At 54.0% G+C, this 69,932-nt stretch overlaps 1 protein-coding gene and 1 non-coding gene across 2 annotated transcripts; both read right to left on the bottom strand.

Annotated features, from left to right (window-relative positions):
* Positions 1-26,602: 26,602 nt before the first annotated feature.
* LOC134154347 (olfactory receptor 14C36-like) lies at positions 26,603-27,538 on the bottom strand. The gene has a single exon (XM_062601097.1). The coding sequence runs from the start codon at positions 27,536-27,538 to the stop codon at positions 26,603-26,605; it is 936 nt and encodes a 311-aa protein (XP_062457081.1).
* Positions 27,539-51,396: 23,858 nt separating this feature from the next.
* On the bottom strand, positions 51,397-51,468 carry TRNAA-UGC (transfer RNA alanine (anticodon UGC)). Its single transcript has one exon. It is a non-coding gene; the product is annotated as a tRNA-Ala (tRNA).
* Between the last annotated feature and the right edge of the window lie 18,464 nt (positions 51,469-69,932).

Below are 69,932 nucleotides of genomic sequence, written 5' to 3'. Positions count from 1 at the left end.
AGCCCCTCAAGGGCTAAGCTGCAGATGCAAGCAGGCTGTAGCCTAGCCCTACTTGCCAGCTCTGTGTTTTCCTTCTGTCCCAGTCCGTGAGATCTTTTCAGTCCATTCTCTTGGCCAGGGCCTTTTCTGCAACCTTTGTTGCAGTGGGTCCCAGACCAGGACCCTCCACTGCTCCTTGAACATACTCCAGAAGTTTGGCACTCTCACAGGAAAGAAATTCCTCCTTACATTCAGGCGGAACTTCCTGTGGTTCAGTTTGTGCCCGTTGTTACTAACTGTACAGGGGAATCACAGAATCACAGAATGGGTAAGGCTGGAAGAGACCTCTGGAGATCATCTAGGCCAACCTCCCTGCTTAAGCAGGGTCACCTAGAACATGTTAGCCAGGGTTGCATCCAGGCATGTTTTGAATCTCTCCAGAGAAGGAGACTCCACAACCTCCCTGGGCAATCTGTTCCAGTGCTCTGTCACTCTCACAGGAAAGAAATTCCTCCTCATATTCAGGCGCAACTTCCTGTGTTTCAGTCCTTGCCCATTGCCTCTTGTCCTGTCACACAGGGCAACTGAAAAGAGTTTGTCCACATCCCCTTGACACCCTCCCTTCAGGTACTTGTGCACATTGATAAGATCCCCCCTCAGTCTTCTCTTCCCCAGGCTAAAGAGGCCCAGCTCTTGCAGCCGTTCCTCAGAGGGCAGAAGCTCCAGTCCTCTGATCATCTCTGTAGCCCTACACTGGACTCTCTCCAGTAGCTCCATGTCTCTCTTGTACTGGGGAGCCCAGAACTAGATGCAGTACTCGAGGCCTCCCCAGGGCTGAGTACAGGGGCAGGATCACCACTTGCTGGCAACATTCTTCCCAATGCACCCAAGGATACCATTGGCCTTCCCGGCAACCAGGCCACATTGCTGGCTCGTGGTCAACTTGTTGTGCACCAGCACTCCCAGGTCCTTCTCTGCAAAGCTGCTTTCCAGTAGGGCAGCCCCCAGCCTGTACTGGTGCATGGAGTTATTTCTCCCTAAGTGCGGGACTCTGCACTTGCCCTTATTAAAGGGCTTATTATGAGCTTTCCCCTTTCTAGGGAAAGGAGAGGCTCTGTGTCTCTATTCCTCCACACTGCAGAGAAAGCCACTGGAATCTCTGGAGAGACTTTGGGGTTAAGCCTACACATGCATGCTTTGTCCTCAGCTCACGAGCAGGCAGCCCAAATGGGCAGACAGAATGCAGAGACCAGGAGGACAGGCTAGTGAAAGGCCTTCCCCTGTGCTTGCCTGCCTTGACTTCCCTGTTAGGAAAGAACTACTCTAACAAGCGATGCTCTTGATTCTTGCCCCTGCCAAAACCCCGGCAGTGTTATTTCTCCTTCTCCTGCATTCCCCTGAAGCTGCTGTTCTGTCCAATTGGGGGGCAGCCGTGAGAAACAGGCAGGTTTGTTTCAGAGTTTCTGAGAGGCAGCTTCTTCTCTGAGCAGTGGAAACGTTTGCTGCCCTTGTGAGCAATGAGATCCTTTGCTTGGCAGCATCTCACATGTGTCTCTCACTTTTGCAGATGCCTGAGATGAGCAATTCAGTCCTCACAGGCACCGAAACAGCTGCTTCCCAGACCCGCTCAGGCTGTGTCATTGTCCTTCCCAAGTGAGTATGTTTGCTTGCTTCTTAGCCTCCAGCTGACCCAGCAAGCAGCTTCTCACTGCGTGTGTGGGAGTGCTGTGCTGCGAGGGTTGGCGAAGGCTGCTCAGGAAGTGATTTGGGACTAACGCCTTCCAACGGCCGGGTCTGCGCTGAGTTACTGCATTTCCTGCAGCAGTCCTCCACAATCTGGCATATTCTGTATATTCTACTTGGGAAAGGGTGGGGTTCCTAACAGCTCTGGCATGCGCCTGTGTGCCCATGGTGAGCATAATTTGCAAAGGAGGGGCTGCAGTGGAAATGTGGTGCCCTTCCATCACAGCGGAGCCTTTTTTACTGTCTCCAGGCTTGAGCTGGAGACTTCCCCCGAGAAGCCGTGTGTGAGAGCTGTGAGGCCGCCTCAAAAAGAGGAGAAGGGAAGACCTGATCTCAAAGCTGAGAAAGGTAATGGAGCAGCTGATTCCTGGCCTGTGAGATCCAACGAAGTATCGCAGGCTCTGTTTCCCTCGTGTGAAGTTAGGGCCCCAAAGAGTCTCTCGTAGGTCACCAGCACATCCCTGCGAGCCCCACTGTTCCTGGTGTGGACAGGGTAGAGCAGTAGAAAAGTACTCCCACAGGAAAGGGTGTTTTAGGCTAGAAATGAAGAGCTGGACAGGAGCCAGAGTGAGGGAGGGCCTCAGAGTGCCTTGGAAACATGGCTTCAAAGGAATCCCCTTGAGGCTTCACAGGTCTATCACTGACTGGAGCGGTGCTGCACATCACTGCTATACAGATGGCCACCCCGGCGGTGTTCTGAAGGGTTTTCTTGTCTGCTGCTTACAGGGGATGTTCCTACCCTGCGCCTCCTCGTCCGAGAGAGGCAGCCTCCAGCCAGACTAGCGGCTCCTAGTGTGGAGGAAGGCACGGGGGAGCAAGGCAAGGGGAAGGAGCGTCATAGCAGGTGAGATGCTTGGAGCTGTTTGTGAGGGTGAGCCTGTAGCCTTGTTGGTCTTGGAGATGCATGTTTCCCTTGGACATCATGGCCCTAGTGACTCTGAATGCCTTTCATCCCATACTGCAACAACTAGTAATCTCTGGCTGGATGGACAGCACAGAGCAAGTGGTTGGGAGAGCCTCCTGTTGGCTTCCTGTTTCTGCTGACACTGCTTCCCGGATGGAGACCCTTGGGAAAGTCAAATCCTGCTTCCCAGACATGGGGGCCTTTCCACAATTCCCCATAGCCGAAAGTAAGCAGGATTGTTTCTACCTGCCGACAGCAGGGCTTGGAGTCTAAGGACATGTTGTGAGGCTGAGGAGAGGTCTGCATGCTCTTGTGAAGCCTTTGCAAGAGGGAGGTGTTTGTCTGCCCTTTGGGCCACAACGTGGGCTGTTTCCAGAGGCCAGGGAGTATGCAGTGAGAGGGGACTCAACAGAGAGGAGCTCTTTCTTGGCCTGGAAAGGATGCTGCCTTGCAAGCAGAAGGGCAGCCCCCCTCTTCCTGCCACCAAGGCCAAGGAGCAGGGGCTGTTCTCACAGTGCCAGATTCACGTAGTGACCTTGAAGCCCTTTCCTTCACATGAAACCTCCTCCTGCAGCTGGCACAAGCCGAGCGTGACTACACCTGCTGTCAGGCACCTCTCTGTGTGCCCAGAGCATCCTGAATGCCTGATCAGAGTTGTGGGCTCTGAGATAAGGGGACTGTGTGTGTGTGCAGAGTCTGGGAGAGGCAGGAGGTCTCCAGCGAGAGTGAGAGAGAGCCTCTGCCCCTACTGCCATCAAAGCCTTTCCCAAGCATGTCCCTGTGGCAGGCGAGTTGCAATATGCAGCGTAGCTGCAGAGGTAGCAGTGCTTGACTCCCTCGATGCCTTTCTCCTGCTTTGAGCCTGGGTGCCCAACTAGAATCCATTTTCCATCCTGAAAACAGAGTGTTTGGGAGCAGTGGCTAAAGGAATTGGGAGGAGCGGGGGCAACGGTGTGTCTTGGAGCCTGTCACTGTTGCTGTGCCTGCTGTTCTCCTTGCTGCATGGAGAGAAAGCCTTGGTGTGGGCAGCCTGAGCTTTGCTAGCTTTCCTTCAGGCATGTTGTGCAGCCTTGCATGACTTGGCAGGGCATGATCTCCACCTCCGATGAGGGCAGTGAGTGGAACCCATGTCCTTTGGCTGCCGAAGGAGGTGCCCATCTTGCGAGCGCGGGATGGAGGCCCAACTCCCCCTGTGCTCATGCCACCTCCCCGCGGTGTCTGTTTGCAGTGTGCTTCAGCCTGAGGAAGTCAGATGGCCAGCTGCACGTGCTTTGAGTGCAGGCCCTCAGAGGGCAGGGAAGGTAGGTGCTGCTGCTTGGGGCCCTTCTTGTGGCAGCCGGAATTGTGGGAAAGCATCGTCCCCTGGGCAGTGGCTGTACCAGAGCCCTTCCCCTGCGCTCCTTTGAGCTCTGAGTGACCTAGTCCAGGGCTTGCTTTCCAAGATGCCAGCTGTGCTCTGCTTTTGCAGCACATCTGTTTCTGCTGCCTTCTCTGTGGACACAGCAGAAGATGCCTGCATGGGGCCCTGTTTCTGGTGGGAAGTTAACTGCTGGGCCTGTGTGGGGTGGAAGCTGGAGAGCTTCTGTTCATGCTCATGTCGATGATGGGGCAGCAGGAAAAAAAGGGTTCTTCAGTCTTGTTCAGATTCATTTCAGGTCTGAATGGGGCGGAGGGGAAGACTTGCAGCAGACAGGGGTCAGCGGAGAGTGTGAGGATTACCCTGCCCTTTACGGGCGGATGTAGCTGCCCCTAGTGTACCTGTGGTGCTCTCTCTCTCCTTAGCTGGACAACACTGCCCATTTCCTAGATTGGAGGGGAATGCTTTTTTTGCCTGTGCTTCCCTCCATTGACTTCCCCGTTAGGAAAGACCTGCTCTCCTAACTCAGGTTCTTCATTCTCGACCTTGCCGAAAGCCCGGCAGTGTGATTTGTCCTTCTCCTGCATTCCCCTGCAGGTGCTATTCTGTCCAATTGGGGGGCAGCCATGAGAAACAGGCAGGTTTTTTTCAGAGTTTCTGAGAGGCAGCTTCTTCTCTGAGCAGTGGAAACGTTTGCTGCCCTTGTGAGCAACGAGATCTTTTGCTTGGCAGCATCTCACATGAGTCTCTCACCTTTGCAGGTGCCAGATATAAGCAATTCAGCCCTCACAGCCATCAGAAAGGTTGCTGCTCAGGCCCTTGCTGGGCCTGGCGTTGTCCTTCCCAAGTGAGTATGTTTGCTTGCTTCTTAGCCTCCAGCTGACCCAGCAAGCAGCTTCTCACTGCGTGTGTGGGAGTGCTGTGCTGCGAGGGTTGGCGAAGGCTGCTCAGGAAGTGATTTGGGACTAACGCCTTCCAACAGCCGGGTCTGCACTGAGTTACTGCATTTCCTACAGCAGTCCTCCACAATCTGGCATATTCTGTATATTCTACTTGGGAAAGGGTGGGGTTCCTAACAGCTCTGGCATGCGCCTGTGTGCCTATGGTGAGCATAATTTGCAAAGGAGGGGCTGCAGTGGAAATGTGGTGCCCTTCCATCACAGCAGAGCCCTTTTTTTCTGTCTCCAGGCTTGAGCTGGAGACTTCCCCTGAGAAGCCGTGTGTGAGAGCTCCAAGGCCACCTCAGAAAGGGAAAGAGGGAAGACCTGATCTCAAAGCTGAGAAAGGTAATGGAGCAGCTGATTCCTGGCCTGTGAGATCCAACGAAGTATCGCAGGCTCTGTTTCCCTCGTGTGAAGTTAGGGCCCCAAAGAGTCTCTCTTAGGTCACCAGCACATCCCTGCGAGCCCTACTGTTCCTGGTGTGGACAGGGTAGAGCAGTAGAAAAGCACTCCCACAGGAAAGGGTGTTTTAGGCTAGAAATGAAGAGCTGGACAGGAGCCAGAGTGAGGGAGGGCCTCAGAGTGCCTTGGAAACATGGCTTCAAAGGAATCCCCTTGAGGCTTCACAGGTCTATCACTGACTGGAGCGGTGCTGCACATCACTGCTATACAGATGGCCACCCCGGCGGTGTTCTGAAGGGTTTTCTTGTCTGCTGCTTACAGGGGATGTTCCTACCCTGCGTCTCCTCGTCCGAGAGAGGCAGCCTCCAGCCAGACTAGCGGCTCCTAGTGTGGAGGAAGGCACGGGGGAGCAAGGCAAGGGGAAGGAGCCTCATGGCAGGTGAGATGCTTGGAGCTGTGTGTGAGGGTGAGCCTGTAGCCTTGTTGGTCTTGGAGATGCATGTTTCCCTTGGACATCATGGCCCTAGTGACTCTGAATGCCTTTCATCCCATACTGCAACGACTAGTAATCTCTGGCTGGATGGACAGCACAGAGCAAGTGGTTGGGAGAGCCTCCTGTGGGCTTCCTGTTTCTGCTGACACTGCTTCCCAGGTGGAGACCCTTGGGAAAGTCAAATCCTGCTTCCCAGACACGGGGGCCTTTCCACAATTCCCCATAGCCGAAAGTAAGCAGGATTGTTTCTACCTGCCGACAGCAGGGCTAGGAGTCTAAGGACATGTTGTGAGGCTGAGGAGAGGGCTGCATGCTCTTGTGAAGCCTTTGCAAGAGGGAGGTGTTTGTCTGCCCTTTGGGCCACAACGTAGGCTGTTTCCAGAGGCCAGGGAGTATGCAGTGAGAGGGGACTCAACAGAGAGGAGCTCTTTCTTGGCCTGGAAAGGATGCTGCCTTGCAAGCAGAAGGGCAGCCCCCCTCTTCCTGCCACCAAGGCCAAGGAGCAGGGGCTGTTCTCACAGTGCCAGATTCACGTAGTGACCTTGAAGCCCTTTCCTTCACATGAAACCTCCTCCTGCAGCTGGCACAAGCCGAGCGTGACTACACCTGCTGTCAGGCACCTCTCTGTGTGCCCAGAGCATCCTGAATGCCTGATCAGAGTTGTGGGCTCTGAGATAAGGGGACTGTGTGTGTATGTGCAGAGACTGGGAGAGGCAGGAGGTCTCCAGCGAGAGTGAGAGAGAGCCTCTGCCCCTCCTGTCATCAAAGCCTTTCTCAAGCATGTCCCTGGGGCAGGCGAGTTGCAATATGCAGCATAGCTGCAGAGGTAGCAGTGCTTGACTCCCTCGATGCCTTTCTCCTGCTTTGAGCCTGGGTGCCCAACTAGAATCCATTTTCCATCCTGAAAACAGAGTGTTTGGGAGCAGTGGCTAAAGGAATTGGGAGGAGCGGGGGCAACGGTGTGTCTTGGAGCCTGTCACTGTTGCTGTGCCTGCTGTTCTCCTTGCTGCATGGAGAGAAAGCCTTGGTGTGGGCAGCCTGAGCTTTGCTAGCTTTCCTTCAGGCATGTTGTGCAGCCTTGCATGACTTGGCAGGGCATGATCTCCACCTCTGATGAGGGCAGTGAGTGGAACCCATGTCCTTTGGCTGCCGAAGGAGGTGCCCGTCCTGCGGGCGCGGGATGGAGGCTCAACTCCTCATGTGCTCATGCCACCTCCCCGTGGTGTCTGTTTGCAGTGTGCTTCAGCCTGAGGAAGTCAGATGGCCAGCTGCACGTGCTGTGAGTGCAGGCCCTCAAAGGGCAGGGAAGGTAGGTGCTGCTGCTTGGGGCCCTTCTTGTGGCAGCCAGAATTGTGGGAAAGCATCGTCCCCTGGGCAGTGGCTGTACCAGAGCCCTTCCCCTGCGCTCCTTTGAGCTCTGAGTGACCTAGTCCAGGGCTTGCTTTCCAAGATGCCAGCTGTGCTCTGCTTTTGCAGCACATCTGTTGCTGCTGCCTTCTCTGTGGACACAGCACAGGGCATGGGGCCCTGTTTCTGGTGGGAAGTTAACTGCTGGGCCTGTGTGGGGTGGAAGCTGGAGAGCTTCTGTTCATGCTCATGTCGATGACGGGGCAGCAGGAAAAAAAGGGTTCTTCAGTCTTGTTCAGATTCATTTCAGGTCTGAATGGGGCGGAGGGGAAGACTTGCAGCAGACAGGGGTCAGCGGAGAGTGTGAGGAATACCCTGCCCTTTACGGGCGGATGTAGCTGCCCCTAGTGTACCTGTGGTGCTCTCTCTCTCCTTAGCTGGACAACACTGCCCATTTCCTAGATTGGAGGGGAATGCTTTTTTTGCCTGTGCTTCCCTCCATTGACTTCCCCGTTAGGAAAGACCTGCTCTCATAACTCAGATTCTTCATTCTCGACCTTGCCGAAAGCCCGGCAGTGTGATTTGTCCTTCTCCTGCATTCCCCTGCAGATGCTATTCTGTCCAATTGGGGGGCAGCCATGAGAAACAGGCAGGTTTTTTTCAGAGTTTCTGAGAGGCAGCTTCTTCTCTGAGCAGTGGAAACGTTTGCTGCCCTTGTGAGCAACGAGATCTTTTGCTTGGCAGCATCTCACATGAGTCTCTCACCTTTGCAGGTGCCAGATATAAGCAATTCAGCCCTCACAGCCATCAGAAAGGTTGCTGCTCAGGCCGTTGCTGGGCCTGGCGTTGTCCTTCCCAAGTGAGTATGTTTGCTTGCTTCTTAGCCTCCAGCTGACCCAGCAAGCAGCTTCTCACTGCGTGTGTGGGAGTGCTGTGCTGCGAGGGTTGGCGAAGGCTGCTCAGGAAGTGATTTGGGACTAACGCCTTCCAACGGCCGGGTCTGCACTGAGTTACTGCATTTCCTACAGCAGTCCTCCACAATCTGGCATATTCTGTATATTCTACTTGGGAAAGGGTGGGGTTCCTAACAGCTCTGGCATGCGCCTGTGTGCCTATGGTGAGCATAATTTGCAAAGGAGGGGCTGCAGTGGAAATGTGGTGCCCTTCCATCACAGCAGAGCCCTTTTTTTCTGTCTCCAGGCTTGAGCTGGAGACTTCCCCTGAGAAGCCGTGTGTGAGAGCTCCAAGGCCACCTCAGAAAGGGAAAGAGGGAAGACCTGATCTCAAAGCTGAGAAAGGTAATGGAGCAGCTGATTCCTGGCCTGTGAGATCCAACGAAGTATCGCAGGCTCTGTTTCCCTCGTGTGAAGTTAGGGCCCCAAAGAGTCTCTCTTAGGTCACCAGCACATCCCTGCGAGCCCTACTGTTCCTGGTGTGGACAGGGTAGAGCAGTAGAAAAGCACTCCCACAGGAAAGGGTGTTTTAGGCTAGAAATGAAGAGCTGGACAGGAGCCAGAGTGAGGGAGGGCCTCAGAGTGCCTTGGAAACATGGCTTCAAAGGAATCCCCTTGAGGCTTCACAGGTCTATCACTGACTGGAGCGGTGCTGCACATCACTGCTATACAGATGGCCACCCCGGCGGTGTTCTGAAGGGTTTTCTTGTCTGCTGCTTACAGGGGATGTTCCTACCCTGCGCCTCCTCGTCCGAGAGAAGCAGCCTCCAGCCAGACTAGCGGCTCCTAGTGTGGAGGAAGGCACGGGGGAGCAAGGCAAGGGGAAGGAGCCTCATGGCAGGTGAGATGCTTGGAGCTGTGTGTGAGGGTGAGCCTGTAGCCTTGTTGGTCTTGGAGATGCATGTTTCCCTTGGACATCATGGCCCTAGTGACTCTGAATGCCTTTCATCCCATACTGCAACGACTAGTAATCTCTGGCTGGATGGACAGCACAGAGCAAGTGGTTGGGAGAGCCTCCTGTGGGCTTCCTGTTTCTGCTGACACTGCTTCCCAGGTGGAGACCCTTGGGAAAGTCAAATTCTGCTTCCCAGACACGGGGGCCTTTCCACAATTCCCCATAGCCGAAAGTAAGCAGGATTGTTTCTACCTGCCGACAGCAGGGCTTGGAGTCTAAGGATATGTTGTGAGGCTGAGGAGAGGTCTGCATGCTCTTGTGAAGCCTTTGCAAGAGGGAGGTGTTTGCCTGCCCTTTGGGCCACAGCGCGAGCTGTTTCCAGAGGCCAGGGAGTATGCAGTGAGAGGGGACTCAACAGAGAGGAGCTCTTTCTTGGCCTGGAAAGGATGCTGCCTTGCAAGCAGAAGGGCAGCCCCCCTCTTCCTGCCACCAAGGCCAAGGAGCAGGGGCTGTTCTCACAGTAGTGCCCTTGAAGCCCTTTCCTTCACGTGAAACCTCCTTCTGGGGCTGGCACAAGCCGAGCGTGGCTACACCCTGCTGTCAGGCACCTCTCTGTGTGCCCAGAGCATCCTGAATGCCTGATCAGAGTTGTGGGCTCTGAGATAAGGGGACTGTGTGTGTGTGCAGAGTCTGGGAGAGGCAGGAGGTCTCCAGCGAGAGTGAGAGAGAGCCTCTGCCCCTACTGCCATCAAAGCCTTTCTCAAGCATGTCCCTGGGGCAGGCGAGTTGCAATGAGCAGCGTAGCTGCAGAGGTAGCAGTGCTTGACTCCCTCGATGCCTTTCTCCTGCTTTGAGCCTGGGTGCCCAACTAGAATCCATTTTCCATCCTAAAAACAGAGTGTTTGGGAGCAGTGGCTAAAGGAATTGGGAGGAGAGGGGGCAACGGTGTGTCTTGGAGCCTGTCATTGTTGCTGTGCCTGCTGTTCTCCTTGCTGCATGGAGAGAAAGCCTTGGTGTGGGCAGCCTGAGCTTTGCTAGCTTTCCTTCAGGCATGTTGTGCAGCCTTGCATGACTTGGCAGGGCATGATCTCCACCTCCGATGAGGGCAGTGAGTGGAACCCATGTCCTTTGGCTGCCGAAGGAGGTGCCCATGCTGCGGGCGCAGGATGGAGGCCCAACTCCCCCTGTGCTCATGCCACCTCCCTGCGGTGTCTGTTTGCAGTGTGCTTCAGCCTGAGGAAGTCAGATGGCCAGCTGCACGTGCTGTGAGTGCAGGCCCTCAGAGGGCAGGGAAGGTAGGTGCTGCTGCTTGGGGCCCTTCTTGTGGCAGCCGGAATTGTGGGAAAGCATCGTCCCCTGGGCAGTGGCTGTACCAGAGCCCTTCCCCTGCGCTCCTTTGAGCTCTGAGTGACCTAGTCCAGGGCTTGCTTTCCAAGATGCCAGCTGTGCTCTGCTTTTGCAGCACATCTGTTGCTGCTGCCTTCTCTGTGGACACAGCAGAAGATGCCTGCATGGGGCCCTGTTTCTGGTGGGAAGTTAACTGCTGGGCCTGTGTGGGGTGGAAGCTGGAGAGCTTCTGTTCATGCTCATGTCGATGACGGGGCAGCAGGAAAAAAAAGGTTCTTCAGTCTTGTTCAGATTCATTTCAGGTCTGAATGGGGCGGAGGGGAAGACTTGCAGCAGACAGGGGTCAGCGGAGAGTGTGAGGAATACCCTGCCCTTTACGGGCGGATGTAGCTGCCCCTAGTGTACCTGTGGTGCTCTCTCTCTCCTTAGCTGGACAACACTGCCCATTTCCTAGATTGGAGGGGAATGCTTTTTTTTGCCTGTGCTTCCCTCCATTGACTTCCCCGTTAGGAAAGACCTGCTCTCCTAACTCAGGTTCTTCATTCTCGACCTTGCCGAAAGCCCGGCAGTGTGATTCGCCCTTCTCCTGCATTCCCCTGCAGATGCTATTCTGTCCAATTGGGGGGCAGCCGTGAGAAACAGGCAGGTTTGTTTCAGAGTTTCTGAGAGGCAGCTTCTTCTCTGAGCAGTGGAAACGTTTGCTGCCCTTGTGAGCAGCGAGATCCTTTGCTTGGCAGCATCTCACATGAGTCTCTCACCTTTGCAGGTGCCAGATATAAGCAATTCAGCCCTCACAGCCATCAGAAAGGTTGCTGCTCAGGCCCTTGCTGGGCCTGGCGTTGTCCTTCCCAAGTGAGTATGTTTGCTTGCTTCTTAGCCTCCAGCTGACCCAGCAAGCAGCTTCTCACTGCATGTGTGGAAGTGCTGTGCTGCGAGGGTTGGTGAAGGCTGCTCAGGAAGTGATTTGGGAGTAACACTTTCCACTGGCTGGTTCCCAGGGAACTCCAGGTTTGCTCTGGCTTAACCTGAGCTTTGTGTGGCTGTGGGAGGGCGTGGCAGAGGCCGTTTCTGCAGAGCTGTGTCCTGATTCCCTCCTAGCTAAGGGGATGGATCCCTTAAAGGCCTGGCTCATGGAGGCTGTTGTTTGCAGAGGCACTGACATGAGGATTGGAAAGGCTGCAGGGGGTGTGGAGGGCTAGGCTGGAGTTTCAAACAGTGGTGGAAAGGCAGAGGAAAGGAGACTAGTTTCTTCTGCCTGGACGCAAGCGTGGTCAAGAGCTGGGAGACTGCCTCTGGTGGCCTCATGGAGGGTTTGTCTTGGAAAGCTGCCAAAATCTTTCTCATGGGAAAGCCAGGGAAACCCTGGAAGAGTCTGAGAAGGAAGCTCCCGCCCCTCCCAGCACTGGAGGTCTTCACATGGTCACTGCATTTCCTACAACAGTCCTCCAGGATCTGGCATAATCTGCATATTGTACTTAGGGATCGGATGGGCTTCCTAGGAGCTCTGACACGTGTCTGTGTGTCCCTAATGAACATAAGCTGCCAAGGACATGCTGCATGGCAATGTGGTGCCCTTCCTTCAATGTGGAGTCTTTTCCCTATCTCCAGGCTTGAGCTGGTGACTTCCCCCACCAAACCCGCAGTGAGAGCTGTGAAAGAGCCTTGGGAAGAGGAAAAGAGAAGAGACAGTCTCGGTGTTGAGAAAGGTAACAGAGCAGCTGATTGCTGCCAGGGTTTTGCACCTTCTCCTTCTGTCCTCCTTGGCAGGACAGCGGAGCCAAGGCTCCAGTGCAGTGGCTTAGATAGTACGAGGCACTAGATGCAGTTCTGCTCACCCGTGATGGGAAGTCTCCAGTGCCTCCTGCGGGGGTAAGACCCCATGACAGGCCAACAGTCCCAAGTGAAGCTAGTCCCTTTGAGTTAAACTTTCCCAGGGGACTCGTGCCCTAATGTACACTGCCAAGTACTTTCCATGGGAGAAGGAGGAGAAGAAGGGAGTCCAAGCTGAGGAGAATCCTTGTGAATCGTTGCTTCTGTCTGGAGCAGAATGATAATGGAAGGAGTGCCCTAAGTCAGGACCTATCTCATGGAATCCTAGTACTTTCCTCTGATGGGAAAAGCCACCTAGAGGAGATGGACAAAAGTCCGGTGATGTGTGCCAAGACTTCCTCGGATGTCCAAAGCAGGCAGCTTGACCCTTTGCTTGAAAGTTTTTCATTCAAACTGCCAGACCAGTGCTTTTGGGTTGACTGCCTCATCAGAGAAAATGCAGCCCGTGAGATCCAATGAAGGATCGCAGGCTCTGTTTCCCTCGTGTGAAGTTATGGCCCCAAAGAGTCTCTCGTAGGTCACCAGCACATCCCTGTGAGCCCCACTGTTCCTGGTGTGGACAGGGTAGAGCAGTAGAAAAGCACTCCCACAGGGAAGGGTGTTTTAGGCTAGAAATGAAGAGCTGGACAGGAGCCAGAGTGAGGGAGGGCCTCAGAGTGCCTTGGAAACATGGCTTCAAAGGAATCCCCTTGAGGCTTCACAGGTCTGTCACTGACTGGAGCGGTGCTGCACATCACTGCTATACAGATGACCACCTCGATGGTGCTCTGCAGGGTTTTCTTGTCTGCTGCTTACAGGGGATGTTCCTGCCGTGTACATCTCCATTCAAGACAAGCAGCCTGCTAGAATGGAAAAAGACATGGGGAAGAGAGTCAAGCGGAAAGAGCCTCATAGCAGGTGAGATGCTTGGAGCTGTGTGTGAGGGTGAGCCTGTAGCCTTGTTGGTCTTGGAGATGCATGTTTCCCTTGGACATCATGGCCCTAGGGACTCTGAATGCCTTTCATCCCATACTGCAACGACTAGTAATCTCTGGCTGGATGGACAGCACAGAGCAAGTGGTTGGGAGAGCCTCCTGTGGGCTTCCTGTTTCTGCTGACACTGCTTCCCAGGTGGAGACCCTTGGGAAAGTCAAATCCTGCTTCCCAGACATGGGGGCCTTTCCACAATTCCCCATAGCCGAAAGTAAGCAGGATTGTTTCTACCTGCCGACAGCAGGGCTAGGAGTCTAAGGATATGTTGTGAGGCTGAGGAGAGGTCTGCATGCTCTTGTGAAGCCTTTGCAAGAGGGAGGTGTTTGCCTGCCCTTTGGGCCACAACGCGAGCTGTTTCCAGAGGCCAGGGAGTATGCAGTGAGAGGGGACTCAACAGAGAGGAGCTCTTTCTTGGCCTGGAAAGGATGCTGCCTTGCAAGCAGAAGGGCAGCCCCCCTCTTCCTGCCACCAAGGCCAAGGAGCAGGGGCTGTTCTCACAGTGCCAGATTCACGTAGTGACCTTGAAGCCCTTTCCTTCACGTGAAACCTCTTTCTGGGGCTGGCACAAGCCGAGCGTGGCTACACCCTGCTGTCAGGCACCTCTCTGTGTGCCCAGAGCATCCTGAATGCCTGATCAGAGTTGTGGGCTCTGAGATAAGGGGACTGTGTGTGTGTGCAGAGTCTGGGAGAGGCAGGAGGTCTCCAGTGAGAGTGAGAGTGAGCCTCTGCCCCTACTGCCATCAAAGCCTTTCCCAAGCATGTCCCTGGGGCAGGCGAGTTACAATGAGCAGCGTAGCTGCAGAGGTAGCAGTGCTTGACTCCCTCAATGCCTTTGTGCTCCTTTGAGCCTGGGTGCCCAACTAGAATCCATTTTCCATCCTGAAAACAGAGTGTTTGGGAGCACTGAGCAGTGGCTAAAGGAATTGGGAGGAGCGGGGGCAACGGTGTGTCTTGGAGCCTGTCACTGTTGCTGTGCCTGCTGTTCTCCTTGCTGCATGGAGAGAAAGCCTTGATGTGGGCAGCCTGAGCTTTGCTCCAGGCATGTTGTGCAGCCTTACATGACTTGGCAGGGCATGATCTCCACCTCTGATGAGGTCAATTAGTGGAACTCATGTCCTTTGGCTGCAGGAGAACCCATCTTGTGAGCGTGGGGGACAGGCCCAACCGGCACTGTGCTCATGCCACCTCCCCACGGTGTGTTTTTGCAGTGCGTTTCAGGCCGTCCCAGGGTACTCTACGTGGAGGGCAGCACAAGCCAGGAGGAAGGAAGCCGCTGCATCTGGATGGTCAGCAGTACGTCCTGTGAGTGCAGGCCCTCAGAGGCCAGGGGAGGTAGATGCTGTTGCTTGGGGCCCTCGTTGTGGCTGCCTGCATTGTGGAGAAGCATCATCCTATGGGCAGTGGCTGTACAGGTTCTGCAGTCACTGGCTGCTTTAGGGATGCATTGAGAGCAGCAGCTGAGCGGCTTTGGAAGTAGGGCACAAACCGCTGTGGAATTGTCTTGCAGGTTCAGCACAGAACAGAAACTCTGCCAAGCATTCTGGCCAGCTCAATCCTGTCGCAAAGCAGGAAAGCTAGGAAAGACCTTAAGAAGGTCCTGGACATTGTGGAATGGCGAGAGCTAAATGAAAGCATCACTTACCACATCTCAGCAGGAACGACTGTGACTTTGAAAGATTACTTCTCCTGCAAAGAGGAGAATGCAAAAAGGCTGGCCAAGCAGCAGGGAAGAGAAGAGAAAGAGTACGTATGTGGTAGCTTCAGGGAAAGCCTGGGACATCTGAGTGGCAGTGACCCGCCACGGGGTCAGGCTCTCAGTCCCCGAGCCACCGGCTTGCATAGAGCATCCTATGGCTTTTCCTGACATGGGATTGACTTGAGTTCGGCCCTGACACCAAGCACCTCTCTGCAGCCCCAAGCAAATGCCCAGCACTGCTTTGGAGGGGAAGGCCTGTGGCTACCAATGGGAGCAGGCGTGGGAGGCCCTGGGGGAGGAGAGAAGCAGGAGGGCTCTCAGCCCGAGTGAGGGAGAGAAGGTGTCGGTGCTTCTGCAGCCACAGTTCAGCAGCAGACAGCCACCCTGGCCTTGTACCAGACTTCCCTTCCATCCCAGGCATAGCTGTTGGGTGCTCAGAAGGGGATTTATTTCAGTGTGGACATGGGTGACTGGAGAATGGAGAAGTCCAAGGCACAGAGCTGTGTCTGTTATTACTGTTCTGGTTTTATATACTTTGCAAGAAACATCCTCTTTTGTATGACAGCCTGTCTTTGTGGCTGGCACAAAAGAGTGCCCAGAACAGGAATACTGCAGGAGTGCTTTACTCCCTTGATAGCTTCCTCCTTCTTTGACCCAGAGTGCCCAGCTAGAATCCATTTTCCATTCCTAAACACAGAGTGTTTGAGACCAGTGAGCAGTGGCAAATGGCACTGGCAGGAAAGGGGACAACAGTGTGCCTTGGAGCCTGTCCTTGGAGTTGATTCTGCTGCTCTGCTTGCTGCAAGGAAAGAAAGGCTCCGTGTTGCCATCCTGAGCTTTGCTCAGGTGCTCTCTGTCTCATCCATGTGGCCACTGCCAGTCAAAACCACGGGCTTCTCCTGCAGGACTTCCTCCTGCTGCCGAAGCAGGTGCCTGGCTTGGGAGCGCAGAGTGGAGACCTAACTCCCCCTGTGCTCACACCACCTCCCTGCGGCGTCTATTTGCAGTGTGCTTCAGGAGCTCCTGTGGGAATGGGAGGCAGTGGTAGCCGGAAAGGAGCAACCTCCTAAAGCTAGATCGCCACCGAGGTGGGAGGTGAGTGAAGGCCCTCAGAGCGAGGAACTGGTAGGGGCTGCTGCTTGGGGCCCTTCCTGTGGCAGCCAGAATTGTGGGAAAGCATCATCCCCTGGGCAGTGGCTGTACAAGAGCCCTTCCTCTGCGCTCCTCTGAGCCCTGAGTGCCTTTGTCTGGGGCTTGCTTTCCAAGATTCTGGTTGTGCTCTGGTTTTGCAACACATCTGTTGCTACTGCCTTCTCTGTGGACACAGCAGAAGATGCCTGCATGGGGCCCTGTTTCTGGTGGGAAGTTAACTGCTGGGCCTGTGTGGGGTGGAAGCTGGAGAGCTTCTGTTCATGCTCATGTCAATCACGGGGCAGCAGGAAAAAAAGGATCCTTCAGTCTTGTTCAGATTCACTTCAGGTCTGAATGGGGCGGAGGGAAGACTCGCAGCAGACAGGGGTCAGAGGAGAGGGTGAGAAGTAACCTGCACTTTAGGGGCAGACATACCTGGTGTACCTGTGGTGCTCTTTCTCTCCTTAGCTGGACAAGGGGGGAAGACTCGAGGCAGACAGGGGTCAGGGGAGAATGTGAGGAATAACCTGCCCTTCAGGGAAAAAGAGACCCACTGCACACATGCTGCCCTCTCCCTCCCTAGCTGGACAGCGCTGCAGGTTTCTTACTCTGCAAGTGGCAATTCCCTCAGCTCACTTATGCTGCCAGGAGAGATCAGAGCCTGAGGGAGAAGTGCCAGTGGGAAAGACCATGAGCCCTGGTCAAGCTGTGACATAGGCTGGGGCCTGTTGTGGGGCTTCTCACTGTTCTCCAGCTTGGGCTGCAGCGTTGCTACCCTGGGGCAGCAGTTGCCGTTTGGGGTGCCTGAGGGCAGGCGAAACCAAAAGGGGCTGGTGACTGCACAGGTCCTGCAGTCACTGGCTGCTTTAGGGATGCATTGAGAACAGCAGCTGAGTGGCTTTGGAAGTGGGGCACAGACCTGTGTGGAATTGTCTTGCAGGTTGAGCAGAGACCGGAGAGTCAGGAAACCATTGAGGGCAGCTCAAGCCTGTCGCAAAGTAGCAAATCAAGTGCGACTAGTGAGAAGCCACCTGTAGAAATGCCCAGCATTCAGGAAGTTGTCAAGTACGACTTTGGAACGGGGAAGGAAGTCGTCGTGAATGTTTATTACTCCTGCGTAGAGGAGGAGGCAAAAAGGCTGGCTGAGGAACGGGAGGCCACACTAGACATGGTACGTATGTGCCAGCTCCAGGAAAACCTGAGACATCTGAGTGGCAGTGGCCCACCACGGGGTCAGGCTCCCAGTCCCCGAGCCACCAGCTTGCACAGAGCATCTTATGGCTTTTCCTGACATGGGATTGACTTGGGTTCGGCCCTGACACCAAGCACCTCTCTGTAGCCCCAAGCAAATGCCCAGCACTCCTTTGGAGGGGAAGGGCTGTGGCTACCAATGGGAGCAAGCGTGGGAGGCCCTGGGGGAGGAGAGAAGCAGGAGGGCTCTCAGCCCGAGTGAGGGAGAGAAGGTGTCGGTGCTTCTGCAGCCACAGTGCAGCAGCAGACAGCCACCCTGGCCTTGTACCAGCCTTCCCTTCCATCCCAGGCATAGCTGCTGGGTGCTCAGAGGAGGATTGCAGTGCGGGACCTAGAAATCGCACCAGCGTTTGTTTGCAACCTCTCCCTGAATGCTGAAGCCAAGGCACAGGTTCACTCCCAGCCTCTGCCCCCGTGCACCCAGGCTGAGGAGCTGCTTATGCGACCCTGTTTGGACACAGGGGCGGTGAGCATGGACACACCATCAGAAGCCCATCCAAAGATACGTGGCCTGGACAAGCCTGCACTGTGCCTCTGCCTTTCGCCCTGTGCATAACACAGCCTCTTCCTTTCTCACTTCTTAGCCCTGTGAAGAGCAGTATCCAGAGACAGAAGAAGAAGAAGAAGAAGAAGAAGAAGAAGAAGAAGAAGAAGAAGAAGAAGAAGAAGAAGAAGAATCTCTGCCTGTCAGCTGGGCCAGCACATCTCCAAGCTGCTCATCAACAGCTATGGGTGAAGACCAGCCCATTGAAACAAACCCTGAAGAAGGTCTTGCCAGCATGCAGGGTGAAGACAACGCCACGACTCCCAGCCCCCAAAGCAGCCTCCACAGTGAGGCAGAGGAGGAAGAACCTAAAGAATAAATGTGGCATCTCCCAGCACAGTTGAGATCAGCTGCCAATGCTTATTCTCCTGGGGGCTGGGCACTGGTGCCATCACTTGGGGCTGGCGCACGGCTCCTTTCATAGAGTCTTCAGGGCTGGCTGGAAGGATTTGGTGCCCGACATAACAACCTTGAGTGGCTTGGCCATGGATCTGGCCTGTTCTGACCTGGCTGGCTGCTGCTCTCAGCAGCCACAGAGGTGAGGAGCGATGCTGGGTCTGCCTGGCTGGTGGCACTGGGGCCAGCCAGCTCTGAGTGCTGTAAGGCTGTAAGGGTGGGTGAGAAGGGCAGCAGCATGGCCCACTGTGCCTAGGGCCACAGAGGCCAGAGAGGTGCCCCAGCCCTCCTGGGGGCAGAGATGCTTGTCAGCACCTGCTGCCAGGCCCTGCCTGGCCTCACCCCAGGGACCCAGGGGCCCCTAGGTGCTTGCCTCTCCTTGGGGCCTGGTTGGCACAGACAGCCCATTCCCAGGGGCCAGGAGCTTTCCCCCGGGAGCAGCAGCCTCCATGGCGCCTGTGGGAGCAGGGGAGGAGACCCAGCGCTCCTGCCAAATGCAGTGTTGGGCTGTGGGAGCACTGAGACAGAGCCGTGGACCTCTGTGGCTCAGACAGCCTCTGCTGGCAGTGCCTGCCCTGGGCTTGGGCTTAGGCTCTGCCAGCGCAAGGGCTGGAGCTAGCTGCAGCTGCGTTTGCTGGAGAGGAAGCAGCTTTAACTGCTTCTGATTTCTTAGGAGTAGGAAGGGTGAAGCTAGAGCTGCCAGGAGACTAGAGCCCCGCAAGCTGTAAAAATGTAGCCAAGTATTTCCACAGCTGGAGCATGCATGCCCATGAGGGCTGGAAAAGCAGCTGTTCCCCACACTGCTGTCAGGGCAGGAACTCCATTCAGACATGCTGACGAAAGCGTGGATGAGCTCTGGCCCCGGCGGCTGGCTCTAGAGGAGTGCTGTGTGCCTGAGACATGGGTCTCCTGCTTGGCCCAGGTGCCAGGTCCAGCCTCTGAGCAGCCTGCCACTGCCCCTGGGGCAGGACCTGCCCTGCAGGACCTGATGGGCAAGCAGCAGGCACATTGCTGTTGCTTATGCTTGCAAGGTCACTTCTGCCTCACAAGCTGACAGGCTAAAACAGCAGCAACACTGCTTCTGTTTGAGCTGCTGAGGTCACTTGTGCTGCAGTGTCTCCCAGGCCCACAGCACGCACATGACTTTTATGCTGACAGCAAGGTCACGGCTGCCTCAGTACCTGAAGGCCAGTATGAGGCAGTTGTCCCTGGACTTGAGGAGAGCAAACATTGCCTTCTTCAGGGACCTGCTTGGGAGAATCCCATGGGATAGGTCCTAAAAGGAAGAGGGGAAAGTGGAAGAAAGCTGGTTAACATGCAAGGAGCTCCTCCTCCAAGCTCAGGAGTGGTCCACCCCAAGGAGCAAGAAGTCGAGCAAAGCGGGCACAAGACCTGCATGCACGAGCAGGGAGCTCCTGGCAAAACTCCAACATAACAGGGAGTACATAGAAGGTGGAAGCAGGGACAGGTAGCCTGGGAGGAAAACAGTCACAATGTCCCAGGACACACAGACGGGGCCTAGGCCCATCTGGAGTTTAATCGGGTGAGGGATGTCAAAGCCAACAAGAAGGGCTTCTAGAAATACATCTGTGACAAAAGGTTGCTGAATGGGCCAAGGGCCCTGGCAACAGAGGACACAGAAAAGGCAGAGAGCCTGAGTGCTGCCTTTGCCTCAGGTTTTACTCCTCACATCGGCAGTAAAACTTCACTGCTCAGACCAGCCCTCAGCAATCCTAGGCCCTGGAGAACACGGGGAAAGTCTGGAGAAAGGAAGACTTTCCCTTGCTGGAGGAGGATCAGGTTAGCAGTCACTTCAGCACACTGGACATCTACAAGTCCATAGGCCCTGACATGGACATCCATCCAGGAGTGCTGAGGAAGCTGGCCAATGTCATTGCAAGGCCACTCTCAAGCATCTGCAAAAGGGCAAGGTGATCAGGAGAGGTGCCCGAGGGCTGGAAGAAAGCCAGTGTCACTCCAGTCTTCAGAAAGGGCAACAAAGAGGACCCAGGGAGCTACAGGCCAGTCAGCCTCACCTCCATCCCTGGAAAGGTGATGGAGCAGCTCTTCCAGGACACCATTTCCAAGCACATGAAGAGCAAGAAGGTGATATTGACCAGCAGCAGTCAGCATGGATTCACCATGAGGAAATCATGGTTTACCAACCTGATAGCCTCCTATGATGGAATGACTGGCTGGGGAGATGAGGGGAGAGCAGTGGATGTTGTCTCCCTTGACTCCAGCAAGGCTTTTGGCACTGTCTCCCGTAACATTCTCGTAGGCAAGCTGAGGAAGTATGGGCAAGAGGAGTAGGCAGTGAGGTGGACTGAAAACTGGCCCAGTGGCAGAGCTCAGAGGGCAGAGTGCAAAGTCTAGCTGGAAGCCAGCAGCGTCCGCTGGGGTCAGTACAGGGGCCAGTCTTGTTCAGCTTATTCATGACCTGGATGACCCGGATGATGGGTCAGAGCTCACTCTCAGCAAGTGTGCTAATGATACAAGTTTGCTGAGCAGGCTCTGATGCTATTCAGAGGGACCTTGACAGGCTGGAGAAACAGGCAGAGAGGAACCTCACGAAGTTCAATAAAGCAAATGCAGGGTCCTGCACCTAGGGAGGAATAACCCCATGCTCTACTACAGGCTCCACTGGGAAGCAGTGCCGCAGAGAAGGACCTGGCGGACACCAAGCTGACCACGAGCCAGCAAGGTGCCCCTGTGCCAAAGGCGACCAAAGGTATCCTGGGTTGCCTTAGGAAGAGCATTGCCAGCAGGTCGACAGAGGTGATCCTCCCCCCCTGCTCAGCCCTGCTGAGGCCACACCAGCAGTACTGGGTCCAGTTCCACGTTCCCAGGTATGAGAGAGAGATGGAGCTACTGGAGCAAGGCCAGTGAATAGCCACTAACAGGCAAAAATGGAAACACAGGAAGTTCTCTCTGAATCTAAGGGGTAGTCAGAAGACCTGTGGAAGATCTGGCAAGGAGTCAGCGACTGGCAGAGTACATGAAAGCAGGCCCAGCGTGTGAAACCACACACGGAAAAAATTCCCATCAGCCCAGGCAAGCACATGCTGTCTTGTCAACAGCGTCTAGCTGCTTCCTGGGCAGTAGTTTGTCAAGATTAGCACAGCTGAGGTAAGGAAATGGTTCGAGCAGACTGAAGGGGCCCTCAGAACACAAGCACTCCAGTCCCACTCCAGGCATCCAGCCTCTGCCTCCAGCATTCACATTCAATGCACATTGCTTTCATGCCCCTTGACGCCCCAACTCTAATCATGGTGATCTTGCTTCCCTTTAGCCCTTCCCTGCTTGTCACACTGCAATAGCTCGTGTGTCATGAGTATGCCTCAAAGTGCACGAGTGACACTTTCTCCTCTGGTGGCATTCCTGTATTTCACACCTCGTACAACTTCACCTGAAGCCTGCATATGCCAAGTGACAGCTGGGCATAGAAGAAGCTGAGCACAAGAAGGAGGTTTTTGACTCTGCTTGCTCTTGTTCTGGGCACCGGCCTGTTCTGGTTGGGCTGCCTCTGTCAAGGTTTGCTCACTTGAAAAAGATGCAAAGCAAATAGATAAGTGAGAGTGTGTGTGTGTGTGTGTGTGTTTGTGTGTGTGTGGAGGGATGGGGGAGGGGAGAGAGATGCAGGGCAGGAGGTGGGGACTGGAAGGGTGCAGAAAGCAGAGACCTGAAGAAAGGGAGCTATGAACAAAGTTGCACAGGATGCTGCTCTCCTGCTATAGGCAAAGCAGGCAACGGAGAGCGAGAAGACAAAAGACACGTTTCCCTTCCCTTAAAATTTGTCAGGCAATAGTTTGTAATTGATCCATGGTATTAGCCTCTCACGGACATGGACACGCAACTCAAGGTCATGATTTCACTTGGACTTAGACAAGTACAAGGGGAGAGGGCAGCGGGAAGATGCTATGACCTGGCTCTGCAGCACACTGCAGGGCAGGGGTCTCGTGACATGTAAATGACCATGATGACGATCAAGCCCACCTGCCAAAGGTCAGCACTGTGGCTAAGCTCTTTTCCCCCTGTTAGGGTGGTCAGGAGGGGACATTAGCGGGTGGTGTCACAGTCAGCTGAGGGGCATGGAAAACCATGCTGCCACAGCACGTGGCCCTTCCTCTACAGTCCTGCGCCCCTGCTGTCACAGGATGGCTGGTCTGTGCTGAGAGGGATTTCTGGCTGGAAACAAGCCCCGGGGAGGATGACGAGGGTCACAGGGGAGGAGAACTGCTGCTTCCAGGCCTTGCCTGGACCCACAGCAGCTGGCAGACACATCCTGAAGCCGTGAACATGGAGAGAGTTCTAGCCTGGGGGTTGTCACATTGCATTAGGCAGGAGATGCTGACAATATTGGCAGTGCCTGGTGGGGCACAACCGTCCCCTCCATCAGCTGGTGCCAGCAATCTGCTGTCCTTCCTGGAGGGAAGGTCCTCCGAACACAAATCCTCCTTCGGGCCCTCACACATCAGCTCTCCTCTCCTCTTCACCTTCCTTCTGGCGAGGACAGACAAGTCACTCCTTCTCCCATAGCCCAAGACCATTGCAAATTCCTGCCCTGCCCTCCAGCTCGCCTGCAGCCACTCGCACGTTCACTGGCACTGCATCTGAGGACACTCAGGTCTGCCCTGCAGCCATCAGCACAGCTACTCAGCACTGCTGGCCCCACACACAGCCTGCCAGTCTCCCAAGAAAGCCCTCCTCCAGCACCCCTCCAACACCACACAAAGCCAGGCAGGACACACTTTAGTCCCTTGAGCCTCACAAAAGTCCCATTGAGCAGGAGAAAGGCATTTGCAGAGTAAGACCCCATGGAGGTGAGTAATGCACATGGGCAGTAGAAACACAACCCTCATCCCCCTGGAAACTCCTGCTCCTCCTGGGGCTCAAGTTTCAGCCCTGCATCTTCCACGGGGACAGATGGGCAGGGGGCTGGGAGGGTAGGAGCTGCCTTGGGGCAGGGGCTGTCAGCAGGAAGGCTCCTGGTCTCAGGACTAGAGGCAAAATCTGAGTCCTGGCTCTCCCCAGAGCCCCCAGAGTCACCCCTGCCCCGCCCCACTGCTTCAGGGATGTGCTGGTGGCTCCATCCCTGCCACCATCAGCAGCAGTGGTATTATTCCCTCACATCTACACTAGGGATCCAGGCCCCTCCCACAACTGCTTCCCAGCTCCATACATGGGGCCCCAGCACAAGTGCTCCAGTCTGGAGTGGAGCCAAAATATCCCCAGCCCCAGGATGTGCTACTGCCCACAGAGGGCCTGTGCAGGCCCTAGGGCTGGAGGAGCTCCCAGCCCAGCGTGGGGATGTGCTGCCATGGGAGAGGGTGCTGGTGACAGCCTCTGGCTCCCTCCTCTCCTCGAGGCCAAGATCCTGCTGTTTGCAGTGCTGCAGAGCTCTGGCTGTTCCCAGCAGGGAGCCCAACTTTGCCCTGCCCATGCTAGGGGATGGAGGGGGCTCACACAACCCCACTGCTGGGCTGTGGCTTGGCTGCCAGGGCAGAGGAGAGCTGCCCCTCCCGGGACCCAGGGCTGAAACCCTCCTGCGAAGCAGAGCCAGCTCTGGGCAGCACTGGGGCTGCGGGGGTTATCGTCTGCCTCCTCGAGAGAGGCACCAGACTCTGGGCAGACGTGTCTGGCTTTGTCTCCCGGCCTGATGGTGACTGCCGCGGGGGAGAGGTGAGCTGTGCTGGGGCAGCTTGGCAGGGAGAGGAGAGCTGCCAGCAGTGATATGTCCTCATGCTTTCCTGTGACTGGGAAGGCTGAAATCAGTAAATGAGTGGAGGATGGATGCGTAAGTGGCAGGGTGAGGGGGAGGACAAAAGTGAGGAAGGAAAAAGTAGCAATGGGGAAAGTAGGGAATACAAATCACAGCTTAGGAAGGAAAAATTAACACCAGGAAAAAAAGCTGTTCCCAGAAACAGCCCGTTATTCCCTCGCTGGGGCTCATCAAGAGATCAAAGCTTTTTCTGTAAGTGCACAAACCACAGCCCACGAGACCTCAGCAGTCTGCACCATGCTCTCCCTGCAGCAGCACCCAAGCCAGGAAGACAGTGGTTTCTCTCTGGGCTTGCTTCCCCAAGCAGGCTCACAGCACATAGCCACTGTGCCAGCTCCAGCCTCACACCTGCTCCCAGGGATGGGGCTGCAGGGGCTGCTCCTGCTGCCTTTGCAGACACAGGTGCCACAAACAGGTCCTAGAGGTGGCCTTTTCCCCACAGGTGACCAAAACACTCCTGGGCCCCTCTACTCAGGGCCAGGCAGGGGGACAGGGGTCCCCTGTGCACCAGAGTCCCAGTGCTCACAGCTCACAGCACCACTGCAGCCCAGGGCCATCAGCACTTGGGACCTCTCTGTCTCTCTCTAACTCCTATCCACCACACACTACCATTTATGCAAAACAGCACACACCTCTCATTGCAGTTTCTCATTAGTGGTATGGCATCTCACACCATCCCACTGTGCTGCTATTGCATACCTTCATGCATTTCAGAGCCATTAAACCTTCACATTTGGTAAGGTATTGTACTTTTCTACTCACTGAGTGGCTTGCAGCTCCTTCACTGCCCAGCCTGCTGCCCAGGACAGCACCAGAGCCCTGACCCTGTAGTACCTCCGGTAGCTCCTGCTGCCCCAGGCAGAGCGCGGTCTGATCTGAGATGGTGCTCAAACTTGTTTCTTGCACTCATTTTCTCTCTCTGAGCTCTGTCCTGCTTGTCTCCTGGGATGTCCCTGCTCCCCAGAGAGTCTTTCCCCAGGTGAGTGGGTCTGTGCTGACCTGCACAGCAGTTCATGCACCCCTCCCCTCTGCTCCTCACAGGGTCTTGCACTACTGCTACACTGCAGTGCTATCAGATGGTGGGATTACAGCACCGTGGGGTGACCCCTGACTCCTCACTGGCTGTGCTGGTTGGGGTAGGAAGGAGAACCAGACAGACATGGCTCAACACCACCGACACTGCTAGCACGTGTTTGTGCTCATGGATGTGCTGAGAGTGATCCCAGGGTGTTTGCAATGGCAGCAGATGTGTTTTTGTGTGCCCTAGCTCTGGCCTGTGGTGTTACATGAGAGTGCATGGATCACTCTCCAGCCCCCTTTCCCTGGGTGTCCCAGGTACCCACTGCTTCTGCAGGGATTGCAGAGCCCTCCTTTCCTATGCATACCTGGGTATAGGGCTTTATGTGACTCCACCATGAAACATCCCTCACTTTGTGAGGCTCCACTCCCTGCCCACCCCTGAGGCACACACTCTTCCTAGAGATCCCCCGAGCTCTCCTGGTGGCCAGCTTCCTTTCCAGAAGGATGGCATCTGTGAGCTGCCCCAGACAGGCAACACAGAGACCACTCACCATCTCTGCTTGCACTGGTCACCACGAAAGGAGCCCCAAATCCAGCCCTCGGTCCCTGGTGGATCACACTGGGACTCTGAGCTCATCCTGCTGGGCCCATGGAGTTCACAAGCAGGACAGCAGGCCCTTTTGTGCTGCAACCCTTGGGTGTGTTTTTTACTCTCCTTTCTGAAGAAAGGCAAGACTCACGGCACAGCACGGAGGAGAGCCCCTTTTATTACAAAACGTTATTTGGGACCCCAGGTCTGACATAAAGGTGCCCATTGCCTCGTCCTGCCTGTGCTCACAGGAATGCACGGGGAAGCATCACCGTACCACCACCACATTAGGAGAGCTCTTAGGTTGTATATACACACTAGAGCACAGCAGCACAGTGTGGCAATGAAGAGAACAGCTCCGAACAGAGAAAATCCTGCTGTTGTTGGGCAGACGTGTTTCCAGGAAAGCTGCAGCCCCCATGTGACAGCTGCAGGGAGGAAATACTTGCTGTGGTAGAGGGAGAATGGTCCTGCGGAGCATAGGGTCTGTCCCCACAGGCTGCATCCAGACGCTCCTCCACTTCTGCTCTGTGCACTGCAGCCCTGTAGAGGGAAGGGACTGGCCCACTGTGATAGCTGCCTGCCACCCTTGCAGAAGAGGCATGTGAGATCACACTCTGACTGTGGCCAGGGGAGTTGAGCTCTCCTAATGCACATGGGACCCATGCTGTCAACCCATCTGTACTTGCGCAAGCCTGACTCTTCCCCCCGAGCTCCTTTGGTATCACTGCTGAAAGAGACACTGCAGTGGGAAACTCTACTCGTTGCACTGGGGCATCCGAGGGAGCTCAGACTAGTATGCCTTTGAGGTTCCCTCCTCCCTGCTGATGAAGGGGGAAGCCTGGCTTCCTCCTTCAGCACAATTGCTGGGTCAGATTCAAATGAGAGATTCCAGAGGACAAATAGCACTTTTCTTTCTTTCTTTTTTTTTTTTTTTTTTTTTGCAGGAGTGTAAATAATAAAAAAATGAATAACACATTGCTTTGATGCCAAATACGCTGGAAATGGGGAAGAGGTGCACATAGGGCAGTTACTGCTCCCGACATTGTACCCACCTGATCCGCTTCCTCACTGCATCTTGCAGCTCCTTGTTCCTCATGCTGTAGAAGAGCGGGTTTACTGTTGGAGGCACAACAGAGTACAGAACTGCCATCACCAGATCCAGAGATGGGGAGGAGATGGAGGGCGGCTTCAGATGGGCAAACGTAATAGTGCTGACAAAGAGGGAGACCACAGCCAGGTGAGGGAGGCACATGGAAAAGGCTTTGTGTCGGCCCTGCTCAGATGGGATCCTCAGCACAGCAGTGAAGATCTCCACATAGGACAGCACAGTGAAAACAAAACACCCAGAGACTAAACAGGCACTAACCACAATAAGCCTGACTTCCCTGAGGCTGGTGTCTGAGCAGGAGAGCTTGAGGATCTGGGCAATTTCACAGAAGAACTGCTCTAGGATGTTGCCTTGGCAGAGTGGTATTGAAAATGTGTTAGCAGTGTGCAGGACAGCACAGAGAAAACCACTGGCCCAGGCAGCTGCTGCCATTTTGACACAAGCTCTGCTGCCCATGAGGGTCCCATAGTGCAAGGGTCTGCAGATGGCAATATAGCGGTCATAGGCCATGGCAGTGAGAAGAAAATACTCAGCAAAAATGAAAAGGACAAGAAAAAAGAGCTGGGCAGCACATCCTGAGTAGGAAATGGCTCTGGTGTCCCACAGGGAATTGGCCATGGACTTGGGGACAGTGGTGGAGATGGTGCCAAGGTCAAGGATGGAGAGGTTGAGGAGGAAGAAGTACATAGGGGTGTGGAGCCGGTGGTTGCAGGCTATGGTTGTGATGATGAGGCCATTGCCCAGGAAGGCAGCCAGGTAGATGCCCAAGAAGAACGCAAAGTGCAGGAGCTGCAGCTCCCGCGTGTTGGCAAATGCCTGGAGGAGGAACCTGTTGAAGGAGCTGCTGTTGGACATTTGCTCCCCCTAGGCATGGGGGATCGTCCAAAAAGACAAGACATAGACAAGTTAGGACAGAATTCTCTGGGCCAAACTTTCTATTTCTTAGTACTCTGCCCCTCCAAAAACATGTATCACCTGTCCCCACCTTGGTTTGCAGCCCAGCCAGATATCCCACAGTCAAATGGTTAAAGGTCCTAAGGATGGGATGTTCTGAAGAGAGAATTGGCTCATTGCTAGCCCCTCTCCCCTGCTCCTCCCCCCGCCCCAGCACTGCCCAGAGCCCCAGAAGCTGGAGGGGGACTTGATTACCTTTCTCAAATATGCATCTCTATGGCAGGACCTGCAGGGTCAGTGTCTGAATTGCATCTCAAACACTCCTGCCCAGGGAGTCCAAGTGGAAGGACAAGAACAGCATAGACAGGTAGGGAAATACAGGGCAGTATCGTGGCATTTCTTCTGAGGGAGGCAGGAACATGGAGACTCAGGGGAACACTCAGGGTTTTCTTCTCTCCTGGGTGTCCATCAGCCAAGGAAAAACCTCATGCCATGGATCCTACAGGCTTGAGGGCAGAGAGCTGGAAAAGGTTGCCCAGAGGGGTTGTGTTTGTGGAGTCTCCTTTTCTGGAGATACTTAAAACCCGCCTGGATGCAATCCTGTCTAATATGCTGTAGGTGACCCTGCTTGAGCAGGGAGGTTGGACTAGATGATCTCCAGAGGTCCCTTCCCACCTTACCCATTCTGTGATTTGGTGAGCTGATGGGTGAGAAGAGGAGATGTTGAAGTCTGCAGTTTCCTCCCACACTTTGACCATGACTGCTGCCTGGAGCTATCCCTGCAGGGAGGGACGTCTCTCTCCTGTCACTGCTCACAAACCCCATTCCCCTCATGGGGCGCTCAACCTTGCCCTGCAGACACCTCCCAGGGGCAGGCAACTGCCCAGGGGCATCTCAGTGACACAGGGGCTAAGGAGCAGGTGAGATATACCCTGATGAGGCTGGAAAGGTGATGCTCGTTCTGTCTGTAGGCTGTGGGGTGGATGAAGAGATTTGCTGAGTTCCCTCCAGAATTGCAGCTCGCTCACTGTCAAGTTTTGGAGCCTCAGTTGCCTGTCTAAATCTGACAGATCCAGCAACATTTCATCCCACCCACAGACAATACGACTGAAGGCAGAGACTCATGGATGTCCCTTCCCTTTCAAGTATGCCCTGCCTTGACCTTCCTTTTGGAAACCCCCCTCCAGAATGTTCGCAGGGTGAGCTGGAGCTGTGAGCAGCCCTGACCCAGGCAGCATCCCCTCCACAGCAGAATAACCTGTCCTGCAGGGGTGTGATCCTCCCACCCAGAGCTCCTCCCCACAGCACTGTGGGGAGTTCCCTGGGCACGCTGAGTGCTGACCCTCGCAGGTGGCAGAGTCACTGCCCTGGGCGCACTGCACCCTGTCGTGCAGAAACACTGCTCTGAATTACAGCCCTGGGCAGACCTGAGTGCACTCCCTGGCTTCACAGCCCTGCAGCATCCCTGGAAGAAGGAAGCAGGATGCCCTGTCCCTCTGACAGGGTCCCTAGGAATCCCTGCTCTGAGGCACCAGCTGCTCCACACCAGAAAAATGGGGATACCCATTGTGAAAGATCCTATAGGCCATGGAATGTGCTAGCTTCAGAGAAAGCCTCACGGTACCTCACCTGCACTGCCCTGCAGCCACAGACTTACTGTGTTAAGGGCGGCAAAGATTTATCTCCCAGTGAGCTCTCAGCTGTCCTCCCACTCCTGATTGCCTTTAACTTCCTTCTGTCTCACTCATCTTGCTCACCTTGCTTGTCTCCTCTGGGCACCTGGCAAGTGCACACCTGCAGCCCTGCTGCTGTATGCAGAGGAGCTGCTCCTGGGCAGAGTTGCTTCTCAGCAGTGCTGCCACATTGCCATGAGCTCATCCCTCCATCTCAGGAGCCTGGCCCTGCTTGGGAATAGTTGCCCAGCTGAAGGTGTGACTTTATCTGTCCTTCGTACTCCCTCCTCCTGGGAAATGTTCACTGAAGCAGACTGAAACAATCATCTCTAGTCTCTCCCTAGGAGAGACTGAAGAGACACCGATTCCAGCATTGTAATTTGTCACATCAGGGGATGGTTTTCTAAGAGAGGTGGAAATGTCCCACTCTGGAAGACTCTATTCTCAGCTCAGGACACCCCAAGAGGGACAAGAAGGGAGTTTGTTTCCCCATGGCTCAGGTACAGTTCAGATGAATCAATCCAGGCATCATATGCCCTTTAGAAGTCCCTGGTCTGGAATGGGATTCAGATCCCTCCTTTGGACTCCACAAAACACAGGTGGTGGCATTCTCATTGCCCACACTGAACTGTGAACAACACAGATGTCTGCATGCAAGCTCCCTGTCTACACTCTTATTATTATCAATGGAGATGGAGGGTGGGAATCAACTGTTCAGACAAAAGCACCTTGTGAAATATGAAGAGACAGCAGTGATCCAAGATACGTGACAGTGTCTACCTACTCTGAAGGATAAGCTGTGAGCCCCGTGTCCTTCTAGAGCCTGAGGTGAGAGCCAGGTGAGGAATTTTCTTGGCTCCCCGAAATGACACTGGATGCCTACTATGACTAGAGCTCTGCTCTCTAGGAAGCTGAGACTCGTGCACATCTCTACATTGCAGATAGTTAATGTAATTCAGGGCAGACACTTGATTTAGTGACAGAAAATAGATGAGCAGGACCATGTCAGATGCTCGGGGTGTCCAGCACAACCACCGCTCTAGCAGACACAGCATGGGAACTACACCCCTCCAGACTCTGGAGACAAGAGAGAAAGTCTGGAGAAAGGAAGACTTTCCCTTGGTTGAGGAGGATCAGGTTAGAGAACATTTAGGCAAACTTAACATCCACAAATCCATGGGCTCCAATTGGATGCACCCACCAGTACTGAGGGAGCTGGTGGATGTTACTGCTAAGCCACACTCCATCATCCTTGAAATATTATGGAGAACAGAGAGATGCCTGCAGCCTGGAAGAAAGCCACTGACACTCCAGTCTTCAGCCAGGGTGAGAAGGATGACCCAGGAAACTACAGGCCAGTCAGCTTCACCTCCATCCCTGGAAAGCTGATGGAGTAGCTCACCCTGCAGGTCACCTCTAAGCATATGATCATGCTTAGAAGGAAAAGAAGGTGATCAGGAGTAGTCAGCATGGATTCATGGAACTGAGATGTGGTGGGACCACTCATACAGCTAGAGGGCTGTGAGGGCAGGGTCCAAACTCTTCAGGAGAGACTGCTTGAAAGGTAGTTTCAGACAGGATGGAGCTTTTCTTGGTTTTGGCAAACAGCATGAGAAGGGGAAACAACTACAAACTGCAGCTTGTAACGTGCAGATGTGACTTCAGGAAAAGAAATGTCACCTGAAGTGTAGTGCTTTAGTGCAACAGGTCACCCTGAGGGAGTCTGTGACCAGCTACTGGCTTTGTGTTTCAAGGAAAAGCAAGTGAGGGCAGGGAGACATCAGTAAAGGCAGAGAGATCCTGCAGTGGTAGTGAGGTGAGGAAGCAGGTTGGGTGTCTACAGTCTGCAAGGAAAGAGGAGGAGGTATGAGACAGCGTAGGACAGCCTGTGGTGGAAACAACCAAGGGTGAAAGCCGAGGCTGAAAGCTCCCAGCAGAACTGAGGTCTTTGTCCTTTGGCTATGGCTGTTGTCTCTGCCACTAAGGCCTCTGAGAAGAGGTGGTTTCCTTACGGCACTGAGGCCTTGCTGCCTCCTTGTCCCCGGGAAACCCAGGAGGTGCTGTACCATTGTCCTGCTCTCGGTATGGCGCACCCCCACACTCACATTGCCCTAGGAAGAGGCCTGAGCACAGTGCGAGGGAAAGCATCACCCTACCCAGGGCCAGGGTGTCAGTGCCTGGCCATTTTGATTGACAAAACTCACCCAGCTTTGCATGACATTGGGGCCACCTGCACATTTCCCTTGCCTACTTGCAGCTAGTGCCTCCAACTTTTGGGTGTAATCGGCCCCTGGGGAGGCTTTCTGAGTAATGGCCCTCAGTGGGACTCACTAATGCTCCAAGAAACTTTGGCATTTGCTACTGACTTTAACTACTTGAGAGGTTTGTTCAGTCTCCTTTCAGTACCTGAGGCTCTGGATCAGCACCAAATACACTTGACGGGTCATTAAAATACTCAAAGCCCTAGCAACCCTTCTCACTCCCCCTGATTTTCTTCAGTTCTTGGGTGGCTCATGGGAGAGGTCTCAGGAGTGTATTTACAAGAGCAAGCTGTCAATGAAGACCTGAAAAAGAAAGGGCTTCTGCTTTTTAAGCTCTCTTTACTTTTCGGGTTACAGAGAAAGTGATAGCCACACTCTCCAGATCATAGTAACCTGGAGTGTCTCTGCCAGAATGAAGTCTGAGCATGGAGGAAAAGCAGTAGTTTTGACAGGAGACATGTATGGACAACCTTCCTCCTCACTTCCCAAACCCAGACAATCTTATGCCTCTTGGTGGCCTATCAGCTACTCAGGCAGACAGGACCTCGCAACCACTCATCCCAGACAGCAGTCAGGTGCTCCCATCAGCTTCACCTATAGAAGTGACCTCACAACCACTTTCCCATCCATATTCCTGCTCCCGGTCCACCACCTGCAGAGACAGAAGTCACAAAGTCACCTCCAGGTCAGGGCCTCCTCCCATTCAAGGAGCTTCTGAGACACAATCTCATTAAAATGTCACAAAAATATCAGCCTCCTGGTGGCCTACTAGCTCACCAGATACAACTGATTTTGTAATCACCTACCAAGCCAATGGGCCTGCTGCTGCTCTTTCCTCTTCCCTTACGGAAATGACCTCAGCATGTTCTGAATGACCTCACAATCAACACCCTAGCCCTGCGCCTCTTGGTGGCCGATCAGGTCCTCGCACAGAACTGACCACACAAACAGTTACCTGAGGCATGAGCCAAGGGCAGACCTATGGGCTGCTCAGACAGAGGTGACCTTACAATCATCTACCAAGCTCGTGTGGACACTCATGACCCTTCAGCTTCTCACATGGACCAAGTTTCCTTTCTTGCTTATGAGATCACTTCTGTCTCAGCCTCTGATAGGCTAGTAGCAGCATCATGGCTGGGGCATGGGCGTGTGAGGACACTCCTGCCTTAGTAGCTGATAGACCAGCAGCAGGCACATGTCTTGGATGCTGATTATGAGGTTCCTTGTATCTCATCAGGAGTAGTCAGCATAGATTCACCATGGCGAAATCACGCTTAAGCAACCTGACAGCCTTCTGTGATGGAACGACTGGCTGGGTAGATGATAGAAGAGCAGCAGATATTGTCTCCCTTGATTTCAGCAAAGCTTTTGACACTATCTTCTCCCATAACATCCTCACAGGTAAACTTAGGAAGCCTGGGCTAGATGAGTGCACAGCGAGGTGCATTCACAACTGAATGGCAGAGTTCAGAGGGTTGTGATCAGCGGTGCAGAGTCTAGTTGGAGGCCTTCAGCTAGTGGTGTCCCCTCAGGGCTCCGTACTAGGGCCAGTCTTCTTCAGCTTAGTCATCAGTGACCTGGATGAAAGGACAGAGTGCCTCCTCAGCAAGTGTGCTGATGATACCAGACTGGGAGGAGCAGCTGATACACCAATGGGCTGTGCTGCCATTCAGCAGAACTAGACAGGCAGGAGAGTTGGGCAGAAAGGAACCTCATGAAGTTCAGCAGAGGCAAGTGCAGGGTCCTTCACCTAGGCAGGAATAACCCCAGGCAGCAGTACAGACTGAGGCTGACCTGCTGGAACGGAGAAGGACCTGCAGGTCCTGGTGGACAACAAGTTGACTATGAGCCAGTAATGTGCCCTTATGTTCAAGAAGGCCAACAGTATTCTGGGGTGTATTAGGAAGAGTGTTGCCAGCAGGTCCAAGGAGGTAATGCTCCCCTCTACTCAGCCCTGGTGAGGCCGCATCTGGAATACTGCGTCCAGTTCTGGGCTCCTCTGTACAAGGGAGACATGGCACTATTGGAGAGAGTCCAGTGCACGACCACGAAGAGGATTAGAGGACTGGAGGGTCTCTCTTACGAGAGTGCTGCCAAGATCCCACAGCCCATGCCAGAGTGAGAAAAATCCAGGTTCTGCAGGTGGTCTCCCTGTTCGACAGCAAGCAAGAGTCAACGCTACAGCCCACCCTGGCAGAGTGCTCCATGCACATGGGGAAGAGCTCTCTTTCAGGGTGATGCGGCCAGGCCCTTCCTGATATGAGGGCTCACCCCTTCCCAGTGTCAGGCTGGAACGCTGCAGCGGGCAGAAGGACCCTCTTGTACTGGGTGCCCTCAACTTGACCAAGAGCAATTCATGCTCTGCACAGCTGAGTGTTAGAGCGGATACAGGAAGATGAGGTTTCCTGCCAGTTCCTCCCAAACCTCCTCTGCACCCAGACAGCTCAGCATTCTACTGAGTATACCAGGGCTGCTCTGTTTGGTGTCACACTGGGACCCCACAGCATGACCGTGATCAGCCGTTCCCAGTTGAGGAGGGGACACACATGCACCCTCAGCAGGACCTGAGTGTCCAGAATGCCCATGTCCTCTGTGGGACCAGTCCTGTCCTCCCAGTGCTGCTGAGGATGCCCCAGCACCTCCCCCTCATTCCACTGCTGATGTCCTGTGACAATCTGCCCTTCCTGGCTTTGCAGGTGCTGCCCACAAAACCTACCACTGCAGCCAGCGAGACCCCACAGAGGCTCCACACAAAGCAGTGATGTAGATTGCCTTTTGCATAGGAGACAGCAGAGCTGGTGAGGGCTTGGGACAGGGCAGCAGAGTGTGCTGGCAGCTCGGCCCCACTCCTGGCTTGGGAAACGGGACCAAGGCCCTTTTCCTGGTGTATCTGAATGAAGGGCCCTGAAGGGGGGCACAGTGGGTCCCACCACATCGTCTGCCTCATGGGGCTCTGACCTAGGATCTGCACTGACGTCTAGAAGCCTGTGTCAGTGTGTCTGAGGCGCAAAACTCTCTCCACTGCCCACAGCACCTGGACAGCTGGTCTATGCCAGTGCGACAGGATGGGAAGGGACGATACAATGCCTGTTCAAGTTTCCCTGGAAGGATCCAGGATGCACTGCTAGCAGAATCCTGGACAGTCACAGGGAGGTCTTTCAGGAAGGAGCCTTTGAGCTCCCTAGTGAAAATCTGGGCTGGCACTCCTGAAGACCTTGTTAACCAAAAGACAGCACAAGGCAGAAGGTGGCTCAGAATGCAGCAGGTGTGGCTGGATGACTTCTGTTCTGGAGGAAACAGGCTGGGAGCTGAGAAAGCAGCTCCCTTCAGCACAATACCCCCCACCCCAACTTTGCCCCTACCTGTGATTGATCCCCAGGTCTTAGGTGGAGGAAGAGGCCAGGTGGAACCCTAACAGCACTGTGGCATCTTTGGCTTTGGTGCTCAAGCAGCCCCTCCCGCAAATGCTGCTAGGTGCCTGGCACCAGCAGCAGCCCCTGGCAATGCCCACGGGGAAATCACTGCCATGTCGGGAGCAGGCAGGCAGGACATAGGCACATCTCTCTCCACATCCTGAGAGCAGGGAGATGGGCTTACGGGGAGCTGGGCCAGATCTGTTGGCCAGGGGTGATAGTGGCAGTGCTGGGGACAGCTTTCTGCCACCTGCCAGGCTGCTCTTCACCCTGGGAAAGACACTGCTGTCAATGGAAAGCTCCAGGGAAAAAACCTTCCAACTTGGTCTTGAGCCAAGGGAAGAGACAGATGCTATAGCTGAACTCTCAGCAGAGATGAGAGATGCCTCTCCTCTGCCCTCATTTCTCTCCCCTAGAAAAGGGACTGGGGACAGATGGGAGCCTGCTCAGCAGCGCAGCGATGATGCCACTTGCCAGCCCCTCCCCCAGGACGAGGGCTGGCTTCATCCCTCTACCTGCAAATGCCTCCTTTCCTTTTTCAGGCAACAAAGAGGGCCAAGAGGACCACATCAGATACCCGGATAGAGCAGGACATGGTGAATAGTGGCATCGGTGCCCAAGTATCACCTAAGCAGACAGCTGAGGCCACAGACCTCAGCAGGAGGGGCTTTGTTTGGGCTCTGCCACTGGGCACAAGTCCTGGGCTCCTGGGCGAGCTCAATGTCATGTTCAGCTCCTGCACCAGAACAGCTTAATCATAGCAGCCACAGCCTGGGCAGAAGAGAAGATCATCTTGCCCTCTCTCATGGCCCTGCCAAGGAGACCCATCCTTTCCTACATTCTCCATTGCCTCACTCTGAATCCAGCTTTGGACCAGCCTTGGGACAGACATGTGGTGCATTCACCCCTTCCCTGAAGAACAAGCTGCCTTTGCAGCTGAGGCTTCTCTCTTGGGAGAATAACCCTCCCCATAAAGATGCGAACAGGGACCCAAGCTTTTTGCTGCCATCAAATGGGCCTGCAGCCCTAGCTGAGTCTTCTCTTGACAAACCCAGGAATTTAAGTCAGAAACAACTGTTGTAACCCCCAATGTGCCACTGTCTTTAGTTTCAAAAGACAAGTGGTGTTGGATTTTGAGTTTAGGGACCACCAGGAGGACAGAGCACAGCCAGGCGTCATCCCCCGCAGTAGTTCACAGCCATCAACTGGGTCACCAGAGAGGAAAAGAAAATCAAAATTCTGATGGAGAAGAGAGGCAAGATGCAGTGCAAAAGGGCTATAAGGCAAAAGGCTCATAAGGCAATGGGCTCCTAAGTCTGTAATATACTACATGCAGATTTCTAATAGATACAATTTCTGTGTAAATTGTACAGTAGTCTGACAGATTAAACTATGCTGTAAACTTTACTATACCCCCTTACTTTGTATTGCAACATGTATGTAATAACAAAAGCAAAAATAGAAGTGTATAATGTTCTCTAGAGAGAGCTGAGTAGTGTTGCTGGGGAGGTCTCGGGCAGGGAGCTCTGTGTAGACTGGGAACTCACTGAACCCTGCAGGGTCTCTCTTCCAACATCATCTGGGACGAGGGTGGGGAGCAGGTAGCAGGTTCCTATGGCAGGGCCTGGTCCTTGCTGCCCCATACCTGCCTGGCCCCCATGGCCCCCTGAGCCACAGGACGGCACCACGAGGCCTTTGGGGGGATTTGAGGAGACTCCCCAGAGCCAAGTGCGGGTGGTTCTGTGCCCCCAGCAGGCAGGTCGGTCTGTGGCCACTAGGGCCAGCAGTGGACGAGCAGCCGTCCACATGGGGCCGGGTGCCAGGGACTTTCCTTGCACTGCTGTGCCCAGCAGGTGGGCCAGGAGTGGGAACTGGCTGGGCCACAGGGGCCTCCTGTGCCCCCAGCCCTCTGGTCGGGGTCTGTTTCCCTTGGGGTCCTCATCTGCCCCATTCTTAAGCTACATCTCAATATTCCTCTTTGAACGTTAAGAAAATGCTATAACCATCGATTACATGATGTGAATACTCATCAATTTAAACAAATACATGGAAATGTAAATGCTGCAATGGTTATTATTTTCAAAAAACATTTCAACTTTTTTTGGGGGGGAGGAAGAGCTCCTTCTACCTTAGCACCAGGCTTACACTTTCCAGAGGCCACTTCAGGGGGCTCCGATGGTTATACTGCTCTCTCTTCCTTCTGCAGAGATTGGGCTCAGTGCTGCCAGAGAGGGAAGGACTTGGCAGGGGGCAAGGTCTTCCTCGATGGCTCCTCAGGTAATACACCACAACCTCCATCCCTCTGTCCCTCAGCGGCATGTGTGCAGGCAGGGGCAATAGGAAACCACTCCGCCACTGGGATGCTCCATCCCCATGTCCACTGAGGTGATGTGGAGCTGCAGAGAGGCCACAGCATGTGCAGACAGACTGGCTGTGAACCCAAGCTGAGCCCTGGCAGAGCTGGGACACAAATGAGGCCTGAAACCAGCACTGGGCGAGAGAGATGTGCTGGGAGATGAGCAACATGACTGTGCCCGACCGCGCAAAGGCACTCAGTTCTCCACGCACCACAAAATACACACTGGGTGAGCCCGGTCTCCCCTACAGCACCCTCGGTGTGTTTTCTGGGGCCCCCGGAACCCTCCCAATGCCCTCAGGAGAAACCCGGACCCCTACGCCTGTCACCGAAGGATGGAGAGCTCCAGCCCAGCCGCAGGTGGCAGGTGCTAGGCCAGGCTGGTCCGGGTGGGCGAGCACAGACAGCCCCACAGGGGCATGCCATTGGGTGCTCTCCTTGGTGGATTGAGAATTGGCTGAAAGGCAGAGCTCAGAGGGTTGTCATCAGCAGCGTGGAGTCTAGTTGGAGGCCTGAGGCTAGCAGCATCCCCCAGGGCTCAGTACTGGGTCCCATCCTGTTCAATTTTTTCATCAATGACCTGGATGAGGGGACTGAGTGCATCCTCAGCAAGTTTGCTGATGATACCAAGCTGGGAGGAGTGGCTGACACACCTGAGGGCTGTGCTGCCATACAGAGAGACCTGGACAGGCTGGAGAGCTGGGCAGAGAAGAACCTCATGAGGTTCAGCAAGGGCAAGTGCAGAGTCCTGCACCTACAGAAAAATAACCCTAGGCATCAGTACAAGCAGGGGGTTGACCTGCTGGAGAGCAGCTCTGCAGAGAAAGACCTGGGAGTGCTGGTGCACAACAAGTTGACCATGAGCCAGCAATGTGCCCTTGTGGCCAAGAAGGCCAATGGCCTCCAGGGCTGCATTAGGAAGAGTGTTGCCCGCAGGTGGAGGGAGGTGATCCTGCCCCTCTACTCAGCCCTGGGGAGGCCTCATCTCGAGTACTGTGTCCAGTTCTGGGCTCCCCAGGACGAGAGAGACATGGAGCTACTGGAGAGAGTCCAGCGGAGGGCTACAAAGATGATCAGAGGACTGGAGCACCTGCCCTCCGAGGAACGGCTGTGAGAGCTGGGCCTCTTTAGCCTGGAGAGGAGAAGACTGAGGGGGGATCTTATCAATGTGTACAGGTACCTGAAGGGAGGGTGTCAAGGCGACAGGGACAAACTCTTTTCAGTACTCCCATGTGACAGGAAAAAGAGGCAATGGGCAGAAATTGAAGCACAGGAAGTCCCGCCTGAACATGAGGGGGAATGTCTTCACTGTGAGAGTGACAGAGCACTGGAACAGGTTGCCCAGAGGGGTTGTGGAGTCTCCTTCTCTGGAGATCTTCAAGGCCCGCCTGGATGCAACCCTGTCTGACTTGCTCTGGGTGACCCTGCTGAGCAGGCACGTTGGCCTAGATGATCTCCAGAGCTCCCTTCCAACCTTACCCATTCTGTGATTCTCTGCATGTCTCTCACAGCACAGCCCGCCCCTCCCAGGCACTCATTGGCTCTCTGCCTCCCCGCGCTAGCTGATTGGACAGGCAGCACAGAGGGCTGGGGCAGCAGGAGGCGCCGTTGCCAGGCGACGGGGGCGGCGCGGGCGGGGCCGGCGCTTCCCTCCCTGACAGGAACCAGGAGCCTGGCGGCTGGAGCCAGGAAGTTCAGAAAATGATCTCAGGTGAAGAGGGGTTTTGTTACACTTTTCAGGTTTTAAAATTCTTTGTGTTCTTATTGTCCTTCACTTTGTTGTCGTTTTTTTAAATATACTGGTCTTTTGGGGGGGGGGGGAATTTTCTTCCTTTTTAAAGGAAAGTGAAACTGAGGTGGGGTGCAGTCACAGGGTCATGGATGTCAGTGCCAGTGGAGGTGCCTTGTTCCCCTCTGCCTTGCCTCCATCTGCGGCTCCAAGGGTCTCTGATCTTCTGCAGGTCCTCTGGGAGGGCTGCCAGGGCCGGGCAGGTACCTCAGATATACGAGAGCCTCTCCAAGGGCCCCTGGATGCTTGCAGTGAGATGCCTGAGCTCTGCCTGAAAAGGTGAAGAACCATTTTCAACATTTGCCAAACAAGAACACACACTCATCAGCTAAGATGACTGAATGATTTTAATATAAATGTCAGTGTTCCCCATGAGGAACTAATGTAAATTTTCAGGCAGGGTATGAGTCTCAGGAGAAGAATACAGCCGTTGACTCGTGTTACCACTGCTCTGCCTGTTTTGCTGTGGATGTAATCTCACTAATCGCATATTTCCACATATGCTGATGAAAGGGATCATTTCTAAAGGCACCCTAGGAACTGGACATATGCACTTTCCTTTGCTTTCTGGGACTGGAAATGCCCTGAGGACCCTTCCCAGTAAAACTCCTCTGCGATTGCATGAATGGAAAGACCCTGAGCACAGAGCCAGGCTCCGCCTGTCTTGTGAGCTGCACTACTGATGAGCAAGGGGCAGAGCCCATGGCCGGCCCCACACTCCTTCATGCACCTCTACCTCTGAGCAGGACAGAGCCTGGGTCCAGGGTAGCGCTCTGCTCATGGCCCCACCACAGGCTGCTCCCTGTACAGGGTGAAACCCCAAAACTCCCAGCATGGAGCTGCTGTCAGAGCAGCATCCTCAGGCCTCAGTGGCCTCCGTCCTCCCCCGGCCAGCTGCTGGGCCCCAAGTTGGGCTGCTCACCCTGCCCCAGTGCTCCCCGCCCTGCCCTGTCCTTGCTCTGGTGCTGGCTGGCCACTCCGGGCCAGCTCAGCTCCACCAACCTCATGAGGGAGAAGGGGCTTGGGGGAGCCTATCGGTGGGCTGAGGGGAGGCTGGCATCCTGCTGCCTGTCTGGGGCTAGATCCTCGGTGTGGGGAAAGGTGGGGAGGGGCAGAGTTCATTGAGCTGCTGCCTGCAGAGCTGGTCCGTGCAGTGCAAAGAGAGGGGCTGGGAGCCAGAAGCAAAGGAGGCAGGAGGCCAGGCAGGGGCCACAGTGGGTGCTGCTGCAGTGCGACAGCTGTCGAGTTGCCTCCCTTGCGAAAGGTCCCCCTGGGCAGGAACAGGCTGCTCACAGGTTCGCATGCTGCCCTCCAAGCAGGATGGGACATATGAGGAGCGGCTTGGGCTGCCCCATGCTCAGGGCCAGCTGCCTGGGGCTGGCACAGCTTTCCCAGAGGCACCTCCAGCTCATCAGCCTCTGCTCCAGTATGGCTGGTGTGGGGCCAAGAGCCAGTAGAGCAGGACAGAACAAGCGCTGCTGGGAGAGTGTCGGGCGGAGATTCATAGGTCTCTGGCAGAGCCTGGGGCTTTGGAAAACTCCCTGATGCACCCCAAGTGGCTCCGTCTGCCTCTTTCACCCTGCCCTGTGCTCCTCTCCCATCTCTCCAGGACTCTCTTTCTCACAGGGAGAAGAGGGAGGGCCTCCACCAGCTCCGCACTGCCGTTTCCACCCCCATCCTTTGCAGTTGCATGTACCTGGCTCTACCCACTTGCCTTCACCACAGCCATGCTTGCACTGGAAGTCCATTAAAATCCCAGTGCTATGATCCTCAAGCTGCCATCCACCCCAAACCTGGAGCCTGGCTGGCCACAGAGGCATCAGCCATGCAGTGTCCCAGCTATGTAGCCAAGGGCAGGGGTCTCCACCCCAATTGCCCTGCTCCTCCCCTAGCTCCTGGCACTGCTGCTGCTGTGCCCATGCCTATCCCTCCTGCCACCAGACTGCCTTGAGGCCCAAGGCAGCTCCAGCTTCCTGGAGGTCTGTGCTGAAGCCTTGGAGGTTGGACTGGCACCAGCAGGGTGGGTTGGGAGAGGGAAGCTTCCCTCTGGCATGCTGGGGCTGGGGATCACTCTGGAGCTGGGCACATCTTCTCCGCTGGGGCAGGGGAGGAGGGAAAGAGCTATCCCAGGGCAGCTCTGAAAGCCGCTTTCAGACAGGGTTTGTCCCATGGGAGCACACTGAGCTGCTGGGGGCAAGGCACTCACCAGGCCTCAGCAATAGCCTGCTGCCTTCGGCCTCTCCCAAATCTTTGGTGCAAAATGACCAGCACAGGAATATCTGATGCCAAAGCGGTGGTAACCTCAGGAGTCTGACGCAGGCCAGTGAATGGCTCAGGGAAGGACCTGCACCGCAGCAGCAGCAGGTGATGAGGAAACAGCTGTTCTCCTCCTCCTCCACCTCCTGCACACTTCTCCACAGCCCCACACTGCCCCAGCCTCCTCTATACAGTTCCTGCACAGGCCTGGCAGCTCCTGGCAGCAGAGCGGGACTGAGAGCAGCCGCAGTGCCTGGCCACCCCCAGCCTCACCAGGACGTGTGTTCAGAGGCCATGGCTGGGCAGGAGAGAGCAGCCTCAGGGCAAAGAGGGGGTTGACAGCACCTAAAATGCAGAAGGAACTCAGCATGTGTATACACACTAGAGTGTGCACACACCGTGCAAAGTACTCACTTACTCAAAAGTGTGCACATGCACCGTAGTATACACACACCCCACAGTGTGCATACACACACCAAAGTGCACATGCCTAACCAAAGAGATGAGCAATGCAAGCGTACTCCAAGAGCACCCCCTTCACAATGAACTGGACTGTGTGGTGGAAGGACCATGGGAGCAGGCAGAGCTGGTGCTGGGCAGGGAGCTGCCCAGAGCCCCTCAGCCAGGCTCCAGGCCTCCCCCTGCACCACACTGCCAACCAGCACCCGGCCATAGGCAAAGGGCAGCATCCCCCTGCCTGGGGCTGGGCATGGGGCTGGGCTCAGGGATGTTCCCATGCCCACACCACCAGGACAGTGCTGACACTGGAGCCCCCGGCACAACCCCAGGTGGGGGGTTTCTGTGGCACAGCACGCAGCACGTTCGGCTGTTAACAGAAAGGTTGTTGGTTGGAGCCCACCCAGGGATGGTGCCCCCGTGGTGGGGTGCCTGGGGGACTGTGCTGCTCGGCACCCTGGCTTTTGCTCACAGTCCCCAGGAAGGATCCCAGACAAAGCAGTGGGAACCTCAGGGGTCTGACGGAGGCTGGGGAAGGCCCAGGGCCCAGGGAAGGACCTGTGTCCTGAGGCAGGGCTGCTGTGAGCAGGGGGGTCACGGCTGCTGGGCTGGTGCCACTGACCTTCCCCTTCACCCCTGTGTGTGTGTGCAGAGGTAGGTCTTGCTGGGGGTGGGGGGATGGGGAGGCTCACCGGGAGGGAATGGGGAGAGGAATCAGAAGTGTTTAGGATCAGCACCAAGCAGAAGGCACACCCTTTGCTAGGGCTAAAAGAGAGTAAATCAGGGTTTAGTGAATACTATCCATTCTGCCCTCTGTCCTCCGCAAAGAAGAGCAGAAAGGCAATCTTCAGCAGACACAAATGGAACCCAAGAGTGTTCCCAAAGCATCTCATGGCCCCGTCTTCACCAGCCCCTTCATGTGATGCCACCTCCATACACCTCCCTGCTCTTTCATGAGCGGTAAACTCCCTGCACCTCCCCTGCTCGCAGGGAATGCTCTTTTCCACTCCCAGGAACTGACGTGGGAAACCCAGAGGGAAAAGGCAAAATTCCCCTCCCCACTTCTCCAGAGGTCCAGCCCTGGCCAGGTGGCTCTGGGACAGCACATCTGCTGGAGGCTAGCACATGCACGCTCCTGGGAGATGTCCCTCTGGACCAAATGGGATGGGCAGGGGACCAGGAGAGCAGCACGGAGGATGCATGTGTGTCTTGCTGAAGCTGAGCTGAGCTGTGCTGTGCCATGCCCATCCCTGGTAGGAAGGACAGGAGAGGGACCAGCGTGTGCCCGTGCTGGGTGGTCATGTCTGTACCTCTGCTTCCTGAATGGGGAGAAGGGAGGGAGCAGTGCCATGGGGCAGCCAAAGGGGCCAGCTGAGTCCCTGCTGCCGTGACCGTGCAGGGATGTGGGAGCACTTCAGAGCTATGCTTGCTGTGCAGGCGGCTCTGCCAGAGACCCCTGTAGCCGGGACAGTGCTTCATTTGCCCTGAGCACAACGTGGGTGGAGAGGACAGCGCTCACCACCCAGCCTGTGCTTGATCCTTGGCCTGAGTTGTTGGCTGGAGAGAGGCTGAGACTGGAGACGCAGCGGGACGCAGTGGGTGGTAGACGCAGCTGAGCTCCAGCTGGGAGAGCAGGGTTCAGCAGCAGCAAGAGCTGCTGTGGGGCGGCAGGAGCAGGGCTTCTCCCTCTGTGCAGGGACAGGGAGCTGGAGCTGGCTGGGCAGGGCTGGGCAGCCAGATGGGGGAGTAGGCTTGGGTGAGGGAAGTGGGGAGGATGGATGGAGGCATTGGTGCCATGAGCTGGTCGTGAGGGGACAGAAAACGCAAAAGTCAAATCTCTGTGCAATGTTCAGGAAAAGTTTTATTAAGAAATAAATAACCCCCCCCCCCCAAAAAAAAAGGAAATTTGGAGAAGACTAACTGCTTGTCAATGGAAGCAGAAGCCCCCTTCCTGATGGGTCCTTGCCTCTTACAGATGCTTCTGGAAAAAAGCTCTGGAGGAAATGCCAGCCTTTCTCCAGGGGAGTTCTCCCAAAGCACTCTTCTCTCTTCTGTTGCCTGCTTGGGTCTCCAGCCAAGGACTCCAGAAGGGGAAATCTTCACAGGGCTTCAGATGGGAGGAAAGACAAGAACGCCCTCGCCCATTATCTGGAAGTGATATTCCACCTGGAGGGCCACAGAAAAGAAACGGCAAAGAGGACTGCTGGCATCTGTGCTTTCCCAGGGCGCAAAGGGCATTTCTCATCCTCTCTCCTGCCGCTTGGCTTGAGCCTTCCCGGCAGCGCTCTTACGCCCCGAAGCTCATAGGGGCAGGTCTCAAAATCCCAGTTTGGATCTCACCAATGAGCTCAATAATCACAGAACTAAAGGGAAACTGCCCATGCCCTCTCCCTGAAAGGCCCAGCAGGTACCTTCCCACAGGAAAAAGGGCCAAAGAGGGGCTTCTGAGGTGCTTCCTGAGAATGCCGGAGGGACAAATGCCCTCCAGAACTAGCGGGTGACCTGCACCTTTTCAAGCAAGGCCCAGATGTGGTTGGTCACTGGCCAAGTGAACACGCAGGCAGGGATCTCTCCTACCCACTGCCCATAGGACTGCGCTTTTCCACACGTCCCCGTGGCACAAGCAGGACCTCAGGCTGTAGCACGCACCTCTCCTGGCCACCTCTGGATTTTCTTCACCAGTTTCTCCGGTGGGGGCATGGCTTCAGCACTGCCCTTTGTCCTGCCTTGCACCACCTTCCTGGAGCAGCTGCCTGCGATGGCCGGGAGCCCCCTGAAAAGACACCTTGTGGGCAGGTGCTGGGAGCACAGGGGCACTTGGGTCTCTGTCCTGCACTCACTGGCTGGGCACCTGCCTCTGCGGCACAAGGCCCTTCTGCCAGAGAAGGAGATGGGTTCCGCTGACTGTGTTCACACCCACAGGGACAGAGACCACCCCCAGCTGAAATGCCCGGGGCTGCAGGATGTGCCCTCGGGAACGCTCTGCGTGCCCAGACACGGGCTCGCTCTGGATGCAGCCCGGAGAGGAGCAGCCTTCTCTACCAAGACAGGCTCCAAGAGACACCCTTACCCCATCCTGCCAAATGTATTACAAATGGCCTGGTGGTCCCCAGTGCCCTGTGCTTAGGCATGGAGAACAGATTGTTCCTGGAGACGCAGGGTCAAAGAAGGAGAAAGTGGTCAGGGCTGTCAAGGCATTCTCGCCATCGAGGGCTCAGGAGTCCCCGGGGCATGTGATAAAGGACATTCAGAGCTGCTGTGAACCTTGTGTGCAGAGGAAACATCTCCCCCAGACATGCACTAGGCTACAGGCTCACCCTCACCCACTCCTCCATGGCTCTCACCTGCCAGCAGGCGCTTTGTCCTCTGCTTTCTTCCCTTTCCCCTTCTGCTTCGTGGGAGCTGTTATTTTGGCAGGAGGATGCCTCGCTCTGAGGGGGAGGTGCTTGGCGGGAAGATTTCCTGTAAGCAGGAGAGAAGAAAACACTTCAGGACAGCATTGAGGAGGCCTTTGGAATGGGAAGGCTCTTCAGATGTGCTCCAGCCTGTGATAACAGTGTGAGGCCTCAAGATGACTCCTTCTAGGCCTTCTTTCCTGGGTGGTCTTTGGCCCTTCCGCACACTGGCTTCTCTCTGCCTTGTTTTTCCCAACCTACTCTCAGGGGCTTTTCTCATTCAATGACAACTCACTGGTCCCATGAAATAGCTCAGCCTCTCTGTGACCTGCAGCTCCCGGCACAATTTAGGATTCACATTGCACAAGGACAGTGCTAACTTTTGCCTCCCTTCTGCACCAACACCTCCAGCGCAAGAACACTTTGCAGTGCACCCCAGAGCACTGAGTGCCGTGGCAAAGGGGGAAAGTTTATCTGGGAGGCATCAGCTGCAGCTGGGAGTGTTGGGCTGCCGGGAGGTCGTGTTCCCTCAGGAATCACTCCAGATGTCCCGGACTGGGAACGCAGCGTCACCTCCGGTGCCTGATGCTACCTGAGCCATGGCACTGTCGCCTTGCCTCCACTGCCTGGCCAAAGAGGACGGAAGCAGAAGGCACAAACCCCTGCCAGGATCCAGCGTTCCCATTACCTTTCTTGGCCCTGGTGTCCTCTTTTGCCTTCTCCTCTTCCTGCGGGGGCTTTGCAGGTGCCACAGGGGGCTTTCTAGATGGACTGTCAGCATTGTACCTGGAAAGAGGAAAAAGCTGCCAGTCTAAAGGGAGGGCACCACACTTCCTTTGCACCTTGTGTCCATAATGGGGACACAGGGGCATTAGGGAGCTCCCAAGAAGCCCCTCTTTGTCCAAAGCACAATAGGCAGAACATGCCAGATGCTGGAGGAGTGTATCAGCAAGCTGAGAGACATGCTGAAGACCTCCAGCATCTGCAGGGGCAGGAGCTTCCTTCTCTGCCTCTTGCAGAGCTTCCCTAGCCTTCCTGTGAGAAGGGGTGCTTGGCAGCACCAGTTCTAATGCCCCTCTCACCCACCGTATCACCTGCAGGCTCTCCAAATCTCATCTCCGTGCCTCTGCAAAAAGGAACCACCATCTCCCAGACAACTAATGGGACAAAACACTGAGCAGGATGGGAGCCAGCACAAAGCTCTCCACAACCCCACTGCGCACAGGCTTCGCTTTGCCCTAGACAGGCCTCCCCACAGAAGACATTTGACTCAAGACAACATGTTCAGCACACATTTGATTCATGCATGTCTCACAGAAGACAAGAAAACATCCTGAGCCAGTGACCAGCAGGAACCTGCACTTTGATCCACACTGGAAAGTATTCCTCTCCAATGACTTCCTGAGCAGCTTTCACAAGCACTGGCAACACAGGGCTACCAGACGAGTCCCGAGAAGCTGCTGGCTTCGCCAGCCGGGGCTAAGAAGTGAATGTACTCACTCAGGAAAGACAATGACACGACCAGAACGGGTCTGCAAAGCAGCAGTTTCGGAGCCTGAGAGGACTGAATCCCTCATCTCTGGCATCTGCAAAGGGGAGAGACACACGAGAGATGATGCCAAGACAGTTGTCTCAGGGCGCACAAGGGCAGCACACTTTCCCACTGCTCAGAGAAGCAGCTGCCTCTGAAACACGGAATTTCTCTGTGCCTCTCCGCAGCCCCTCAGTTGTGCAGCAGAGCAGCTTACAGGAAATGGAGGAGAAAGGGTGAGAAGACTTCCAGGCTTTTTGCAAGGCTGAGAATCGAGAGATGCAGTCAGGAGACCAGGTCCTGCCTAGTGCAGAGGTCTGGCCTGCAGCCGGCTTGCATCTCTGCCTTAACCCATGAGAGGAGGCTCAGCTCAGCCTCCTTTCACAGCTCAGCCTTCCTGCTGCACCTGAAGGACCACGCTGAAGGACGGGGCTGCACTAGAGACCTGGCCAAGGCCACTGGGCTCCAACGACTCTCTCTGCGACATGCTGCAGCCATCACTAGCAGCGTGCAAATGCTCACATTTGGACAGAAAGATGCCCTTCATGGTGGCGAGACTCCAGGGCCCTGGCAAGAGCTGCTCAACACAACTAGACCAGCACAGCAAGAGCAGCAAGAGGGCTCTGGTCGCACAGGGGCCTTGGTCTGCCTAAGCCTCTGCTTCGTGTCCAGAGAGTGGGGCGAGCAATGATTCCTGCAAAAACAAACCTACTTGGAGACAGAGGTAGAAATGCCAAAGAGCAAGAGGACCAGGGGGATCCAATATTCTGAGCAGCTGCCCCATGGGAGAGATGAAAGACACTCAGGCCCTCCAGCTGCAAAGGGAGAGCACTGAGGTCAGCAGAGGTTTCACGGAGCTGCTTCACATGCCCGCTGGCCCAGGCAAGGGGAGGAGGGATCACTCCCTTGCCCTCACTCCACCCTAGGGCAAAAATGTCCCATGGAGGCATCAGGCCGAGCTCCCAAAGGGACATGCAGAAATAGTGTCACCCAGCATCAGGGGAAAGTGCTGAACTCGCTGCCTTACTGTCCCAGACACAGTCCAGGGAGACATGGGTTCAGATGTGGTCCTGACACAAAGCAGCACTAAACCATGGCTTTCTGTCAGGAGGGAAGTCTCTGTGGAAAAAGCACACAGGACCGGCCCTTTTCTGGGACTTTTCCCTCGTGCACATGAAAATGAGCTCTGGGACTGGATGATTTTTTGGGGCAGAGCCAGCACAGCTATTCCCAGGGCCGTCCTTGTTGCCAAGTCCTCTGGATGCTCAAGACCGGCTGTCCCGGGAGCTGACATTACTCTCAGCTGGGATTCTCCATGCACCTGGATAGGTCACAGCAGGCTGACAGCATTGCATTCACTGGTGCTTTCCAGAGGACGACAGGTAGTGCTGGAGGAATGGGGAACTCACCGCGAGAAGAGCTTCGAGCAGCTGCTCTGTCCCATTGAGCCTCTTCAGAAAGTCCCTGCAAAACCTCATTTTCACAGCTGCTCCTTGAATTACAAGTGTGCCAAGGCCCTTCAGCACAAGGGCCACGTTCTTCCCGCTCTGCAGGCAGCGGGAGAAAAGCCGCATGGTCTCTTCTATGCACGCCTCCACTGTCTTCCGAGGAACAGAGAGGGCCGAGGCTATGTGAGCGTACTTGAGGGGCTCGGAGAGCTTATGACCTGGGAAGCAGCAGAAGGGGAACGCAGTCAGTAGCAGAGAAGCAGCAGCCCCAAGACATCTGGCTTGTTGACAGTTGTGAAAGCAAGTCTGGGAGAGAGGGAGTGTGACTGTAATGTGCATGATGTTGTCCTGGTGCTTTAAAACCCCCTGAAGCTGTTCTCCACAGCTGCTGAAGGAATTCTAGCTTCCTAACAGTCACTGCTGCCCAGCAGTTAGGCACACCCCAAGGATGTCCCCAGGGGAAGCAAGCGGTTCAGCCTCTCCTCTTACCAGGAGCATAGGCCAGGTCATAGGCGAGGCCGGGAAGCTCTGCAATACTCCGCGACAGATGGAACACGGGCCTGCGAACAGTGAGAAGAGCATGCTTCCCACCACCGACTTGTTCGGTTACTACGTCAAATGTGCCAAGGCGAATAACTCGGACTCCCTGCAAACAGGAAGGAAGAGAAGAACGATGAGACTGGCAGCTGGACAGGCCGGGCACTTGTCAGGGCGTGGGGATGGTGCTCGGTGCCCTGCTCCATCCTGCTGTACAAAGGGGACAGACAAAGCGCTGGACAAAGCTTTGGAGAAACCTTGGGGCCCTTCTTTGGAAGACCTTTCCAGATGCTTTCATCCCCCTCCTCTTCACCCTCTCAACTCTGCCAGTCAAAGCAGAGAAGTCATCCCACAGACACACAAGCTCCAGGAGAAGGCTTCCCGGGGCAGGCCCCGCAAGGCACACCCACCTGGTTCAGCATCAGCTGCCGCACAATGTAGTCAGACACCTCTTCCCAGACAGCAAGCTGCTCTGGAAGAGAAGGGAAAGACCCGTCATGCTCTGGGGGCAGCTCTCAGCTGCTCCGTACCTGCCTCAGCCGGAGGATGAGCAGTGCGAGCGTCCTCCAAGAGCACCCCCTCCCCAACAAGGCCCCATTCCCTGCAGGGGCTGAGGTGGGCACTGCCTCCAGGCGATACCCTGCCAGACCTGGGGAGGATCCCTGCTAGACCTGAGGAGGATCTCCGGAAGGCCTTACCCCAGCTGGGGAGTGCTGGCACCCCCTGTCCACGCCGTTTCCCATGGGCAGCGTCCCAGAGCTCCATCCTGATCCTGCGTGCTCTGGGTCACCCCTGCAGTGGCAGGTGATGAGGAAGCAGCTCCTCTCCTCTTCCTCCTCCTCCTGCACACTTCTGTACAACCCCACACTGCCCTGACCTCCGCTCCCTGGCTCCTGCTCAGGCTCGGCAGCTCTTGGCAGCAGAGAGGTGCCGAGAGCAGCCCCAGCGCCTGCGCTAGACCAGCCTCACTGGGACATGTGGGGAGAGGCCGGGTCTGGGTGGGGGAGGGCAACTGTGGCTGTGACACAGGATGTCTCCTGTGACCACAGCCCGTGTCACAGAGAGGCACGGCCCCCATCACCCCCAGGGCCCTGGCCAGGGCTGGCCCTGCAGCAGGATGGGGCTGAACGGGGCACTCAGGGTGTGTGCTTTGGAGTCCTCCTTTGCTTCAAAAGGTTTCCGTCGCAGCCCTGCGCTGTGCCGCAGCAGCACCTGGCACCCAGGAGCACCCACAGCCCTCCCAGCTGTCACTGCCCACAGCCAGGACCACAGCTTGGGTGGTTCCTCCCTGTCCCCTCTGCACCAGGACCTCCTCTAGTACAGTGCCAATCTGCCCCACTTGCTCACCACTCTCTGGGTCCTCCTAAAACATCTATTGATCTTACAAAATGAAAGCCAGGAAGAGAAAGGGCCAGGAGGGGTGGACTGAGATGAGAAGGGGCCGCAAAGACCTGGACCAAACCCTGCTGGTACTGCACTGGCCAGGGACCCAAAGAGGGTCGCAGGCATCTGTGACTGCCCCACTCCATCATTACATCTGCCCTACCAGAACTTATGGTTCTGGCAGGTTGTCCAGAGCCAGACTTAGGGGGTGGGGGGCACTGAGACAATCAGAAAATTGCAGATTCAGAGAAAGTTGGGGGAGACTCCACAATCTCTCTGGGCAGCTTCTTCCAGTGCTCGTTACTCAAAAAAGAAGTTTTCCCTCACACACAGGTGGAACTTCCTGTGTTTCAGCTGGTGCGCACCGCCTCTTGTCCTGCTGCTTGGCACCACTGAAAAGAGTGTGACCCTCATCCTCTTGACACCCTCCCTTCTGGTACTTGTACACGTTGATAAGATCCCCTCTCAATCGTCCCTTCTGCAGGCTGCCACTGCCTTTCTTGGCCACAAGAGCACATTGCTGGCTCATGGTCAACTTAGTGTCCACCACCACTCCCAGGTCCTTCTCCGCAGAGCTGCTCTCCAGCAGCTCAGCCTCCAGCTTGCACTGGTGCATGGGGTTATACCTCCCCACGTGCAGGACCGTGCACTTGCCCTTGTTGAACTTCATGAGGTTCCACTCCCCCCACCTCTCCAGCCTCTCCAGGTCTCTCAAATGGCAGCACAGTCTTCTGATGCATCAGCTGCTCCTCCCAGTTTATTATCGTCGGCACACTTGCTGAGGAGCACTTTGTACCTTCGTCCAGGTCCCTGGCGACTAAGTTGAAGAAGAGTGGCCCCAGTACGGAGCCCTGGAGGGACATCACTGGCCTCCAACTAGACTCTGCACTGCTGATGACAACCCCCTGAGCTCTGCCGTTCAGTCACTTCTCAAGCCACCTCACTGGCCGCTCATCTAGCCCACACTTCTTGCCTATGAGGATGCTATGGGAGACAGTGTTTAAAAGCTTACTGAAGTCAAGGGAGACAACCTCCACTGCTCTCCCGCTCTCTCCCCAGCCACTTGTTCCATCATGGAAGGCTAGGGGTGGATGAACAGTGAGTCCAGAGCTTATGGGTGAGGATGACTAGGCAGGCTAACATGGCAGACACTGCTGTAGGTGTTTACAACAAGCCACCAGCTCAGGAAGAGGAAGTTGATGAGGCTTTTGATGGACGGCAGGAAGCAGCCTCCCAATCAGAGACCCAGGCTCACCCAGGGGACTTCCACCACCCTTATATCTGCTGGGAAGACAACACAGCGAGGCACAAAAGTCCTTGCTGGAGATGCTGGGGACTGAACCCAGGACCTCCTGCATGCAAAGCAGGCGCTCTTCCACTGAGCTACATCCCCTTACACATGGCATATGTCGTTGGGGGCTGATCTTTAGGGTGCCCTCTCCTCCCATGCCATGTCCCTGACAAGCACAGCACCCTTGTGCCCTGCTGCCCTCAGACCCTCCCCAGAAAACTCCATTCAGACCCTCGTGCCAGGCCGCGGGGGAAGCTGGCCTTGCCTCTGCCCTGGGACTGCTCCTGCACAGGACCACCCCACAGAGCGCTGCCCCTGCAGCATCTCTGCAGCTAATTGGGTCAGGAGGAGAGTGTCACTGCAGGCGCTGCTGCCAGGCTCTGGCCCTGCCAGGGGAGGCTCGATGGAGAGGGGCAAGCCCCTTCCCTGAGTCACCTCTGCCAGCGCAGGCAGCACTCCTGTGTGCGTCACCTGTGTCCGCGAGGGCAGCAGCAGGAGGGAGTGGTGTGAGGGAAATGCCCTCCCCAGGGGGATGTGACCACAGCTCCGATTGCCCCCAGGGTGTGGGGTGGAGGGAGCAGGGGAGCAGGCAGAGCTGGTGCTGGGCAGGGAGCTGCCCAGAGCCCCTCAGCCAGGCTCCAGGCCTCCCCCTGCACCACGCTGTCCACCAGCACCCGGCCATGGGCAAAGGGCAGCATCCCCCTGCCTGGGGCTGGGTACGGGGTTGCGCTCAGGGACATTCCCATTCTTGCAGCACCAGGACAGTGCTGACACTGGAGTCCCCAGCACAGCCCCAGGTGGGGGGTTTCTGTGGGCCAACCGGCAGTGCATTTGGCTGTAAACAGAAAGGTTGTTGGTGGAACCCACCCAGGGACAGTGGAACAGGGAACCGAGCCTGGGGTTGCTGATTTGATTCCAAATGGAATTACAGTATAATGGCCTTGCAATACCTCTTGTAATACCTCTGCAGGAAAGCAAAATTGGACCCCCACGGGAACACCGGCGCTCTGTTGGAATGATGCTGTGGAAACCCTCCAAGAGCCAACAAGACTCAAGGACAAGGGAGAGAGGATCTTGGAAAACAGTATTGCAAAGGACAACCGGCTCCAGCCAAATAACCGTGAGGAAACCACAACACTTTGAAGAACGTCAGGAACAGAGAGGACAAAAACAGCAGAATAACCCAGAGGAACTTACAAGTTCATTAGGGCCTATTAACCTAGTAAAGTGCACCCCTCAAAATGAATAATGAGATGGTAATGACATGATAATGATGTTACCACCTTCTTCTCTGCTTCCTATGCTAATTAACACGGATGTTAAAGCACAAGCACAGAGCAAGAATGTGATGTGATAAAACTGTAACCAACAGAAAAATCTGTATAAAGTACTTCCTGAAAAGTGTTTATAGATAAAGAATGAGAAAGGGAAAAGGTGTGCTAGCTTTGTGGATCTACCACCTAGCACCCATCCCTGTGCAGAAATGAACAAGTATTTCGATCCTGCGCGTCTATTGGTTAGTTGCATACTCGGTAAAAGAACCCAATTTGGGACAACAATGATACAGCCCCAAACAAGCCACCATGCCTCTGGGTCAACATGCCCTGTCTGTGCTCCTTTTCCCACGGAACAGTCTGGCTCGCTTCCATCCCCTACCTCCTCAAAATCTGCTGCATTTTCCCATGCAGTAGGTGTGCTCTGACACTTTGTCTCTATGTACGATCTGGTCGACACAGTTTTCAGTTTAAAGCCTGTTTGCATGTGTTCATACATGTCTGTCTGCATGGATACATAGTTATTAGTTACATGGCAGCCTATTCCACCCGGGTCTGTATTCTCTTCCAAACTTCCTTTTCACCAGCACCCGGCAAGCCCAGAGGACAGCACCAGCTATCATTTAGGCTCCACAAGGCCAGGTATGCTGGGAGGCTGCTGGAGACTCCCTGGGAGCTCCATTTACAACAGTCTTACAGATAGTCCAGCACATGCACCAGGTTTTTGGCTTGTGCATTCAGATGAGTGAGGACATATATTATTAAGTTTCATTTCATTTGCCCTTTCCAGGTTCCTTTGCACTTCTGTGCCCTTCAAGCACCCGACTGCTGTGCTTTTCCCAACAAACTGGATACTAGTATCACAAGGACACAACACCTGAATCTCTGAAGAGCTGCTTCTGTAGAACTGAAAACATTTATGGTGGCTGAGTCAAGACACTCACTTGGAGGCAGCCTTCCCCCACCTCCTGCACACACCGACTTAGTAGACAGATGTGTATCTTTGCCTAGAGGAATAAATCTGGTAATTTCAATGGAGTTTTTTATAGCCTGAGCCCCTCAGCTCCATGTGTCAACAGCCCCCAACCTGCCACCATGACAAGAGGAAAAAAAAAAGAAAGAAAGAAGAAAAAGAGCTCCAGTGCTGTGCTTCAGGAGCTGGGCTAGCTTATCACCACACTCATTTCCTCTCCCTGAGCCCTGAATCTTGGTGCTGCACTCCAGAGGCAGACTCTAGCACCTTCACTGCCTTTTGCCATCCTGATCCTGGCACACCAGAAGGAAATGAAGCCCTTGAGGTGGAAGGCTCAGAGAATTGATGTAATTCCATGAATTCTTTGCAGTAATAGGGAACCTAATGTCCTGCATGGAAGACAAAAGTTTCTTTTCCCTTCTTATTCTCCATTTCCTGCATTTTTCCCATAGTGAGACAGCAGAAAATCTTGCTCTTCCAGCAGGGTTCCCTACTTCTACATGCCTGCTTTCTGCACCTTTTCCACACCCTCTGTCTTCCCTGTCTACATCCTCACACACACCCCAGTTCCTCTCCTTTCCTCCAGCAGCATGCTAAGACTGAGAAAGACTAAGTGGGGATGGAAAAAATAAAATAAAATAACAAGATGCAAGCATGAACAGCAGCGGGATGGCAAAGCAGGTGGTATATGAAAATGTTTGCAAACCATGTCAGACACCCAGAACAACTTGTGTCCTTCCAAATCTGCAAAGTGAAAATGATCTACCAAGTGAAGCAATTCTGAACGCTTGTGGAATTTGGTACCTCTGGTTCTGCATGTTGCCAGGGACACCTGGCTGCAAGAAGCACTTGGGAGAGGGCCAAGCCTTGCAAGAGGCAGCCTCGGCTGGAGCTGAACCTTTGCAGAAGCAGGAGAGAGCAAGGCAGGTGTCTTGATGATGCTCTGCTTCTTCTGCTAGCCAGGTTGGCTGGGCAGAGGCTTTGTCGGTGTGGGGCAAGAGATGGGCAGTGGCAGCTGCCTTGGGCACCTCCAGGCATGTGCCTGCAGGCTGCCAGGCCGAGCATGCAGCCAGCCTGCTGGCAGGCAGAAACCTCCTGCTCTTTGCCAGCACTTCCCACCTGCTTCTCAGCAGCTCCAGGAACCAGGCAGAGGTATTCAAGGCCACCGTCATAGCTCAGCTCTGCACCTTTGCCAGGGCATGTGCAGAAGCTCATGAGCCCTATGCATCGGGCAGCCAAGGCAGCCTGTGCCTCTGGTGGGAGCAAGCTGGGGTCCTTGCTGCTGGGGTGGGTGGAAGGGGAAGGAGCTGAAAGCCTGCACAAGAGCCCGAGACTCCAAAGCTGATGGAGAGAGCAGCAGGCCTGCAAGGGAGCTCAGAAAGTGCCTTCCCCAACTCCCTGCCCACCCACAGCACCAGCAGCAAGGGGATCTGTTCTCCACTGCCCCAGGCACCTGCCAAGACGCAGATGCCCCACGACACTGCCCCACTGCCAGGAGGCATCTCTGGAGCAGAACTGAATGCACAGGGCTGTGATGGGGCTGTGGGTTAACACTCTCCTGAGGTCACCTTCCGACCCTCGACTGCCTCTGGGGAGGTGTCCTGAGGGGCTCAAGTGCCCTCCAGCAGAGCACAGCTCTCCCACAGCTGCTTTGCTGCAATACCTGAGAGCCTGGCTCTGGCCATGGTCGTCAGGAGGCTCTGCACATCCTGCTCCTCATGGTGCCCACAGCCAGGCTGGGCTCAGAGTACAGCTGGGGACCTGCCCAGGGAAAGCGGGGCTGTCAGCAGGGGCACCGGGACGCTGGCTGCCTCCTGCCTCCAGCCTGGAGCCCCCACAAGCCCTGCTGCACCCGCGGCGTCTCCTCACAGCTGGGACGGTGCTAAGAAACGGTGATTGCAGCCGGCACCGAGCTGTGGAGCTGCCAGGAGAAGGGGCGCAAGAGCCGGAGGCTGCCGGGGGCTGGAGGCGGCCCAGGCTGGGCTGGGCCTTCCCCAGCCGCTGCTGCCACACAGCCGGGCCGTGGCAGCTCTGGCTGCCCCCGTGCGCACGGCCGCTCGCTCTGCCCAGCCCGCGGCCCTCGGCCCCGGCGCGGCAGCTCCCGGCACTGCGGCTAAAGGCTCCGGGAGGCCCCGGGCCGGGAGACGCTGCCCCGCGGCAGCAGCCGCCTCTCGCCCCCTCCCCGCCCGCAGGGCCCGGGCAGCCCCGCCCCCGCCCCGCCCCTCACCGTCCTCCTCTGGGCCACTGCGCATGCTCCGCCCTGCCCGGCCCCGCCCCTCCCTCTCTGCCACGCCCCTCACCTCCCCTCGAGGCCCCTCCCCTCGGCTCCCCTGCCCGCCCCTCCCCACCCAGCCCCTGCACAGCACACGCGCACTGCCGCCTCCCTCCCGCCCCTCCCTGGTGTCCCGCCCCGGGAGGCCACGTCCAATAGAAGCCAATGGGGGAGCGTGGGGTGGGAGGGGCCTTGGTGTGAGAGGCGTCACTTCCGGGTGTGGGGGCAGGGCTTGTGTGGCAGTGGCTGCTGGTGCTGGTGTGTGGGGAAATGCTGCTGCCCCAGGGCCCTGGGAGAGTCTGCGGGAGGGGAGGGGATGGGAGGGGAGAGAGAGAAACCTCTGCACTGTGCTGGGGGCAGCTGCTGCCTGTGAGCATCCCGGGGACACAGGGGGGGTTTTCAGCGCATGCTGCGGCCTGGCAGGTGCTGAGAAGCCCTGAGGTGTGAGAGCTGCAGCACTAGTGACCCCCCAGGAATCAAGGGAGGAGGGAGAGGAACAGGGCAGCTGCTTCCTGTGCTGCTTCTGTCCCGGGATGTTCTCCCCTGGTGGAAAGCTGAAACGTCCTGGGTGTGGGTGGGGAAGCTGGTGGGGAAAGTAGATAGGCAGGAGCTGCTGCTGTAGAGCACTGGGGCAGTGCAGCAGGTTTTGTGATTAGCGTGTGAAATTTTGATTTATTTTCAGCTTTAGATTACAAACCTTAGCAGTCTGTCCTCTGCAGTAATGAGGAAAGAAGAGGGCTGTGAAAAGAGCAGGGCCTGAGCCCTGAGGTAGGTATATGTAGAGCTCCAGTGCTTTTTTGGTAGCTTCCTCTCTTGTTACAGTTGCTTGGGAGGAAAGTAAAAGGATGGCCACAAACAGGCACTGTCCTTGCTTTTAAAGCCGGAGTAGAAGGTGTGCATTGCTGTGGGAGGCAGAGATACCTAAGAAGAGATACCTTTTTTTCTTGCTTCTGTGTTGCAGCCATTCGTGTTCCCTGGCTGTGGCTGCTTTAGCAAATCCAAGCTATCTCCATTCATTCTTGAATCTGAAGAGAAAATGGCTCTTCCTGTATGGTCAGTCGACTTCTGGCCCCCAGAGTGTTTGATAAGGACAGGACAAGGGTCTCCTGGATGGTGAGTGCTCTCCTGAAACTGGAGAAAGAGGTGTTTCTGTTCAGGAGCAGGTATTACTACTGCAGCCAGGTATTTAAACTGTTGTCATCCCTGAATGTCACCTTGAGAAAGTTGTAGTGTTCTTTCTGTCTGCTGGCAGGCAGATGCTGGCCAGCTGTGACTGAAGAGAGCTAGGCAGAAACATGTGTCTTGTCAAAGGCTGGCCTGGAGGACACACACATGTTCTGCCTGCTTGAGTTTTACTTTTGAAATAGACCCTGCTGAATGAGAATGTATTTTTATAGGCATAGATTTATGTTTACCACCAAGCCCCCAATGATTTCTGTTTGGCTTGAGTAGCCTGTTGACAGCAGATATATGAAAGCTGCAGCTAAGGATCTCAGTTCTGTTGTAGGAAGTTTTTGTGCACCTGACACAAAAGAGAGATGGTCCTGTAGTGATGGTACCAGCAGGGTTTGGGAGCAAAATTGTTGAAGAGAAGTGCTTTTGTTGAAGAAGGTTTGAAGAATCCATACAGTGTTGCCTAGTCTTTTGGCAAGCAAGCAGAAGAAACCTTGGCAACAGCTTTCAGGCTCTGTTCCTGAAGCAGAACTACTTGCAAGCCTCCATCTTTGTATCTGCTGACCAAATGCTTCAGCTGAGCATTGCCTTCCTCACTGCCAGGTGAGAAATGTGCAGCTGAGACTTACTGAAAGACCTGGCTCCTGAGGCCTCCTTTGGCAGGATGTTAAGTGGGTGCCTGTGAGCTGCTTCTCTTTTTCTGGATGTTACAGAAGGTAGAGATTTGAATGTTTCCTCCCGACCTGAGCTGGCTTAGTAATGTTTAGGGTGTTGCTTTCCTTGAGGAAGGAGGCAAGCTTTACATCTAGGCTGGGGTGGTCTGTTGTTAGTAACAGCAGAAACCTTGGGTGCTCGATGGGGCCTCTACTGGGTGGCCTGTGAGAGAGAGGCTGAAGTTGGTGTGGAGGGAGAAGTAGCTGTGTGTGAGCAGTGTGTTGCCTGGGGGAGGTGTGGGGTGTTGCTGACATGCTGCAGTGGTAGCAGTAGCTGCTGCTGGAGAGACCTTCCCGTGTTTGGAGATGATCCATGAGGTGCGTGGAGGGAGGAACTTAGGGACTGGAAATATAACGTTGGAGTGCAGGGCACTGGGTCTCTGAGAGGCTTCCCTGATGCTGCCAAACCCTGTTTTGCCTGTTTTCTCCTCAGCGTGCAAGCATGTATTTCTGACCCTGGCCAGACTTTGGGAAAGAAGTAAAGATCAGGAGTTGCACATTGTTCAGTTAGATGATATGCCTTAGTGTTCTTAGGTGGCATGTGCCTTGGAAACTCTGGTTCCACTGCTGAACCATGATTACTGCAACTGTGTGGACTTTCATCCCTTCTTGTCTCTTTGTGACTGTGTGTGTGTGGCCAGGGGCCTGCGGAGGTGTCGTGGGGGCTAGCCCTAGGCATGATACTGTCTGTGGTGAGTGAGTATGGGAGGACCCGCTATTTCCAGTGCCAGCAGGATGGATCGAAAATCAGTCGAGTGACCTGGACTGCACTGTTTTCTGGTTGTGTGCCTCTCCTCATGAGCAGCAGCAAGAGCATTTCACCTGAAAGTGTTCAAATCCCTTGGTCAGAAGTCTAAATCAGCCAGTGCATTTGTGGTCCGATAGCTTCTGTTGGAAGCTATGGATTAGCACAAGCTCTGTCTGAGAAAAGGGAGGGGAAAGAAAAAAATGGGAGAGAAAAATCCCTTCTGGCTCTTTATTGGCAGAAGTGGCTTTGTCAGGATTTTGTGAAAGGGAGGATGCATGTTAAAGTGCATGAGAGAGGCCTGAGAGTGGTAGTGAAATTTCTAGGTGTAGACTGACTCATGTTGTCATAGTGGTGACCTCTGCAGCGTCTGGCTGTTTGCAGTGCTGGTGGATGATAAATTCCTTGTGTCCCCTTAGGAGCCCTTTACTGCAATCAGTGTAGAGTTTAGAGAAGTCTCTTCGATAATCCCTTTGTAACTGTTTGGTGGGTGTGTGTATTTTGTTGTTGTTGTTTCTTTGATGATGGTGGAGCTTCTTTGTGAAAGTAAGGGTATTTGTAGGAGCTCCTTAGGTGTTAAAAAAAAAAAATCAAAGAAGCCAAGAAGCAGGTAATCCTCTCCCTGCAGCCTAGCCCAAAGTAATAATTTTCTAGTTGCTTAATTTGCTAGTTTGCTGGTTCATTACACCAAATCACAGAATGAATAAGGTTGGAAGGGACCTCTGGAGATTATGTAGTCCAACCTCCCTGCTCCAGCAGGGTCACCTAGAGCATGTTAGCCAGGGTTGCATCCAGGTGGGCTTTGAATCTCTCCAGAGAAGGAGACTGCACAACCTCCCTGGGCAACCTGTGCCAGTGCTCTGTCACTCTCACAGGAAAGAAATTCCTCCTCATATTCAGGTGGAACTTCCTGTGGTTCAGTTTTTACCTGCTGCATGGCACTACTGAGAAGAGTTTGTCCCCGTCCCTTTGACACCCTCCCTTCAGATACTTGTACACATTGATAAGATCCCCCCTCAGTCTTCTCCTCCCCAGGCTAAACAGGCCCAGCTCTTGCAGCCATTCCTCATAAGGCAGATGCTGCAGTCCTGTGATCATCTTTGTAGCCTTCCGCTGGACTCTCTCCAGCAGCTCCTTGTCTCTCTTTTATTGGGAGCCCAGAACTGGATGCAGTACTCAAGATGAGTACGGACACAGAAATAGCTCATTTCTGTCTTTCTCTGCTTCTCTCAGGCATTGCAGACCAGCAGCAAATGTGTGTGACCAGGACAAACCAGGGAAACAAGATAGTGTGGAGATAACCTTGTGCTTATCAGTTCATTTTTAGAGGATGATGATTGAGTATATTCAGTCATAAATGTTTGCACTCTTCCTTGTATGTTGTAGAGTGAAGAAATGCTCTGCTGCCAGTAGTTTTTCCCTAGGGGAAGGGGGAGCATTCTTCAGCAAGCGGCACTTTCCCAGAGGTGGCCTGCTGCTGCTTGTTTTGTTTCTGTGCCGTTCTGAGCACTCTGTACTCTGCTGTTTCAATTCTTTCCCTCTTACCTGTTGGGTTATCCTTCAAAGCCCGCAGTGCACGGGCTCAGTTGACTGACTGTACAAGCCTGCAACACGTGTTTTGTCTTCTCTGACTTTTGTTGTGAGGTACATGTCTTGGACTTTGATCTCTGATGAGGATGACATCCAAACTAGAAACTTACCCCTGGAAGTGAGAAACAGGGATCTCAATCTCGGCTTAATACCAATGTAGGGAGGCTTTGCTGAGCTTTCTTAATGTTCTTAAGGTCAAAACCGCTCAACGTTGGGGCTCTCTGGCTGCTGTTTAACTGTGGAAACAGTAGTAGCTGAGGCCCCAGATTGAAAGTGGCTCTCCCTGAAAAAGGACCTTGTAAACTTGGAAAGAGAGGAGTGTGCTGGCTGGTTGGTTGTGTGCACAAAATATCCTTGTAGCACTGTTATGCAGGCGGAAGGCTTTTTGCATTGTCTGCTAGTCAAACAGCTTGCTAGCACTTGCCTTGCAAAGGGTTAGCACATCAAGGGTTCACCAAAGCCTGCAGAGTCATGCTGCAGCCTGAGGAAAAGGGGATTTCTTTTTGCATTTTGTGAGCCCAGCTGCAAGCAAGAACCAAGAAGGAGATGCTATTGCAGATCGGAGCATTTTATCCCAACAGGCCCATGCGTTGTGTGCCTGCCTTAAGCACACTTGGATGCCCTCTGCCATATTGCAGCTGGTCAAATGCCCACCATGGTGTTCCGCTTGCCTGACTCCAGTGTTGTCGTCTGTTCCCCCTTGTGTTGTCAGCTCAGCTCTCTATAAAACTCACCAGCCTGCAGTTCTTCCAGGCTCGTGTCTTTGGTGCCTTGGTGTGGGGAATGCCTGCTGTGGTTGGCTGAAGCCTCAGTGTTGGGAGGGCTGCAGCATCATGTGGCACAAGAGGCCTTTGCTGTTCCTGTGTTCATTCCTGAGCTGCTTTCTTGTGTTTGCTAGTCCTCGTGTTTTCTGTCCACTTCCTCTCTTTCCCCTGTTACTGCGGAAGGAAGTACAATTGAAAGCAACCATACCCTTCCAGGTTAGGAGAGTGAGGCAAAGAACCAGGCTGCTGTTGCTACCTGAGCAGCAGGCTGAGGAAGCCCATGGTCTTTTGCTCTGAAACACTCTGACAGTTTCCAGCCTTTAACCTGACAGGCTTTTTAGTGGGCCTTGTTTCAGCTGACTGCTGCACCCAGGTTCGTGTGCTCAGTACCCTCCCTTGTAAATCCTTTCTACTATAACTCTTTTTTTTTCCTCGTCAAGCCATGGTGAGAGGGTTCAGTGCTGCACTGGAGGAAGGCAGGCCAGAGGAGATCATGAGCAGTGCTTTGAACCTCACTGCCACCCCTGAGGACGTCCACACGCCAAGGAGCCTTTGCTAATTGAAGGAGGAGGTGACACTTGCTGCAGTGCAGTGGTATTCCCATATGTGTTGTTGCTTTACGTGAGTTTTCTTTTCAAATTCTTTGTTGACTTTTTCACTGCATTAGCAGGAGGGAAGAAGGAACCTAAGTGTAGTGTGTAATTGCAAATTCTCAAACACTTGTTTCTAATTATCTGTCAGATGGGAACATTTGCTGCTTCTCTCCCTTGCTCTCTCTTTTTTTTCCCCCCTCCCTCGGAGCTTTTAGGAACTTCTCTAAGTTCAAACTCCAGACCAGCACATGACATGAAGAGTAATGACATGTGTGAGTAATGGATTTTGCTGTGAGAAATATTAGTGCTAGTTTCATGGCAATGGCTTCTTCCAAAGAGTGTCACAGCCTGAGAGAACTTTTATTTTTCCTGTCTTGTTGTAACTTACAAGTTGATAAGTATGACCATACTGGAAGTATCCTCCAATCAGGGAGGACCCACCTCCTTCCTCAGAACATGTGAAATAACAGTGAGACGTTGGTATATGCACCTTGTGCTGCATTCTCTGCATTGCTGTTTTGTGGATTTCTGGAATGGGCACTGTTTAGGAACAGCTATTTGGGGACTTGGGTTTTCAGTCAGGAACTTATCCGAATGATGGCTGGGGTTGAAAGAGGCAAGAAGATTGCCTGATGCCTTCCATCGCAGAGGCACAAGCCGCTTTTAGTCTGCTCTGATTTGCTCCTCAGTTACGAAGTCGTCTCGTTCCTCCTGTACAAAAGAAGGATGTGTGCTTGGGCAGTGGGGTGAGCCTGCAGGCTAAGAGGGCACTGCTTCGCTTCCCGTGCCTGTCCTTGTGCCTCAGGTTTGGGTTCCTATTGGCCTGTTTTTCCTTGACACCTCATGCCCTCCCAAAGAATCTCCTGGGTCCTGTAGTTTAGTCACCTGTTCCAGGCAAATGTATGCCAGCATTGATTTTATAAATGGACTTAAGTTCCCTTGTGAAATATTTCCTTGACTGAATTCAAGAATTTCCTTTTCAAGGATCTGAGGCCTTCTCAAGTCCAAAGGGCATTTCCTGATGGCAACTTGATGGGTATTTGTCCTTGTGGCAGCCTTGCTTGTGAGGATAACTGGTTCTGTGTCCCTAGAGCGACTTTGATAGTAACAGTCCTGTTTCCTCTGTCTTAGTTTGGCTATGTCCAATTAAATTCCCCTAGTGCCCTTTGGAATGATTGGTACTTCCTTTCTGGAGCATCTTCATAGCCTGCCTTTGTTGCTTTTTGTTGGAATCTCACTTCCCTTTTTTTTAAATAAGACTAGAAAATTACCCACAGAACTTCCTATGGTGCCCCTCAAGTGCCACTAGGAGCCAGTAGGAATCCTTCCATACCTGCTGGGAAAATACTCCTTTCTTCATGGTTTTAATTGTGGCTCATTAATGTGTAATTGGCTGAGGCACTCAGTTGTGTATGCAGATAAGAATTTGCGGCAACTTCCACATTACCCGAACTCGGGTTTAGAGCAGAAATTCTTGTGGTTACTCCTGCATGCCAGAATGATACTGCTGTTCTCCCCTCCTGGGTGCTCCGTGCAGATCCTGCTGCCCTGTTGTTCGAGGCCACATCTGGAGTAGGGTGTGCAGTTGTGGGCTGCCCGGTCCAAGAGAGACAGAGAGCTACTGGAGCAAGTGTAGCCAAAGCCTTCTAAGATGCTGAAGGGTCTGGAGCATGTCTCATGTAGGGTAAGGCTGAGCAGGCTGGCACTCTTCAGCGTGGAGAAGAGGAGGCTGGTGGGGGATCTTCTCAATGTGTGTAAGGATCTGAAGGGAGGTTCTAGAGAGGGTGGGGCCAGGCTCTTTTCGGTGGTGCCCAGCGATAGGCCAAGAGGCAACGGGCACAAAATAAAATACAGGACGTTCCACCTGAACAAAAGGGAAACCCTCTTTGCTGTGAGGGTGACTGAGCAGTGGAACAGGTTTCCCCGAGAGGTTGTGGAGTCTCCTTCCTTGGGGATACTCAGAGCCATCTGGACGGGTTCCTGGGCAACATGTGCTAAGTGCCCCTGCTTGAGCCGGGGTTGGACTAGCTGATCTCAGAGGTCCCTTTGAAGCTCTGCCATTGTGTTATTGTGTGAACTCTAAGATAAAAAAGCAAAGAGAGATTCATATACTTGAGTAATATCTGTCAATGTCTTGCTTTTTCTCCATTTTTCCCAAATGTCCTTTTTCCTTTTTTTTCCACCCTCCCTCGCGGTGCTTCCTGCCCTCCCCCACACTGCTTTTTTCCCTTGCTCATTCCCTGCCCCCCTTTTTTTTAATCTCATGGTACATGTGTATTTTCTTTTCTCTCACATCTTATGGGTTTTTTTTTTTTTTTTTTGCTTTTCTTACATTTTTCTTCTTTATTTGATATTTTATTGATGTTTTCTCTATGTTCCCCCCCCTTATTTCCTTGCTTTAACCCCATTTGTCCCATTTCCCCCCCTTTTTTGGGGAGGGGGGGGGAATTCCTCTTTTCTATGGATTTCCCCTCTTTTATTTATTTCTATTTTCTGCTTTACTCTTCTTCTCTTCCCCTCTCCAGTGTTTCTCCCTGCTCATTTTCTACCTTTGTTCTCTGTTCTTCGAGTCTTCTGTTCTGTTCTTTTCACTCTCTTTTTTTTTTTTCTCAGTTTTCTTCTCAGGGTTTTTTTTCGGAGCTTTTTGGGAGAGTGCTGGGGTTATTTTTTTCATTTTTAGGGTTTTGGGGGGGTGTTTTTTTTAATTTTCTTTTTCCCTTGATGTTTTCCTGATTTACACCCCCTGTCCCCATTTTCTCTTCATTTCCCTGTTTTTCTCGGTCTCTTTGTTTCTTCCCTTTTTTACTGTTTGTCCCCATTGCCCCCATTTGTCCTATGTTTGCCCGTTTCTTTTGATTCTCTGGTTTTCTCATTTTTCCTGTTTTACCATTTTCCCGTTTTGTCTCATTTATTTTCCAGCTCTGCATGTTTTTTTCCCATTCTTCTGTCATTATTTACATTTCCCCTCTGGATTTTTTGGCCCTCCTGGATGTTTTGGCCCCGAGTCTGTTGCCCTTAGATTTTTGCCCTCCTATTTGCCCCCTTTCCCCTTTTGGTAGTGGGTCAGCATTAGTCAACGTTTCGTGATGAAGTCTGGAGGAACGGCAAGAATGCCTTCGTGCTGGAGCTCCAAGACCTCCATGTTTGAGGTGCCCTTACTTGAACTGAAGGGGTTGGTCAAACTCTTTGATGAGGCCTATAGTAACAATTCTATCCTAAATCCATTTTTGTCTCATCTTCTTGGGAAAGGGGACGTGGAAAGCTAACAGCCTGGCTACTGGACTATTCCATCAGCGAGTGAGATGACATCTCTCATCCGGAGGAAATGGAGGGCTGTTCCCAGGGCCAGCACTGACCCCTGACCTGGGGGCTTAGCCCTCGACTACGGGAGCCTTCTGTCAGAAGAGGGACCTGCCTTGATGCCTGAAACTGTTGATAAGACATAATTTCAGTAGTTTCTTAAGGATAAATTTTCCAATATTCTCTAAGTCATGGCATTTGCGGATAAACACATCTAGCTGAGTTCTGGATTTCCATCTTCCAGGAAACCCCATCAGCTGGAGAGTAAACTGTTTCCAGGTTTAACCTCCTTCCTTTAATGGCAGCTCTCAGAAGTTGAGGAGGTGAAGGCTGTACTCCTCCTGAAGCCTGCCGATGGAAATTGGTGGAGTTGTCTTCTCAGAGTTACTGAGACACAAGATGGAATGTAGCTGCCAACTGGACAAGCTTTGGCCCGTATGAAGAAAGAGCTGTCCTTTGAGAGAAGGCATTGAAATGCTACATCACTATCTATGATGAACACTCTAACAAGGATATATTGCAATGGCACCCTGTAAGAAGGTATACTTTTAGTGAACGGATCTTGTATTCCTTTTACCTGCCAAACCTGGCATGCACCAGACTCGGGCTATAAATAAATCACTGGATTAATCCTCTAGGCAAAGCCATACATCTGTCTACTAAGTCGGTGTGTGCAGGAGGTGGGGGACGGCTACCTCCAGGTGAGTGTCTTGACTCAGCCACCATAAATGTTTTCAGTTCTACAGAAGCAGCTCTTCAGAGATTCAGGTATGGCATTCTTGCAATACTAGTATCCAGCTCCTGGGGAAAGCACAGCATTTGGGTGCTTGAAGGGCACAGAAGTGAAAGGGAACCTGGAAAGGGCAAATGAAATGAAACTGAATAATATATGTCCGCACCCATCTGAATGCAGAAGCCAAAAACCTGGTGCATGTGCTGGACTATCTGTAAGGCTGTTGTAAATGGAGCTCCCAGGGAGTCTCCAGCAGCCTCCCAGCATACCTGGCCATGTGGAGCCTAAGTGATAGCTGGTGCTGTCCTCTGGGCTTGCCAGGTGCTGGTGAAAAGGAAGTTTGGAAGAGAATACAGACCCAGGTGGAATAGGCTGCCATGTAACTAATAACTATGTATCCATGCAGACAGACATGTATGAACACATGCAAACAGGCTTTAAACTGAAAACTATATTGACCAGATCGTACATAGAGACAAAGTGTCAGAGCACACCTACTGCATGGGAAAATGAGCAGATTTTGAGGAGATAGGCAATGCAAGCAAGCCAGACTGTTCCATGGGAAAAGGAGCACAGACGGGCATGTGGACCCAGAGGCATGATCGCATGGCTGGGCCGTACCAGTGTTGTCTCCAAACTGGGTTCTTTTACCAGATGTGCAAGCAACCAACAGACACACAGGATCGAGATACTTGTTTATTTCATTTCTGCACAGGGATGGGTGCTAGGTGGTAGATCCACAAAGCTAGCACACCTTCTCCCTTTCTCATTCTTTATCTATAAACACTTTTCAGGAAGTACTTTATACAGATTTTTCTGCTGGTTACAGTTTTATCACATCACATTCTTGCTCTGTGCTTGTGCTTGAACATCCATGTTAATTAGCATAGGAAGCAGAGAAAAAGGTGGTAACATCATTATCATGTCATTACCATCTCATTATTTATTTAGGGGAGTGCACTTTAATAGGTTAATAAGCCCTAATGAACTTGTAGGTTTCTCTGGGTTATTCTGCTGTTTTTGTCCTCTCTGTTCCTGACGTTCTTCAAAGTGTTGTGGTTTCCTCATGGTAATTCAGCTGGAGCCAGTTGTCTTTTGCAATACTGTTTCCCAAGATCCTCTCTCCCTTGTCCTTGAGTCTTGTTGGCTCTTGGAGGGTTTCCACAGCATCATTCCAACAGAATGCCAGTGTTCCCATGGGGGTCCAATTCTGATTTCCTGACAGGCAGTGCAGGGGTATTACAAGGGAAGGCCATTATACTGTAATTCCATTTGGAATCAAATCAGCAACCCCAGGCTCCATTCCCTGCTCAGCCTCCCAGGAAAAGGTTTCTGTTTTAAACCCATTCCTGCTCCTCTGGTCCCTCGTCCTCTTGGGCCTCATCCTCTCACATTTATTCCCCTTCCTTGCATCTTTGGAATTCCTCTTAATGCTGTGACCAACATACTCGCTTCCTCCTGCTGTAGTTTTCCCTTCTCTTTCTGACCTTCCACTGTATAGGAAAGTTGCTAACGATTGTACCTTCTGTAGATTCTTTCCCTGCCACCATAGAACATGCTTTCCAAAATACTCCTGGATTCCTGGGGCTGCTGGCAGGACAAATGCACTCACTGCCAGCCTTCCATTAATATTTCCCACAGACATTCCTCCAGAGCTTAATGGGGTTTGACGCAAGCTACTCCAAAAATTGCTCAGGTGTTCCTCACGCTTTTGCTAATGAAAGTACCTCTCCTGAGTTAATGGCCATTAGTCCTGCAGTTCTTACTGCTAAGACTGGATTTTGACACTCAGTTTCACATGCTACCCAATCATTTGTAGTATTAGAATCTCGATGTGGATCTACTCCTGGTCAAGGTTGACGGTTTCCATCTCAGTCTGCCAATTCCTTATCCCTCTCCCAATGTTCATTCCTTATCCTCTGGCTGAAAGATCTCTTGTAACAAGACTTGAACATCCACCCCTCCCCAAAAGTGATCTGTCCCTCTACTCTTGTAGAAAGCAGTCAAGCTGCCTTCTGTAGGTCTTCCTGCACCTGGGGCATTTGCTGGGCCCTTTGAATTAGATCTCCCAGAGCCCATGGCCAATAAACATAGACACAAAGGACCAGTGTGGGCGGCTGCTGGACTGGTGTCACTGGCCTGCCCACACCTGGCTTAGGAATCACAGCTCCAGTCATAGGCGCTTGCAAAGTGGCATACTATTTTGCCATGGGAAGTGACAAATATAGGTTAGAAGCTTGAGCAGAAGCAGGTTCAGAGGGAGGAGAAGCAGGAGCAGAGCTATTCCTCATGTCTCGCAGCATTTGCTGCACAGGCCTGCGTCTTCCCTGACTTCAATCTCTGAATCCTCCAGGATGCATAAATGCCCAGTTATCCGAAATATACTAGTACACCAATTCCCAGCCTCCAAATGAACCACCCAGAGGCCATACTCAGAGGTTGTCCGCTTCTCAAGTCTGCAGTGGCCATTCTTCCTGATGGAGGGTGATTACTCTACCCTTACTGACATTTGAAGTATGTTTATTTTATACCAGTCTTCCAGAATTTCCACTAGCGGTGAACCCATTTTACATTTCCTAACAAAGCTCCCCTGACTCATGCTGCCCTGGTTTTAGTACCTCCCTGGTGAGCATCACCAGCAAAACCTCACACCTGATGCTCATCGACACAGCCCACAATTGAAAACAAGAAAACAGAAAATATTATCAATGTCCTAAGACAGAACCGAGCTCAGAAAGACAACACGCACAATGTTCCTGTGCCTGGAGTATCAGCTACTGAGAAAACGTGATCTCCAGGTCAGCTTAAAAGTCATGTGCCGGCTCATGGCCTATCAGGCATTGAGGCAGAAGTAATCTCCCATCTGCATAGAAAACCTGTGCTTGCTACTGACCTATCAGGCACTGAGGCACAAGGGACCTACCACCCACAAATATGAGTCATGTGGCCAGGGCCAGCCTACCCGGCACTGAGGCTCAAGTGACCTCACAACCACAAACAGCAGTCACATGACCACCACTGGCCTGTCAGGGCCTCAGGCAGAGGTGACTTCAGAACCACAAACAGCAGCCAGAGAACCACAAACAGCAGCTGTGTGCCTGGCACTGGCCTGTCACGCACTAAGGCACAAGGGACCTCACTGTACTGGCTACCAGTCATTGGGGCAAGAGTGACCTCAGAACCACAAACAGCACCCGCATGACCAGCAATGGCCCATCAGGCACTGAGGAAGAAGAGACCTCACAAACACAAACGTATCCATGGGCCTCTGGTGGAAGCGATGTCGCAGCCACAAGCACCAGCCCCATGACCAGCACGGCCTTATCACGGCCTCAGGCAGAAATGATCTCACAGCAACAAGCAGCAACCATGGGCCTAGTACTGGCCTATTAGACACCGAGGCACAAGTGACCTTGTCACCGCAAACACCATCCAAGGGCCTCGGTATGGCCAATCAGGGCCTCAGGCAGAAGCGATCTAACAGCACAAGCAGCAAGCACATGACCCCCACTGGCCAATCAGGCCAGAGGCACCAGTGACCTCCCAAGAACCATGAGGAGCAATGGGCCCAGCACCAGCAAATCAGATGCTGAGGCAGAACTGACCTCACAAGCACAGTGACCAGGATGTGCCTATGAGGGCTCAGGAGAAGTGACCTCACAAGCAGAAACAAGAGCTCTGTGCGTGGCACTGTCTTATTGGGCACTGGTGCACAAGTGACCTCATAAACACAAACTGCAGACATAGGTCTACGACTGGCCCATCAGGTCATCAGGCAGAACTGACATCATAACCACAAACAGTAGCCATGTGACCAGCACTGGTCTATTAGGTACTGAGGAACAAGTGACTTCACAACTATAAAGAGCTAGCACATGACCAGCAGTGGCCTATGAGGCACTGGTGCACAAGTGACCTCACAGCCACAAACACCAGCCATGTGACCAGTGCTGGCCTATCAGGCACTGAGGCACAAGTGACCTCACAATCAAACCAGGCAGCAAGGGCCACAGCCCTGGCCATTAACGGCCTCAGGAGAAGTGACCTCACAAGCAGAAACCTCAACTGTGTGACCAGCCCTGTGCTCTCAGGCAAAGGAGCACAAGTGACCTCACAGCCAAAACCAGCATCCAAGAACCTAGTAGTGGCCTGTCAGGAACCAAGGCACAAGGGATCTCAATGCCACACAAAACAGCTAGATGACCAGCGCTGCCCTGTCAGGCCCTGGGGCACAAGAGAACGCATAGCCATAAAAGGCAGCCAAAGGCCTACCGCCCTCAGAGATGTTACTGCTGCACAAGTGACCTCACAACCAGAAACGTCGGCCATGGGCCTCGCACAGTCCTATCAGACACTGAGGCAGAGGTGACCTCCCAGTCACAAACAGCAGCCACATGCCTAGCACCAGCCTGTTAGGTACTGAGGCATAAGGTACA

The sequence above is a fragment of the Rhea pennata genome, unplaced genomic scaffold (genome assembly GCF_028389875.1).
Source record: "Rhea pennata isolate bPtePen1 unplaced genomic scaffold, bPtePen1.pri scaffold_26, whole genome shotgun sequence".
Taxonomy (NCBI): Eukaryota; Metazoa; Chordata; class Aves; order Rheiformes; family Rheidae; genus Rhea; species Rhea pennata.
Note: the sequence above shows the minus strand (reverse complement) of the source record. Positions and strands in the feature narration are given on the sequence as shown.

What these genes read in the sequence shown, in the direction of transcription:
- LOC134154347 (XM_062601097.1), bottom strand. Translation starts at nt 27,538, where the DNA reads ATGTCCAACAGCAGCTCCTTCAACAGGTTCCTCCTCCAGGCATTTGCC.